This window comes from Dasypus novemcinctus, chromosome 5 (assembly GCF_030445035.2).
Source record: "Dasypus novemcinctus isolate mDasNov1 chromosome 5, mDasNov1.1.hap2, whole genome shotgun sequence".
Classification (NCBI taxonomy): domain Eukaryota; kingdom Metazoa; phylum Chordata; class Mammalia; order Cingulata; family Dasypodidae; genus Dasypus; species Dasypus novemcinctus.
The window spans coordinates 94,708,045-94,780,133 of record NC_080677.1 but is presented as its reverse complement, the minus strand read 5'-3'; the positions used below and the strand labels follow the sequence as shown (position 1 = coordinate 94,780,133).

The 72,089-nt window shown below is 36.7% G+C and overlaps 1 protein-coding gene across 1 annotated transcript; it reads right to left on the bottom strand.

The window, feature by feature from the left end:
• Positions 1-22,008: 22,008 nt before the first annotated feature.
• On the bottom strand, positions 22,009-34,487 carry ANKRD7 (ankyrin repeat domain 7). The gene is made up of 7 exons (XM_058297266.1): positions 34,144-34,487; positions 30,961-31,075; positions 30,380-30,553; positions 29,541-29,647; positions 28,875-29,012; positions 24,087-24,196; positions 22,009-22,342 (listed from the first exon to the last, which is right to left on the bottom strand). Exons 1-7 carry the CDS (start codon positions 34,371-34,373, stop codon positions 22,335-22,337), a joined length of 882 nt encoding a protein of 293 aa, XP_058153249.1. The 5' UTR covers positions 34,374-34,487; the 3' UTR covers positions 22,009-22,334.
• Positions 34,488-72,089: the final 37,602 nt, after the last annotated feature.

Here is a 72,089-nt window from a genome sequence, read left to right as displayed (position 1 = left end):
CACAAATACATATGTATTAGTCATAGTTGAGTTCTGATCTTTGTCAAATGATTTTTCTTCAACAATTGATATGAGCATGTGATTTTTTTAACTGTTTATTTGGTGGATTATGTTAATGGATTTTTGAATGTTGGATTTTGAACCAGACTTGCATCCCTGGAATGAATCCCACTTACATCATGTTCTATAATTATTTTTTAAGCTGTTACATTCTGTTTGCTAATATTTTCTTAAGGATTTTTGCATCTATATTCATGAGGGATATTTTTCTGTAGTTTTATTTTACTGTCTTTACGTGGCTTTGTTATCAGGGCAAAAAGAGATTCATAAAATGAATTGGGAAATATTCCCTCTTCTTCTGTTTTCTGGAAAAGATTGTGTAGACTTGGTGTTAAATCATCATATATATTTGACAGAATTATTCTGTGAAATCATGTAGGACTTGATTATTTTGAAAGGGAGTTTATAAATTACAAATTCCATTTCTTTAGTATTTTTATGACTATTCGAAATGTCTAATACATATTGGGTAAGTTTTAATAGTTTGTGTTTTAAAAGGAATTCAGACATTTTAACTAAGTTTTCAAATTTATGTTACCTCAGTGTTGGCACACTATTAACTTTTAAGATTACTCTGTCCCCCTCTATGGCGCTAAAGCAAGAATCATGTTAAATAAGTGTTTTTTAAAAGGCACTCAAAAGAGGAAAATTTAAACGTAATTTAGTAAAATCAAAGTTATTTTTAATTTATATATTTAATTTATATTTTAAATCCAATCTTTCAATCAAAATTATGCTGAGATTAAACAAACACTATTAATGTATAAAAGAGATCTTGAAATATGATAAAATTCTAAGATAAAGAAAAGAAGTAAAAAAATCCTTTATATCTTGACTAACCTACACAGTTCTGGCTGAAATAATGAATTGGAAAATTGATGAGGAACACATAATCTGTAGCATTGTTTTCATCCAGTTAAAAGAGAACTCCCCATCTCAAAGATAACAGCCTTTCTTTTGTAACAAAGAGGAATTATTTCAAGTTTTGACACAATCAAAATTTATAAATCACATGCAATATACTTGGACTGATCACATAGCAATCCTCTTAAAAGATATTTAAGTAAGCTTCTCAAAATGGGTTTTTTTCCCATTAGCGGTTACCTTTATTTCATATCACATTTTTAAAAATATATTTATTTTTAAAAGATACTTAGATTACATGAAATGTTACATTAAAAAAAATTAGAGTTTCCCATATGCCCCACTCTCCACACCTCCCACCCTTCTCCACATTAACAATTTCTTTTATTAGTGTGGTACATTCATTGCAACTGATGAACACATTTTGGAACACTGACACTAATCATGGGTTATAGTTTACATTGTAGTTTATACTCTCTCCCACTCAATTCTGTAGGTTATGGCTGTATATGTAATGACCAATTATCTGTCATTGCAATGTCACTCAGAACAATTACAAGTCCTGAAATTGCCCCCATATTACACCTCTTTGTCCCTCTCCCTGAGTTCAGCACCTGCAGTGGCCACTATTTCCACATCAATAATATAATTTCTTCCATTGCTAGAATCACAAGTCTATAGTAAAATACCAGTAAGTCCACTCTAGTCCATATTTTACTTCCCAATTCTGAGGATGATGATGTACATTCCACCTCTAATTGAGAGGGCAATTCGGTCCCATATGGCTGATGGATGGGGCTCTCTTGTTTGCAGCTGTAGACTCTCTCAGTTCCTTGGTGTGGTGATTACCTTTCTTCACCTCCTTGTTAGTTGTCCTGGGTGAGTCCCCAATGAACTGGAGAGTAGGTGTTACAATCCTACTGAGGCCCAGCTGGCACATGGACAGCCCAGAAATTCAAGTCTCTTAGACATAAACATACCAACTCCAGAACCAACTATAGGTTCAAATAAAGGAGACAGAAGAGGCATGTGTAGAGAAGTCATATCTGAGTCAAACTCTGTCACACCAAGGAACACAAGCTCCAAAGGAGGGCCCACTGGCAAGGCACCAACCACCAGAGCTATCTGCCATTACAATAGGACCTGGATGTCTCCAGAGTCCTCAGGAGCCCCACTATTTTGGGTAGTATCTACTTTGGCTATGAGATCCTACTGAGACATACATAAGCGTAATCTCCGGGAACACCTCCCAACCCATTTTGAAGTCTCTTAGTCATATAAACTCATTTGTCTTTACCTTTTCCCCCTTTCATGCAAGGTCTTTTTCCAGTTGCATTGTTCACTGGTGTTTGGTAGTAATCACTCGGTGCCAGAGAGGCTCATTCCCAGGAGTCATGCCCCATGCTGGAGGGAAGGTAATACATTTATATGCTGAGTTTGGCTCATCAAAATGGATTTAAAATAAAAATCAACTTTAAAACGATGAACAGGAAATGTCTTAAACATGGCAATGTAAGACATTCCCTGAAAAAGCCTCCCCAGAGATTTAACAATTAAAAGACAGGTCCACTTGCTTAGAATCCTAGAGGATGGTAGAGACTGAAGAAAGACTCCATAAAGGCTGAATCAAAGAAACAGAAAATTTCAGGAAGGAGAATTCTATACCAGACTGCTAATCAGTTCCCTTTCCCCTCCCTCTCACTTGGTCCCACAGAGCTCTGGAGTAACACAGAGGTAGCACAGCATGGATCCCTCCCACACACAGAAATAAACAGCAGGCCAACACATAACAGTAATCTAGAACTCCATGCATACCCAGGCACAGGGGACTAAGTCTGCAGAGGTCCAGAGAGGAACACAAGCCACTGAGAAGTGCTGCATTTTTAAAAAAAAAACAATGCCCAGGGGGGTAAAAATTAGAAAGAGATCACAATAGAATGGCTGGTAAGAACAGTTGTGCCCTCATTCAATCCAGTTTCAGTTGTCTGGACCACCAAAACACAAAATGAACTTTTCCAAAGTTACCCAACTTTCTGCATTAACTTCATCTGACTCCCCAGCGTGGGATACCATAATGGAAAAAAAAAAAAGGCAGAAAAGCCTCACAGGGGGAAAAAAATGTAGGAGGGTAAGGATTAAACTAAACTGCTATAAGGTAGGATGGGTTCCAGAACTGAAAAGAGTAAGGAAAATAGGGCAAGACATTAAACAGTATAGAAGCTGGAGAGAAAAGTTTGCACAAAAACAAACAGAACAGATCAATATTCCAGGAGAAGAAATAAAGGAAAGGAAGCATTCCCTTGGAGGTGAAACAATGCACAAAAAGTTTAATCTGAAAAAATACACTGCAAGAATCAGATGAAGATCTCAGAAAATCTGAATAGTTAAACATGGGCTAAAGGTCTAGAATATGTTTTTTAAAAAAGCATAAAAGAAAAGCCTTAACACAAAGCTGATCAACAATAAACTCTAGCCAAGAGGGAGAAACAGACCTTCAGCATTAACTCATCAAGATGATCAGATGTCTAGACATCAGCAAAGATTACAAGTCATACTAAGAAACAGGAAGATGTGGCTCAGTCAGTGGAATAAATTAAAACTTCAGAAGAGGCTCAGAAGTTGGAATAAATAACCAAAGATGTTCCAACACATTTCCTAAATCAATTGAAGGAGTTGAAGAAAAACATGTATAAAGAGATAAAGGATATCAAGAATACAATGTGTGACCAAAAAGAAGAAATTGAAAGTATAAAAAGAAACATAAAAGAAATTACAGAGTTGAAAAGCACAACAGTAAAAATTTAAAATACACTGGAGGCATAAAACACAAGATTTGAATGGGCAAAACAAAGAATCAGTGAAGACAGGACAATCAAAATCATACAGTCAGAAGAGCAGATAGAGAAAAGAATAGAAAAAGATGAGCAGTGTTTCAAGGATTCTTATTGACATCCCAAAACACATAAACAGTGATGTCATAGGTGTATCAGTAGGAGAAAAGAAGGGAAAGAGGGGCGGCAGATTTGGCCCTGTGGTTAGGGCATCCATCTACCACATGGGAGGTCCGCGGTTCAAATCCCGGGCCTCCTTGACCCATGTGGAGCTGGCCCATGCACAGTGCTGATGCGCGCAAGGAGTGCCCTGCCATGCAGAGGTGTCCCCTGTGTAGGGGAGCCCCACACACAAGAGTGCGCCCTGTAAGGAGAGCCACTCAGCATGAAATATCAGCCTGCCCAGGAATGGTGCCGCCCACATGGAGAGCTGACACAACAAGATGACACAACAAAAAGAAATACAGATTCCTGTGCCGCTGACAAACAACAGAAGCAGACAAAGAAGACACAGCAAATAGACACAGAGAACAGACAACTGGGGTGGGGGGGGGGGAAGGGGAGAGAAATAAATAAATAAAATAAATCTTAAAAAAAAAAAAGGGAAAGGGGCAGAAAGAATATTTGAAGAATTAATAGCTGGAAACTTTCCAACTCTTATGAAAGAAATAAATATATATTCCCAAGAAGTGCAATGGGCTCTGTATTAGTCAACCAAAGGGGTGCTCATGCAAAGTACCAGAAATGTGGGCTTTAAAAACAGTATTTATTTGAGGTAAAAGCTTACAGTTACAAGACCCTAAAGAGTCCAAATCAAGGTACCATAATAGGTACTTTCTCACCCAAATTCTGTTGCTATGTGTTGACTCAAGATGGCGGGTGACTTTGGCAAGAATTCAGCCTTCCTCTTCCCTCTTAAGGCTCCATGGGTCTAGCTTCTTCTGATATCAGCTGTAGGCTGGCATTGGCTTGTCTCTCTTCCTGGGACTCGTTTCTTTCCAGGCTCAGCTGCTCTATTCTCTTCACAAGGTCAGCTGTAGATTATCAGTCTCATCTCTCTTCCCAGGGCTCCAGCTCCCTTCCCAGGGCTCCCAGGGCACCTCTACTGGGTCTTTTTCTGTGTTCTCCTGTGTATCTACTTCTACTTGCTTGAATGTCTATTTATATAGCCCATGAAGGGGGTGGGGGCCCAACCCTGTACACGCTAATGGCGTGGCCAAATCAAAGCCCTAATCTTAACATAATTTAATCAAAGGCATCTCAGCTGAATCTAATACAAAGGATATCATGCCCAGAAGAATAAACGAGTTTACAAACATGATCAATGTCTCCTTTAGGAATTCATAAATAATATCAAACTTCCATAGGCTCCAAACAGAATAAATCCTAATAGACCTACTTTGAAACACATGCAAATCAGAAAGTCAAATGCCAAAGGTAGAGAATTCTGAGAGCAGCAAGAGAAAAGCAATTCATCCCATGCAAGGAATCCTCAATAAGAATAAGTGGGGTATATGGAAACCTCTTATGTTTTTTAATGTAACATTTCATGTGATCTATTTATCTTTTTTTAAAGACAATAAGAACACTAAAAGCTCTTAACTCTGTCCTTTGCCATGCCTTTTATCTGTGAGTCTTCACCCACCAGAGGTTGGAGACTCAATACCTTACTGGCACAAGAGGTTTACATAATTACTTACTCAAATACCTATGAATCCAACATAATCTAATATGCCCAGAGGAAAAGATCAGTTTACTAACATAGTCCAATATTTCTTTTTGGAATTCATCAATAATACCAAACTGCTATACCACCCCATTTTTATTTTCTTGCCAAAGTATTTTTGACTTTTCATCTTGTATTTTGTGCTCTACCAGATAATGAGTTAGCAGTATCTTAGTGCTAGGTGAATATAAAAATAAAGAATCCAATTAAAAAGAAAACCTGGGACCAAATAATGACATATAAGATGGATAATACTTCTTATTGGGATTGGACTTTAACCATCACTAAGGAATAATTTAAAAGACTGTGTCTTCTAGGAAAATATCTAAAGTTCTAAAAATGTCATTGAGAAGAGGAACTTAGGAGCTCAGAAATCTGGCTCAGATTTTACTTTTCATATATATATAATATATAATATGATGAATAATTGTAAATGTCTTGTTTAATCTCTATAGCTAAGAAATGTTTCCTTTAAGTAACTGTATTTATTTTGGCCTTGTTTCTGATAAATAAATAATGATAAGGTAATAGGAATTTGGAAGAAGTTTTTCCTGGATAAGGATTTAAGGTGCTTTTAGAACATTTTATTAGGTACTTCTTTCATTTGTAAAAGGGGAAAAACTGCCTCATATTTATAACAAAATTTAAAATTCTATAAATTCTTTTTCTACTCTCAGCCTCCAGGTGTAACAATCTAGTGGGCAAGTTCTGCTCAGCTTTGTAAAATGAAGTGTTTGATGCAGAATATAGAGATGTAGAGATTGAAACTGATCAGAGATATCCTGTGGCAATGTTTATTTTCCATTAGTATTCACCAGTTTAGATTATTAATCTTCCTATTGTTTTATCCTTTTAGGCTGATGTTAGACATAGGGATTCTTATCATACATAAACCCAGTTCTTCGTATTGCAGGGTCTATATTCAATAACTGAGTTTGAAAATTTCAATAAAGATAAGAAGTAATTTTTCAAAAGAACTGTTACTAGTTTCAGAGAGGAAGTAAAACAGATGATAGGACAGAACAAGAACAAGGTGTCCAATGAGAGAAAGGGAGGAAAAGGGAAAAGGGGAAAGGGACACAGGGAAAGGAAGGCTGACTGGGAGATCAATCCAGAGATGAGGGCAATACATGAATAGGGAGAAAAGAGGAACACTGAGGAAGAAACAGAGGGAGCTGGGGCAAACAGACAAAGCTGAAATGGGAAAATAAGGGGATTAAAACTACATCCACGAGAAAAGAAAGAGGGATTAAAAATGAGTTGTGAGAGAATGAAAAGGTGTTTTGTTTTGGATTGAGTGTTAACTATCTAGAGATAACACCTCTCTGATTTGTCTGCATGGTTAAGAAAGCACCGATATCACTTACTACCTGTCATTTTTATTTAACTAGGATGCTATTCCTCTAAAATGTTCAGAACACTAAATTGAATGATGAGGTCAAAAGACATTCATAGGAATTCAAGAAATTAAAATTATTAAACTTATACCACTTTTTAAACTCATTTTTAAAAAATAGTACTCAGTTATACTAAATAATATTCAGACAGATACCTAATAATTAACACATTTTTGAAAATTAATGAATTGGGGACATTTTGAAACTTATTTTCTGTAATGTATTTCTAAATTTCTGAACTTTATCTCTCTGTTCACAATATTCCATTGGGAGCAGATCATTTACTCAAGTTTTAAAGTATTAAAATTTTAGTCATTTGAATATAAAATAAGGACCATGAGTCAGTTCTGACATATGGAAGAATTACTGTCATTTTTTAATGAATTTGTATTCTCTTCAGTACCTACCACATAGCATACACAGGAACCCATTAAAAGTAAATATTTTTGAATGGGATATTTGTTGAGCAAATGAACGAAACATTTAACTTGTTAGGCATCTTTTAGGAACTTTCCACTGAATTTCCTGTTCAAATCTCATGATAAAAGTTATAAAGTGAGAGTTTTCTTTTTTGTATTTTAAGGTGAGAAAACCAGGGTATAACTTGCTAATCAGAATATGAGAATCAGCTCAGCTGTTGCAAGAAGAGAATAAACAAATTTTGCAATGGTACAAAGTCTGTACAACAAAATTTCTGTAAGAGGCCATTCCACAACTTCAAAAAAGATTAACAATCCTTTCTATTGAGTGATTATGATACCTGGTTTGCTCATCAATTACATCCTTAGCCCCACTTCATTCCTTCCACATTTTGAACAAATATTACTTTGACATCCAATTACTGAACTGCCCCTGCTTCTTCACAAAATTCAATCCTGAATGGGCCCACTTTCTAATTATCTCCTTAAAACCATGTAGCACAAGCTCAAATCTTTAAGACATTACAACCATTCTTATGCTGAGATGCCCCATGGATTCTCTGTTATGCATTTTCCTGTACTGTGATCAATAAATAAACCTAGTTTTGTCTAATTATTGGTGTGTTCTTGGTGGTATTTGACTGGTGGGTTTGACAGTAGTGAAAAGTGGAGCAGATAAAAGACTTGTGTTTTTTGTTTGTTTTCTTTTCAGATTCTAGAGCTCATTATTTTTTGTTACTTGGTTGTTTCTTTAGGGTCAAGGACCCTTTTGAAAATCTGATGCAAATTATAGACTTTATCTCCAGAAAATGCATACAAATATAACACTGTATGTGGAATTCAGTATTATCAATAAATACTTGAAACTGATCCAGGATAGATTCTATGGCTTATGGATTCTTTTATTTTTTATTTATTTATTTTAAAAATTAGAAGAGGAGGCAGACTTGGTCCAGTGGATAGGGCGTCTGTCTACCACATGGGAGGTCTGCAGTTCAAACCCCGGACCTCCTTGACCCATGTGGAGCTGGCCCACGCGCAGTGCTGATGCGCGCGAGGAGTGCCCTGCCTGCCATGTGGGGGCCCCACATGCAAGGAGTGCACCCCATAAGGAGAGCTGCACAGTGTGAAAGGAAGTGCAGCCTACCCAGGAATGGTGCCGCACACATGGAGAGCTGACATGGCAAGATGACGCAATAAAAAGAAACATAGATTCCCGTGCTGCTGACAACAACAGAAGTAGACAAAAAGAACACGCAGCAAAATGCACACAGAGAACAGACAACTGGGGTGGGGGGTGGGGAGTGGGAAGGGGAGAGAAATAAATAAAATAAATCTTAAAAAAATTAGAATAGTTGTGTACTCATGGATTCTCATTTAAGAACCTCTGCACAGTAAGGTATCACCTTCAAAGAAATGCCTTTGGGAAACTGTATCCTTAATTCCATAGACTCTAGCAACAAAAGAAAATAAATATAGTGGGCATTCATTAGTTGTGTGCATTAGTGGACAATGCATTAGAGCATTCATCCTTTCCTTTCCTTCTTACTAGTATTCAAATTTCCTTTCAGACAACTACCCATACCTCACCTTGTAATAGTGAAGTGTTTTAGGTTAGATCTTCCCCACCCCCAACATGAGAAGGTCCATCAATGGACCTAATAATCTTATCCGCTTTTTTATAGTGATTGGCTTGGGTAACCTAGGTCTAAGACAGGCAGTCCTCTGATCAAAGAGACTTGTTTTATAAGTTTTTCAATCAGCTGAAGTTTAGAATTCTTGTTCCACGATTGTGGGAAGGAGCTGTCTTTATGCTTGGATTTGAACAAAGAACCTTATTAGTTTTGGTTGATGTTGGTAATCTCACCCACAAGGAAGCCAGCCTGAAATAATCCAACACCCCAAATCAGAAGATGGCATAGCCAAGAGAATCCCAGAGATACTGACCCAGAACTATGGATTTTTTCCATTATGAGTGGTAGTAAATTTCTTTATACTTTAAACCAGTTTGAGTTGGATGTTTTATTTGCACACAAAAATCATCCTAATTCAAAAGCCATATAACATAATCATAACCTGGATTGTTTAAAGAAAGTATTTAGAGTTTGTCTCATTTTAACTTATTAAGCCAAGAAAGAAAAATATGTCATTATTTTTCCTATGCAAAAGCCCTTTTCTTTTTAACTTTTTATTTTGAAATCTTTTCCTCTGGGCATATTAGATTATGTTGGATTCAAAGGTATTTGAGTAAGTAATTATGTAAACCTCTTGTGCCAGTAAGGTATTGAGTCTCCAACCTCTGGTGGGTGAAGACTCACAGATAAAAGGCATGGCAAAGGACAGAGTTAAGAGCTTTTAGTGTTGGAGTTTGATGCTAAAGCTGGAGCTCCAGGGAGAGAGACAGAGCTATTCGCCTGGTAGTCTACAGCTGACCTTGTGGAGAGAGACAAAGCCTAGAGAGCCTCAGAGTCTACAGCTGACCTTGTGCAGAAAACAGAGGAGCTGAGCCTAGGGGAGCCCAACAAGCCTGAACCCTCGCCGACAGCAGCCATCTTGCTCCAACACGTGAAAATATTATGTTCAGGTCCCAAGCCCTAGTCCTGTGGGTCTGAACCCATTTGTAAATAGGAACTTAAAAAGTTATTAGTCAAGATGTGCACAACCCTGAATGAGGGCGAACCTTAATGCAATATGGCTCAAGTCTTCATAAGCAAAGGAAATTGGACACAAAAAGATAAACCATGGAGAGCAGCCAGAACCTGGAAGTCAATGGAAGGTAGAAGAGAAAGGAGAAGACACCAACATGTGTATTGCCTTGTGACAGAAAGGCCAAGGAATAAGCATCACCAGCAGTCAGCCCCAGAACCTTTCTGACAACTCAACTGTGGGTTTCTCCTAGCCTCAAAACCATAAGCCAATAAATCCCCACTGTTTAAGCCAACCCACTGTATGGTATTTGTTTTAGCAACTGGGAAACCAAAACAATTGGCTTGATCAGATTCACTTTTTACATTAAGGTCCAAACACATCAACTTTGTAGAGATGTAGCATGACAATATAACATACTTAAGAAAAAAATCATAACTTTAATGTGTTTATTATTTCTTTAAAGACATATTGTAGTTATTTCTGAACAGATGCGGAAGTATCTTTTCTTGAAGCATTTTATTAGACCTTCATCTGAGATGATGCATTTAATTCATGTTTTTGTTGTTTAGATAAAACTTAGGAAATGACAACATACAAAAAAACATGCAGTTTTAAATTTAATTATCTTTTTGGCTAGACTGTAGTCAAACTCTATCAAGGAAGTTGCAATCATTTCTATAATAAAATTATTTTATTGTTATATGATCCTATATCTAGAAAATCCTAAAAAATCCAAAACAAAGGTACTAGAGCTAATAGACAAGTTCAGAAAAATGGAGGGAAACAAATATTAATTCACAAAAATCAATAACATTTTGATACACTAATAATGTGATATCCAAGAAAATCAGAAAAAAAATCTATTTATAATAGCAACTAAAAGAATCAAATATTTAGGTATAAACTTAGCTAAGGACATAAAGAACCTGTATTCAGAAAACTACAAAACATTGCTAAAAAAAAAATTAAGATGTAAATAAATGGAAGGAATTATGTGTTCATAGATTGAAAGACTTGGAAGACTAAATATTGTTAAGATGTCAATTTTACCCAAATGATTTACAGATTCAATGAAATCCCAATAAAAATTATAGCAGCCTTTTTTGCAGAAATGGAAAAGTCAACCATCAAATTTATTTGAAAGGATAAGGGGCCCTTAAGAGCAAAAATAATTTCTTTAAAAAGAAAAACAAGGGAAACAGACTTTGGCCCAATAGTTAGGGCATCCGTCTACCACATGGGAGGTCCGCGGTTCAAGCCCCGGGCCTCCTTGACCCGTGTGCAGCTGGCCCATGCGCAGTGCTGATGCGCGCAAGGAGTGCCGCCCCACACAGGGGTGTCCCCCGCGTAGGGGAGCCCCACGCGCAAGGAGTGCACCCATAAGGAGAGCCGCCCAGCACGAAGGAGGGAGCAGCCTGCCGAGGAATGGCGCCGCCCACACTTCCCGTGCCGCTGACGACAACAGAAGCAGACAAAGAAACAAGACGCAGCAAACAGACACAGAGAACAGACAACCGGGGGAGGGGAATTAAATAAATAAAAATAAATCTTTAACAAAAAAAATAGTGAGAAGAATGGCATTGTTTAAACAAAAAAAAGAAAAAGAAAAACAAAGTTGAAGAACTCTCACTTCCTGACTTTAAATCATATTACTTAGCTACAGTTGTAAAAACAGAATGGTACTGGCAAAAAAACAGGTAGAGTAACCAAGGGAACCAAACAGAGAACTCAGAAATAGACCCCTCACCGTCTATAGTCAAGTTATTTTTGACAAGCCTGTCAAACCCTCCCAGCTGGGCCAGAACAGCCTATTCAACAAATGGTGCTGGGAGAACTAGATATCCATATCAAAAAGAAAGACACACACCTTATACAAAAATTAACTCAAAATGGATTAAGGACCTAAATATAAAAGCAACTACCATAAACTCCTAAAAGAAAATTTGGAAAATATCTTCAAGATCTTGTGTTAGGAGGTACTTTCTTAAACCTTATACCCAAAGCATAAGCAACAAGAGGAAAAATAGATAAATGGAACTCCCTCAAAATTAAATACTTTTGCACCTCAAAGGACTTTGGGCAGCTGATTCATTGGGAGAAAATATTTGAAAATCACATATCTAATAAGGCCTTAATATCCATGATATATAAAGAGGTCATACAACTCAAAAATAAAAAGACAAGCTACCTGATTTTAAAAATGGGCAAAAGACTTGAATAATTGTCCAAAGAAGAAATACAAATGGCAAAGGAACACATGACAAAATATTCAGCATCACTAGTGATTAGGGAAATGCAAACCAAAACCACAATGAGATATTACTGCACACCTACGAGAATGGCCACTATTAAAAAGTCAGTGTTGGAAAAGTTGTGGAGAAGATAGGAATGCACACCTACGAGAATGGCCACTATTAAAAAGTCAGTATTGGAAAAGCTGTGGAGAAGATAAGAATGCTTATTCACTATTGGTGGGAATGTAAAATGGTTCAGCCACTGTGGAGGACATGTTTGGCAGTTCCTAAGGAAGTTGAATATAGACTTGCCCTGTGACCTGGCAATATCATTACTAGGTATATATCCAGAAGAACTAAGAATGATGACATGAACAGACATATGCACACCAATGTTCACAGTGGCGTTATTCATGATTGCCAAAAGTTGGAAACAACCCAGGTGTCCACCAACAGATGAATGGATAAACAAGATGGAACAGTATGCAGAGGTAAGAAGAAATGAAGTCCTGCAGCATATGACAACATCGATGAACCTGGAGGACATTATGTTGAGTGATGCAAGCCAGACATGAAAGGACTGCATAACTGCACTATTATGAACTAAACATATTATGTAAACTAATGGAAATAATAATTAGAATATAGGTCATCAGATACAGAATGAGGCTAGAAAATGGAAAGCTGAGGTTTAATCTGTGCAGAATTGGTAAAAAGGTTGTTTGTAAATCTTTGGAAATGAACAGAAATGTTAAAAATACATCATAGTGTTTGTAACTAGCAGAGCTATTATATGAGTATTATATGGGTTGAAAGGGTAAGTCTAAGGTGATATATTACTAGGTGGAAAGCCAAAAAAATGTAACGTGGGACTGTACAACACAGTGAAACCTCATGTAAAATATGAATATGGATGATATTGCCTTTATAAGACTGGTTTCACAAAACATAAATACAAAAATAAACTAGAGAAACAGAAGAGCAGCTATGTATAACAAGGGAAGCATAGAGAGATTGAGAAGTGATGAGCTTTTTTTGTTTGTTCATTTGGGTTTTTTATTATTATTGGGATAATGAAAATGCTCTAAAATGATTAAAGTGATGAATGCACAACAATGTCATTATACTATATACCATCGATTGTACACTTTGGATGGGTTTATGCTTTATTAATATGCATCAATAAAATTGATTTTTTTAAAAAAACATTATAAATGCATTTCTTTATAAAACTTGAAATTGAAATCAGAATATAACAAGCAAAGACACTTAAAAAATAGTCCTTAAAAGCAAATTAAAAAATCTTCGGGAGAGGATATAGGTCAGTGATTCAACACTTGCTTTCCTTATACAAGGTTCCAGGTTCAATCCCTGGTACCTACTAAAAAAAAAAAAAAAAAAAGAAAATCTTGAAAAAATACTGCTATTATCCAAGTAGCTAAAATATGAACAGATTTCTAGGACCTACTCTTAGGCAGTAAGAAATAAAGGCAAAATGCACATTAAGGAAACAAAAGAGCAAATGTAACAACCTACTAGAGCTACCCAGGCTAAATTCAGCAAAATGAAAAGAAATGGTGGGGCAACCATATAATCATACTACATTCTTCCCTCACCTACAAATGAAGGGAGAATGACTAAAGAAACAAAGATAAGAAGGGATTTAGCATGCTAAAGTACAATTTGCATGAATAGAATTTGGAAGAATAATGACACAAGAAACCAGAAGCAAATTCTACTCAAGTTCATCATGCTAAGGAGAAAGCTAATAAGCACAAGAGTCAGCAAAAGAATTGCTTAGGAACAGGACTGTAAACACAGAATGAGAAAAATGGGAGGTTGCTGAGTTAAGGCAACTAACAAAGAACCAATACAAAATGCCATAATAGAAATTAACAAATTTGGAAGATGACGGAAAGAGAGAGAGAAGAGAGAGAGTAAGAGAGAGAAAGAGAGAGAGAAATGATAGAGAAATAGAGTTAGACTTACATTGCTGATAATTTAATCAATAAGAAGAGGCTGGAGTATAAAAACAATGAATGCACAGAGAAAGGAAAAAATAAATACAGTGAGGATAATAAATACAAAAGACAGACAAAAGTGATCTAAACTAAACATAATTAGTGTCTCTGCAGAAGATAATCCAATAAAAAAAATTTTTAAGTATTCAAAACTATAACACAGAAAAAAAAATCATGCAATTAATGGAAGAATTAAATCTGTGAATTGAAAAGGCACAAATTCTAGACAGAAAAATTAATTTAATACAGCAGTTCTCAAAGTGTGGGGAGTCTAAATAGGTTTCTCCAGGGAAATAGAACCAACTGGATGTATATGTAAATATTATGGAATTTATTATAGGAATTGGCTCACATGATCATAGTCTGAATTCAATAGGGCAGATGCAAGTTGGGAACTCTGGTGAAGTTTTCGATGAATTTCTTAGCAGAAGCTGGTTGGCTGAAAAGATAGGAATTTTTCTTTCTGACTGTTGAAATCATCAGTTCTTTTAAGGCCTTCAGCCAATTAGATGAGACTTTTCTCATTGCTGAAGTAATATCCTTTGTTGATTATAGATGTAATTAGCCATAGATGCAATCAACTAGTGATCTGAATTCAAAAAATATCCTTACAGTAACAATCAGGCCAATGATTGCTTGTCCAAAAACTGGATACTACAACCTAGCCAAGTTGACATATGAATATAGTAAAAATTATATTCATAATGCTACTAAGGTATTCTTTTACTTTTTCATTCTCATAAGGTGTTGCACTGATGGCTAATGGAATTGTCATTATATGTTTTTACATTTTTAAAATTTCCATTTTAGTTTCTAAAGTACATATTGGTAGTACATTTTTAAAAGAAACTCTTGTGGTCCTCAACAATTTTTAAGGGTAAAAAGAGGCACAGGCCCCCCTGTGGCACAGAGAGGCACAGGCCCCTGCACAGCGAAGCGACACACCAAAAAGACAATGACACAACCAGATAGGGGAAAAAAAAAAAAGTAAAAGTAGGTCCTGGCGGTGGACTTGGCCCAGTGGTTAGGGCATCTGTCTACCACATGGGAGGTCCGCAGTTCAAACCCTGGGCCTCCTTGACCCTTGTGGAACTGGCCCATGCACAGTGCGGGTGCGCACAAGGAGTGCCCTGCCACACAGAGGTGTCCCCAAGTAGGGGAGCCCCACGCACAAGGAGTGTGCCCCATAAGGAGAGCCGCACAGCACAAAAGAAAGTGCAGCCTGCCCAGGAATGGTGCCGCATGCACGGAGAGCTGACACAACAAGATGACGCAACAAAAAGAAACACAGATTCCTGTGCTGCTGACAACAACAGAAGCGGACAAAGAAGATGCAGCAAATAGACACAGAGAACAGACAACCGGGGTGGGGAGGGGGGGAAGGGGAGAGAAATGAATAAATAAATAAATCTTAAAAAAAAAAAGAGGTCTTGAGACAAAAGCACTAATAAAGAAGAGTAATCATCATGATATTTTTTATTTAGTTAAGCTAATGAACTTAAAGGATTAAATATACATGTATACTGCAAGCATCCAGATAGAAAAAGCAAATAATCTAGAAGAAAGGAAATGGTCAGATTGGTCAAAGACTTTCCACATATCCATTGCCAGACTGCAGTAGAGCAAGGTCTACAAAATTCTGAGGGAAAGTGAGAGCCAAGAATTTTGCAGTTAGTCAAGTTATTCAAATATAAAGGCAATTATAAGCACTTCTGATCATGGAATCCAACCAATGAATAAGGAAAACAGTTTGGCAATTCATCAAAAGTTTATGTTGTATACAGTTTTTCAAAAAGATTTTTTTAAAAAAGAAGGCAACTAAAGAGACAATGACAATTAAATGCAATGCAAGATCCTGAATTAGATCTAATAATAGAGAAGAAGAGGCCCAAAAGGACATTATTGGGACATATGAAAATTTAGAATATAGACTATAAGCTTTATATCAATATTAAACTTTTTAACTTGATAACTGTACGTAGGGTAGTTAAATAAGTGAATATCCTTTTTCTCAGGAAATGTGCATGGTACAAATTTTCAAGGAACCATCATGTATACATGATATATACATCCTACTCTCAGATGTTTAGAAAATGGATAGACAAACACACACACACACACACACGATGGATGGAAGGATGGATGGATGGATGGATGGATGGATGGATGGATGGATGGATGGATGGATGGATGGATGGATGGAATGATATGCAAATATCGCAAAATGTTGAAAGTTGGTGGATTGGGGTATCTGGGTGGATTGGTAGTCCTCTGCACGGATTTTATATTGTTATTGTTACTGTTCTGTAAGTTTGAAATTATTTCAAAATAAAAAGTTTTTTTAAAAAGTGATGAATCAAAATAAGTAAACATTTGGTTGATTAGGTTGTATAGTAGAATTTATTGTTAAAAACTATAACAAAATAGGCAGCAAAATCTGACATGGGGAAAGGGGTGTCAGAATATAAGCATATTCACCACCCTATTTTTTAGAGCCAGAAATTAATGCATAACATTTAAATATATAGTACAAAAATGACTTCATACTCTTAAAGATTTTCATAATCTCTTAATTACAAGGATCTTTTATAAATTGATATCTATGATAAAAAATGTGAATTTTACCAATTTCTTCCATTTTAATTAAATTTTTTTTTGGTGCAAGAAAAGTTAAATATTTTTATTTTGAAATAGCGTTTATAGATCAGAGCTCATAGAGGGTTTCTTGTAATGGAAGAGTAAGGACCTTGGATGATTCCTCTCCATAGAAAACAAGCATAAAACTGGGCAAAACTGTTTAAAAAAAAAATACTTTTCAGGACCAGAAACTGACCAAAGGCAGTCAACAAACTGTGAAGTGTTTATTCTTGAAACCCTGCCAAAGCTCAGGTAAGAGTCATGTCAAGTTTGTGGTCTCCTTGTCTAGGGCTATTCCAACGACCCCCAAGCTCCACTGGTGAAAATTCTAACTTTTAAGGATCTAGAGCTTGCAATGAAAACCAGCAGCATTGCTGCCAGAAATGGTGGGCTTGATTTAGGGAAGATATGAGGTGAAAACCCAGAGCCTTGCCATCTGAAAGTTGCAAACTCCGTTTGGAATGGAGGGGGAAACCCTGCAGCTTTGGTTGTGGTTCTGGTTCAGGATGAGGTGAAATCAACTGGAAATTCAATAGGGAGATTCTGAATGTGAGAGAGCCATAGGAGGGCTGAGATCAACTCTTCAAGATCCCTGACTGGGTGCTAAAAAAGATATATACAGGAAGACCAAAGGGAACCTGATTTGGGTGGTTATATTGTGGTTACACAGGAGAATGTTCTTGTTTACGGGAAATACATGCAAACTCTTGAGTTGTTATGGGTTGAACTGCATCTTCCAAAAAGATGTTCAGGATCTCAACCCTGGTCCTCTGAATGTGACCCAATTTGAAACAGGATATTTGAAGATGTGATTAGTTAAGATATGGCCAAACTTGATTAAGGAGGACCCTAACCCAATATAACTGGTGCCCTTATAGGAAGGAGAGAAATGGGCACAGACACCAGGAAGAAGACCACACGAAGATGGAAAAGGCAGAGATTGCAGCCATGCATCTACATGCAAGGAAGACCAAGGATTGCCAGCAACCCTGTAGGAGGAAGGTTTCTCTCATACAGGTTCAGATGGAGCACGGTCCTGTTAACATCTTGATTTCAGACGTTCAGCTTCCAAAACTGAGACAATAAATTTCTGTTATTTCAAGCCATCTAGTTTGTGGTACATGGTTACAATGGCCCTAGCAAAAACAGGGATGAGACAGCATCACGTCAGCTACTTACTCTCCCAATTGGTTCAGGAAAATAAAGTTCTTTGTATTTAGCTGACCACTTTTCTCTACATTTGAGATTGTTTCAAAATTCAATATAAATAGAGTAATTAAATAATCCTCACCTTATTTCCTCAACTCTTGAAAATCTACTCTTATGGTAGGCAGAATAATGTCCTCTGACAAACGCCCATGTCCTAATCCTCAAATCTGTGACTATGTTATCTTACATGGCAAAAGGGATTTAAAGATGTAATTAAATTGAGAATCTGGAGATGAGAGGTTATCCTGAATTATCTGGGTAGGCCCAATGAAATCATTAGCATCCTTACAAGTGAAAGAAGGAGGCAGTATAGTCAGAGAAGGAGATGTGAAGACAGAAGCAGAGGTCAGAGTTTTATCATTGCTGGGGATCAGGAATCAAGGAATGTGGATAGCTTCTAGAAGCTGGAAGGTAAAGAAATGGATTCTCCCCTAGAGGTTCCAGAAATACAATCTGCTGACACCTTCATTTTAGTCCAGGAGACCCATTTTGGACTTCTGACCTCTGGAATTGGAAGATAATTATGCGCGTTGTTTTAAGCCTCTACATAAGGTCATTTGTTACAGCAGCAAAAGGAAACCAATATAGCTCCTTACAAAAGAAATAGTATTTCTTTTAAAGCAAGAAGGTGAATACCTTAACCTGAATGAGATTTGTTTACATCTCACAGGAAACTGCAGAATAAAGGTGTCAATCTTATGTAACATGTAAGGGAGTTTTTTCTTGCTGCTAATAAAAAATCTAATCATTGGGGAGCAGGTGTAGCTTAGTGGTTGAGTGCCTGCTCCATATGTATGAGATCTTGAATTCAATCCCTGGTCCCTCCTAACAAAAAACAAACAAACAAATAAAGAATCTAATCTTGGGGAAAGGCCTAATTTCCTGAGAATATACTTGGGTAATCATATTGCAAGCAAGATGTATTCCGTGGAGCTGACAATCTTCTTACAAGTTTCAAAGGCAAGAGAAAAACAACTTTGCCTAATAAAGGAAACTAGTGATGGGGAACAGAACTGAGCTGCTGTGAGACAATTAGGGAAGAGGAGGAATGCATTCAGGAATGCAGCAAAAAGCATGTCTCCTGGTGACTTTGTAAATAAAATGCCATTAACTACATGTTATAACCCTCTCCTCATAGTTTATTAGTGAGCTTTTGTTGTGGCAATAAATGATTCCAAAATCTCAGTGATTTATAAACAAGAGTAAATGAGTCTGCAGATGTTGGCCTTGGCTTTGCTGGGCCTGGCTGGGTTCCTGTGATCAGCTGGGCTTGAGTTCCAATATGTACCATGTGTGTGTCATTCTGGGACCCAGGCTGAGGAAGCAACTGCTATCGAAACATGCCCTTGTTATGGAAGATGGTAAGGCACAAAAGGGTGATGGGCTTCTGCTAGAAAAAAGGAACCTTTCACTTCCACCTATACTGCTTTGGGTGACAAACCACAGAAACAAGCCAAGTTAGTGGGGGAGGGGAGTAAACTCCAGCCCAAAAAAGTCAGAGAAAAGACAGTGAATAGTTTTTTGAATATTATTCTAAGCTACCACAATCCCATACCACTTAAGTCAAACTAGGAAAATAATGCTATACCTGGTGTCATGTGAAATTTTGGTTAAAGTTGGAGTATATGGTGAATTTTGCATTAAGGTCTGAACAGAACTGAAATAGGAAATCCAAGATTATAAAGACAACAAAAAAAATCCTCTTTCTTCAATCCAAAGTGAAAGGAAAGTGAGCTAACATTTTAATAAGCAGCATCTCTTTATCAGGCACGCAGCTCTGATTACACTCTTATTTGCTTTCACAACAACTTTTTCAATTGAGGAAACTAGTACAGAAAACTTAAGATTCTTGACTTAAGTTTCTACAGTTTGTGTTCCAAGACTTTAACACAGAAATGCACCACTGAAGGAGTAGAGGGGCTCGAAGGAGAAGCAGTGGGCATAGAAAATCAATCTTTAACTATGAAAGACTAGGAAAACACAAAAGCTGGCAACATCTATCAAAACGCAAAAGGACTTGTTTTACATGAAAATGAGGTAAAAACCAGCTGGATCAGTAAAACCAAGTAAAGGCTTCGTCCATAGGTTTTTGAAGGCAGCAATGCAGAACCAGCATTCAGGACACTGGCTGGTGCCACTGGAGGCTGCAATTTCAGTGAGATAAACCAAGGGAACGAATACAGAAGAGTTCTGTACTGAAGCTGGGACAGGGCTACCACTAGCCCACAGAGTAAATATGAAAATTAGAAAATGAACCCTTTCCTCCTTTGACACAGATCTGTGCCAGGGCACATGGTTTGGCAATTCCACTTGCTCCCCGCAAGAGGGATTGAATCAGCACAATCTTACACCATGACCCCAGGCTGGTTGGAGCAGGGGAGAAGCAAAGGTTGAGGACTTCGTTCATGAAGAAGTGAGAAGCCTATTTCTCTAAAACGTTCCATCTGCATGGGAAAAGTAGTCTATTTATATGTTTGTTAAAGGGTTTTTAAATATATACCTAAAGTGAGAAATGTGTAAGTATGTTCTGTTTTAAGCTTCTTAAAGGAAGAGTAAATGTTCTCTATTTTAGATACTATCTATCACACTAAAAAGTAATTGACTATTTGAAAGTGTTCTAAAAATTGGGAATACTCAGGAATATTCACAAAAACCTATGTAGATAGAGGTGTTACAACAAGGGAGAAGCAAAGCTGGCAAACTCAGGTCAAATATTTTTGCACTACACCTGTCCATACCATCGCTGAGTACACATTTTTCCCAAAGGGGTAATCATTACAAATTCAATTATAAAATAGGAAAAGTTCTTTCTTTATCCCATACAGTGTTTTATTACATGTCCTGTATCAAAATTCCCCCAGCCTTCCAGACTTGATTCAAATACCCACTCCTCCACCAAGGCTAAACTGTTAATCACTTCCACAATGACCTTGCCCTCTGATTCTTCAGTGCTCTGCTTGTGCCTCTGTTATAAATTAACTTTTATAATGGTTGGATAAGTTTTGATTGGACTATGCAGAGATATCCTACTTACCCTTCAAATCCATCAAGAGTTCTTTATTTTAATTGAAATTGCCCCTGGCCTTCCCTGATGTTTTCTAGGTAGCTTACCACTCCCTCCCTCTGTGCTAATGATAAAGGTACAGTGCACAAGATCTGCCCTTCATCTACTTACTGGTTGAGGAAGACTGAGGTACCTAAATACCTGTAAGCCCACTGAGGGCAGAGGAGATATATCTTATTTATCTTTGTTCCCAGCACCTAATACAGAATCTAGATCAGGATTTCTCAGCCTCAGCACTATTGACATTTTGGGGCAGATAATTCTTTGCTGGGGGGGCATGGAGGGGAAGGCAGGAAAGGTTGCTACTTTACACCAGGCATTTCACAAGTGGTGGGGATTTAACTATGAAGGAAACAAAGTCCAAGCTCTTATAGTGGCTTCCAAAATGCAAGGAAGAGAAGAACAGATAATAATGCACTGTAATAAAGTGGCAGGGTACCCAGGGAAGGCTGCTCTAAGGTCACATATCAGCTGAGGAAGCTGTCCCAGGAGAGATTTAAAGGAAGAGACTTCCAAGGAATATTCCTGAAGTCAGAGCATGCTTGACTTATTTAAGGTACAGCAAGGAGTACAGTGAAAACCATGTATTATGTATTGTGTTTTTAAAAAGCAAAATGTAAAATGGCAAATTCTCTTTGGGGAAAAAGAGAGCAAGCAAACTTTAAAAGACAAGAACAATATGCTAAAAATTTAACAAATGTTTTGTTTCGATGATAAGACTATATGTGGTACACTTGCTTTTTTTTCTTTTCTATAATACCCAAGTTTTCTCTGTATGTTTTGCTATAGTATTTTTAAAAATCAAAGAGCTTTTGTCATTGCAAATACTAGTAAGTAAAAGCAAATTTCATTTACAAAGCATTATTCATAGTTATTTACTCTAATTTATAGCTGAAATGTTAGTTTTTTTACTTTATTTTAAATTTCTATTGGATGCCTAACACAGTTTAGGACAAAGTTTACTCTTTGTAGTACATCATTCCACATTATGACTACAAGTTTTTCTTGCTGATGTACTGTATATAAACTGTATCTTTTCAACTGATGGTTCATGATATAGATGTCTGTCTTTTGAAATGTCTTCACATCTTTTAAAGTCTTCTTTTAACAAACTTTTCTTCAAATGGGTAGTAGGCAAAAATGCTGTGATAGTTCACTAAATTGGTCTTTCAAAATAGGCTTTTCTAATTCAAGGTTACAGTAAACGATTTGTAGAAATGAGGTTACACATCTGAAAAACAAATTTTATTTGTAATATGTTCATTTGTGTTCAAATATTTTCACTCCTAAGAATATTTCTTAAAAGTCTATACCTCAGTTACAACACAATCCTTAATTTAACATTGATACCTGCATTTTGTAGTCATTTACAAAAATGAAAAAATTAAGTGATTTCCTTTGAAACTGAAAAAAAAGTACAACTTTTTAAGTTCACTATATTTTGCACTTTCTATTATTTTCTTGACTTAATATTTCTAGTAATGCTTTAAAAATATAATATTTACAATTTAAAATTTTACTGGAAGTCAGAAACATGCAGGGTAAAAGGATTGGGGGTGATTTTTAAATGTTTACCATCAGTTGAAATTCAAAATATAGAAACAGGGCCTCTATAGTTTCTACTGCTTTAGTTCCCCCTAAGAAGTGAAGTATAAATCACAGAAGTTCTTTACTTCATATAGTTGAATGCACATTAGGAAAAAAAAAGAAAGGTAGAAGAGGAAGAAATAAGAGTAGATTAGGAGTTCATAAGGCCAAGACTTCTTCAATGTTTGAGATTAAGAAATCAAAAGGGAATTCAGGGGGAAGTGGACTTGGCCTAGTGGAGAGGGGGTCAGTCTACCACATGGGAGGTCCGCGGTTCAAACCTTGGGCCTCCTTGACCCGTGTGGAGCTGGCCCACATGCAGTGCTGATGCACGCAAGTGGTGCCCTGCCGCACAGGGGTGTCCCACATACAAGGAGTGTGCCCTGTAAGGAGAGCTGCCCAGCATGAAAGAAAGTTCAGCCTGCCCAGGAATGGCGCCCTGTAAGGAGAGCTGACAAAACAAGATGATGCAACAAAAACAAACACAGATTCCCATGCCGCTGACTACAACAGAAGCGGACAAAGAAGAACACGCAGCAAATAGATACAGAGAACAGACAACTGCGGAGGGCGGGGGGGGGGGGGGGAAGGGGAGAGAGATAAATAAAAATAAATAAATCTTTTAAAAAAAAAGGGAATTCAGGGAAATTCTTTCTTAAATTCACCTGCTTAAAGACAATAGGGGCAATCAGTGTTGAAAACTTCAAAACTATAGATTTGAGGGAATGCAAAGGATCCTTTTGTTTTAATTGGTATATAAGAGAGGATAGTTCTAGGAATGCTTCCTTCACCCAACAAAGAAAAATTGCCAGTGTAGGACATATTCACAGAAAGAAGGAAAAAAAAAAAGCTGTGCTATACAGCCCTAAATAACTGCATGTATTTTTGAAAATGAGCACACAAAATTATTTTAGCAGATGTATTATAAAATAAATATTTCACAAATACCTGTTAGTTTATTTTATTTTTGTATAATAACAAAGTATACATTAAGTTATCAGAATTACTTACCTGAAATGTTTTTAGAATAAAATGAAATAACATTAAAACAGTTTTATATCTAGTAAAACCTCTCTATATGTGAAATACTTATTTTGTATATGTTTTATTAAAATGAGTCAAAAAACTATGAATATGAATGAAAAACAGATCTTAGTCAAACATTCAAGATATCTTTACATTACATATTCTGTCTACACAGTGTCAGAATATTTCAATCACAATTATTAATAAAAGCATTTCTTTAAAATATTTGTCCTTTCAAATATAATTTCTATTTAAAATTGACATATTCATTAAGAAATGTATTTCCCTCCCTAAAAATCAATCCATGAATCAAACAAATAAAAAACATCAAGAAAAAGCACATTTAGTTTTTATCTTCCTACCTTCCGGCAATTCTTCTGAATCAAATGTAGTCCACAAAGTTGTATTTTCAGAGTAAGAAGTTTGTTTAATTTTCTCCTTCTTTGCATAATTAGCAATTAATTGATGATACCTACCCATAAAGAGAAAACATATATGAATTCCAAAACTCATAAAAGTTAAATTAAGTCTTTAATATATAAATAAACATCAAAAACTTAGACATTAGCCAATACTTTCCTATGTATGTCACACACTTCCTGATGACATCAGACATTCTCTCAGGCCAACACGATCAACAGACACCATTTTTTATCCCACTCACTCCTATTTTCTGACAACTCTTCTTCCTGCTATCACAAATAAGCCAGTAACAAGGCTGGAAAAAATTGGCATTAAGATATATTTAGGTTTAACAGTAAATTGACAAACTGAAAACAAATAATAGAGTTAGGGACTGAAACATGCCCATTGAAGAATAAAAGAGGGTGACATGATCAAAATGGTGATATAAAACATCCCTTGAAAAAGCCTCCCAAGGGATTTAGCAAGTAAAAGGACAAATTCCACTTGCTTAGAATTCTGGAGGATGGTAGAGACTGTAAAAGGACTCCACAAATGCTGAATCAAAGAAACAGGAAAATATCAGAAAGGACAATTCCATCCTGGACCACCAGTCAGTTTCCATTCCCCTCACCCTCACTTGGTCCTGGGCAGCGTGAAAGTCACACAGAGGCAGTATGGTGCAGATCCCTCCCACCGTGGACAGAAACTGTAGAGTGACTAACAGGAGTGAGTTAGAACGCTAAGCTTATCCAGGCTCAGGGACATACGTCCACGGAGACCAAGGGCAGAACACAAGCCTCTGAGGAGTAACGTATACAAAAGGGAACCAGGGCTGGGGGGTGGTGGCAGAGGTGTTAAGAGATCATGAGAAAGACTGCCAAGAATTGTTGTGCCCTCACTCAATCTAGGTTCAGTTACCAAGACCACCTAATACAAAATGGACTTTCTGAAATGACCCATCTTTCTGGACTGACACCATCTGGTTCCCCAAAGTGGGAAAACCCAATGGGGAAGAAACCAGAGGCAGAAAAGCCTCACAGGAAAAAAAAAAGGAGGGTTTTAACTGAATTGCTATAAGATAAGAAAGGTCCCTGAATTGAAAAGTAGAAGAAAACAGAGCACTAAGTGAGGAAGAGACTTTAAACAAATCATAGGAGCTGGGGATAAAAGTCTGTACAGAATGCACAAAACAAATAGAATAGATCAAGATTCCCAAGAAGGAAAAAAGAAAAGGACTCTCTGCCTAAAGGTAACTGCTTAGTCATCAGGAAGTTACCTCTCTTCCTTTTACCTTTTATAGAAAAAGAAAATTGATATAATACTTTTTAAATTTTCAACACTGAAAATATGAAAAAAAATTAAAAGGATAAAAATTCCATGATCAACATGCCACTTAAGCTGCCATCTTAAACAATGATAGAACTTTCTTTTCAAAAAACCATTTGATGGGATGAAAGAACATTGTGAGTTTTCTAACTACCCAATAATGACTTCATATAGGATTAATGATTAAAATGTATAACTAAACTGTAATAAAGTAGGTGATAGAAGAATAAGAAAATAAAGAAAAAAAATAACTGAGTAGTTAAAAATTGCCCTGAAAATAAAATTATAAAGAAAATATTCTTCATGTTGTTTATTTTCATTAGCTATGAAATAAATTTCTATTCATTGCATCTTATTTTCATATTTACTACTAAAACTCAGAAATGTATGTTCATATATGAAAATATTTAATCCTTCGGTTATAATAAGAATGCACTTATCAACCTAAAGTTAGCTAATAAAATATTACCCATATTCAAAACATAAATAAGACCTTTAGATTACTAATGTCTAAAAACAATGAAAGGGTCTTGTATGGATTAATCATCCTTTGTCCAACTCTACTGCCCATGTTTTTTTTAAATATATTTTTATTTAAATATATAATTCATACATGAACATGCATAAACAATAAGTGTATAGTAAAGATTATGGAATTACAAAATGAACATGCATAACATCATACAGGGGTCCCATGTATCACTCTTCCACCAACACTTTGCATTGTTGTGAAACATTTGTTCCAAACTATGCAAGAGCATCATCAAAATATTACTACTAACTATAGTTCCTATCTTATATTTGGTGTATCTTTCCCCCAATACACATTATTTTTTTTAATTTATTTTTGTTACAGAGGTTGTGAACTTATAAAACATATGTATAAAACAATCATACAATACCCCACTCACATTTGTTACAGATTAAGAAATAATAGCATCTGACTGTTACCACCAACCATGGTCTATTGCCCATGTTTTACTAATGGGCAATAAATTCTTAATTATTTATGAGTATGTGCCTGAATTTCTCCCTTGGCATACTTCCAGTTCTCATGCTGCTAGGAGTTAATCTACAGATCAACCCACTCAAATCTCTTAAGCTGATTGGACCCTACAAAGGGGGGAAATCAAGATCCAGAGTTCCTAGTGAGGTCCCCAGCTACTAAGTCTATTTAAGCTTTGCACTTTGCAGCTCATGCTTTGTCCCTTAGGATCAAACTCTGTTTTTTCCCAGTTCCAATAAACAAATGCAGGTTGCACACCTGCCTTGGGGATCTGTTCAGTATCCAGTTTCCCTGGGATTGGGTTCGTGCCTCAAAGCCCTTTCCCTACATCCTTAGCAATACTGGATTCTTTGCCCCTAAACTCCATTCCCCATGACTGACTCCAAACTACCTGTGCCAACATTTCCCTAAGGCCATGGGCTGGCCTTCCTTGGCACTGTATTTCATGCTACCACCTGAATTTCTTCCTATTGCCAGCTGCTGAGACTTTCTCTGATCACTTTCTCCATCCTGATTGTCATTGTTTGGTCTGGTCAGTATTAATGAGTTATCCAGGGACTTTCATTTTTTTATAAAAATTATGTATCTGGACTAAAGCACAAGTGTCAGTCTTAGACAAATAATGTTATTGGTAGAGTCCACAAACACATATATAGCATGGGAACTTGGAATGTTGTTTATATTAATAATTACAGCATCTAGTGGGTATGGCCCCCCTAACCTATGTCAGTCAATACGAAAAACACTTTACGTACATTCAGAGGCTGAGAGAACATGAAACTGATTAAGCTTAAGCTTCAGGGCCTCACATTTGCATGAGTTCCTTCCAGGGGTGGGAAGGAACCCTAACAATGTTCACATATAGCTATGGATTTCTGTAAAATGTGCTAAAGGAAAGTATTTTGACAAATCAGGTAATCTCACTGTTTCTTTCCACTCTGACTTCCCTTCTTCTTACTTCCCCTTGGAGCAGGTAGTATTGAAGTAGCCACAGGCATTTTATTTTATTTTTTTTTTTGCATTATTTTTCTTAAAGGGAATTCCCAAAATTGCTAAAGCTCACGTTCCACAAAACCTGATTCTGATTCTTTGCCTGCACACATGATTTCATTTAATCTTCAAACCAATACTATGAAATAGATCTTATTAGGGCAGAGCAGAGACACATGGACATTCTCATCAGAGTCTGTAAATATTTGTTTCAGTGTTTGTTTAACAGAAACGAGGTTATCAATACCAAGAAGTGTTTTTAAATTTCTATTACAGGGTGCTTTTTATTTAAGCAGTAGCAAAACCACTTTATATTTTGTAGCGATCAAATAATTCATTTATGGCAACCTGAATTTACTGGCACAATATTTCCATATGCAATATTGTTATATTATTATTATATATCATTATATAATATTGCATTTTTATATAATATCAAATTTTGAATTGTTATATCTTAAATTATAATATGCTATTTTGTGTTAGATGATGATGATGATGGTGATGATGATGTTTTGTCATCTCTTAAAGAGCGATTCTCCAAGCACCTGTCTAGCCCATTCGTTAATCAGGTACTGACAATTATTTTTTTCTCAGGTTTCAGATAGATTTTTTTTTAGGAGGTACAGGGGATTGAACCAAGGACCTCATACAAGGAAAGCAGGCATTTAACCACTTGAGCTACCTCTGTTCCCCCAGATGAATTTTAGAAAGAGTAAATTGTGCATAATAAACATATGTCCTTCAAATAGACATATTTACATATCTGTATCCTAACTTGCTCTAGGGAGGATTAATATAGTGTATGCTGGGGATATTGATGGGGAACTGTTAGCACGCAGCCAGAACTTGAAGCTGTGAAGAGAATTATATCAGTCAAGTGTATACAGAAAAAAAAAAAAAAACTATGTAAAGTAAAAATTAAAGAAGGCTAAGGATTGAATACAAAGGAAAACCAATATTTACAGATGTTGAAACCATGAAAATTTTCATGAGAGAGAAGAAGAAAGAAAATCCAGGGAAGTAGAAGAATGAAAAATTAAAGTTTATTGAGAGTTAAGAGAGTAGACAGCATCAGGAATAAAAACTGATCAATAGAGAGAACAAGTAAGAAAAGGGATAAAATATATATCTACTAGATTTAATAAGTAAGATGTCATTTAGTGACCTTGGAAAGGGCAGTTTTAGAGTCACATAAGTTACTGTTCTTAACACAGGGCTGAGTAAAAGAGGCAATGAAAGGAGAATAAGAGGTGTTTCCTCTGGCACCTCCTCCTGTTGATAGAACAGAAGTGCTCTCATGGAAATACGAAAAAGGAAAACACGGTTCACCAGAGCAAATAGTAACCCATAAAAACAAAAAAGAAACATTTTATGCACATTTGTTAAAAGATAAATAGGGATTTTATACAGCATCACTTACATAGTAAATCCATTAAAAGAAGCATATTCCTCAGCTGTGAATCCATAAATATCTTTGCATGATAGGTCCACATCTTGTTGAAGCAGAAGACTGACTAACCCTGTTGGTTCATCACTGAGAGCAATCATAAGGGCTGTTCTGGAGCAAGAGATGTAAAAAATATCAACTTATGAATCATAAACATGTCTTGAATTTTTCAAAAAGTTAATTTTCTCAACTATTCAAATGTAGGATTATTTCAGATAAAGAGGCAGGGCAAGAATGTAAAATGTGTGTTTCCGACCTATTTAAAAAGGTGTGCCAATCACAGTTTAAATATCATGGAGTCTAAAGATAAAGTGTCTCTAGGAAGCAGCTAGTTTTCATCTCTCCTCCCTCAAAGAAATGCTGCATTTAACACGGCAGCTGAAATTTAGAGAGTAGGCTTCTATGTACAGATCTAATATTATAAATAATAAAAATACCTTACCAATCTGGTCCAATTGTTTGATTTTATGGATGGCAAAACAGATTCTGGGAGTCCAGAAATTGTGCCTAAACTCATGTCATATGGTCAGATCTTTTCCCAATATCAACTATATATCAAATATCAAATACTTACATATAGCCTCATCCCCTTTGGTACTTGTAGTTATATACCATTTCGTTTAGCTTTATTAATTATACCTTTGAGACTTATCTGAAGCATTCACATCTGCTCCTCTCTTTAGAAGAAATTCTACCATTTCTTCATTATTTTCAGTTATGGCAAGTAAAAGTGGAGTATACCCATTCTGAAAAATTATTTCAAAATGATTATTTAAAATACTATACCAACATTACAAGCTTTTTAGATCTAAGTTAAATTTTAAAATAATTGTGCTTATAAGAAATCTCTGAATATACACTTTAATTTTCAAATGATTTTGATGCATAACAAAATATGATTTCAAAGATCAGGAAACAAGTGGGGATGGGTGAGTCAAAAAATAAAATTCGTTAATACCTTTCTAGGCCTAATTCTAATTGTGGGCAGAAGCAGCCTGAAGCATTTGAATGATGGGCACATAGATTTAATACAAATATAATAATACTACCAATTCACATTTTAGAGTGAAATCTAATTAGGTTTCCAAAGGATATCATTTAAATCTCCAAGGCAGGTACTTACTTTAGGCTGTCACATAGACAATCTATCAGTGAGCTAAAATGTTAAGATAGTTTTTTAAAAAAGTATTCACCAACTATTCATAATATCTCAGTAGGAGAGTCAGACTAATTTTAGCATAAGGGATTTTCTAATTCAACCCTAATTATCATTATTTGGGAGTATATAAATAAAATTGTCAGTTCTTGATAATATCACTTTCCTTCTCTCCCTTTCTTCAATTTCAGTCTGGAAAATTCATTCTCTACAGAGCTTGTATTCCAAACAGTTATGAATTATCCACAATGTATTCCTTGTTCAGTTGCTTTCTAAATATGTTTTCTAAACATTTAATTTTTTTTCTTTAATAGGAGATTACCTTATTTTGAGCTTCAAGATTAGCTTTGTGTTCAAGTAATTTTTCTACTAATGAAACACTTTGACCACAAACAGCATAATGAAGAGCAGTATTGCAATCAGAATCTGCCAGATTTGGGTCTGCATCATGATCTAGAAGAATAGAAGCACAACTCTCTTTTTGGCACTGTACTGCCTGTAAATGCAACAAAAGTAGATGAGAACCAATTTACTACTTAGATATGATATATTAAATTGACTTTGACACTATGTTTTAAAGTATGAAAATCAACAAATGTTAACTAGGAGCAGCCATGTGCGGCAGGTGAAGCAAAGAGAGCTGAGAGGGGGTGAGTGTTTTTTGTTTGTTTAAAGTTATTGTTATTGGAATAATGAAAATGCTCTAGAGGTGAATAAAGTGATGAGTCACAACTGTGTGACTGTACCAAATACCACTGATTTGGTACAAACACACAGTGATTGGATAGATTTTTGCTTTATTAATATGTATTATTAGAACTGATTTGTTTAAAAAAGTTAACTAGGAGAACTTAAACACAATCCATATATAAATACAGTTGAACAGGAAAAATTAGAACACACCTTAATCAGGGGTGATCTCTTTTCACTATCCAGAACGTTTATGTTGCATTGTTTCTCAACTAGCAAAGACACAATATTTGCATATCCATTAGCACAGGCCAGATGCAAAGGTGTTCTATATCGATATAACAAAATACAAAGTTAGAGATAAATCTGGTTTGAGAAGTTACTTTTACCCAATATCAAGCCAAATTATATTTTGCTAAGAAATTTTTCATGTGCTTATTTACATTTACATAAAACTTACATTAATTATACACTTTTCACAAAATTTAAGACATTGTACAAATAAATCCTTTGGAGACTAAAATTTGAACTGGTTTTACTCTAAGGAAAATTTAACTGTAATGACCTGAAAAAGATTTTTGTCAAACACCAAAAATGGTATCTGGGTGGCGGACTTGGCCCAGTGGTTAGGGCGTCCATCTACCATATGGGAGGTCCACGGTTCAAACCCCGGGCCTCCTTGACCCGTGTGGAGCTGGCCCATGCACAGTGCTGATGTACGCAAGGAGTGCCCTGCCACGCAGGGGTGTCCCCCACGTAGGGGAGCCCCACACGCAAGGAGTGCGCCCGGTAAGGAGAGCTGCCCAGCGTGAAAGAAGGTGCAGCCTGCCCAGGAATGGTGCTGCACACACGGAGAGCTGATGCAGCAAGATGACGCAACAAAAAGAAACACAGATTCCCGTGCCGCTGACAACAACAGAAGCAGACAAAGACGCAGCAAATAGACACAGAGAACAGACAACCAGGGTGGGGGAGAGAAATACATTAATTAATTGGAAAAAAAAGGTATCTGGGTCTTAGAAAGGATGATACAACTTGGTAGGTATCACAATACATTTTAGAAATGATCTCCCAAACCTGAGATACATCTAATATTGAACAGGAGGAAGGGATATTTTTTGTGTTTGGAATCCTTATTCAATTGCATGCTATCCCAATTGTGCATTTTTCCCTCTTTGCCCAGCTATTAAAGGTGATATTTGCATTTAAGAAATGAACACAAAGGTGAAAGCCTAAGGACTCTCTCATTTGTATATCTCAACCTAATTTTAAGTTTTTCACTAATTTCTACTTCTCAAAGAACACTACTCTATATGGACTCCCAGAAATCAAGCACACACTCATAAAACTGTGACAGAATACTGATTAGCTCCATTTAAATTTTTCCGTTTTCAAGCTGGTCTGGCCTCTGAAGAATAAACTTTTATTTATTAAGTTGATCTCATTATATCCTTTTTTATTTAACAATTTTTTAATACAGAGTCCACATATAGGTATTCCAAGTCCCAAAAAAAGAGACCTTAAATGACATTCCTCACTTCATTTCAGGTCCTCAGATGTACTCTATGAGTACCTAAACACACCTGTTATTTTATATATAGGGGTAGCAAAAAGATGGTCTTTGAGGACTTGAAGATCCATCCATAATGACATAGCTTACTATCTATGTGCATAAATCAAGATAATATAACTTTGAACAAATTGGGAATGCTAAAATTCCAATCAAGTTTACCTGAATGTAACCTCTGGAAGACAGGATTGCAATGTAAATACAACATAAGCAACAGAAATCTAATCAATTATATTATTCTCTGGCATAAGAAAGACTGAGGAAGAAGATGGTCAGCTTAGATACTAGAATAGAACTAGAAATTATCGGTGATTAGTTAATATCTTTCATGGAAGAAAGAACCTGAATTCAAGGAACTCACACTTCCCACTCATTGGAATGGAAAACTTTGTTATAGGACAAATTTGGTTTCTAAGTAATTCCTGAAACCTAGAAAAGAAGTTCTCTGTACAGGGCACACTGACAAGTTTTATTTATATGTGTTATATTTCAATCCTCAGTGCATTTGATTGGCATGACTCTGTTTCCTGGTCTTTAACTGTCATGGAAACACTGACAAGGTGGGGGACCAGTTCTTAGCACAAAATAAAGTCACTAATGTATTGCCAAACTTCCAGATCTCTTGGTAGACATTCTCCCAGCCTTCTGATGATGACATGCCAACCTTGACTTAGTCACATATTCAACCTATAACAGCCTTATATTCTAGAGCAAGATACCTGGATATGGATCCTAGAAACAACATGGGGTTTACAGGGAAATCACTGTCTCAAGATAATAAGCACAGACCCTGAGAAGTCAAAAGAGTTTCTCAAGAGTGCTGCCTCCTCATACCAATAACTACCCAGTCTCTACGTAAAGACCTCTGAAAACTTAATGGTAAAGATTTTACGTGTACTTTCGATTAAGTCACTATTCCAGGGCCAAGAGACCACCAAATTGCATCTTACTCTTAATAATATCCATAGCTCAGCTCCATTTCCTATTCCAAAATGTGTCTTTTCTTTGGATGATCGATAGAGGAAATATCCACTCTCTTAAAAGTTCAGTGGAGTGGTGTGAGATACAAGTGGGATAGATGAGATGACTCTTTGTTTTTGTTAAAAGAAGGTAAAACTACCAGCAAGCTAAACACAAATCCTCCTTCTACCCACACAGTTTCCAGTTACCCGACTATGAGGAAAGAAGACACTTTTCATACTCTGTAGTTTGGAAACCTTCTCCCCACAGATATTAAGGCAGCCACAGAGAGTAATATTTTCTTGTTATTAACACCAAACACAAAGCTTCTTTGTTTCTTAATATGTAAAATTAATTTTGTTTTTGTTCTAAGTGGTTGTGGATGGTATTTTTGAGAATACTGTACTATTGAAGAAAATTTTCAAAGAAGATTCACATTACACATGTTCATTGGTGTTTCAAAGTCTTAAAACCTTAATAAGCACTGTCCTAGGTGGTTCCCACTACTCTTTCCCCAATAGTACATTAGTAAAACAACGTAAACCTTGGGTGACTGGAAACAATCTATACCAAAGAGCAAAATAGCAAGATGGGAAGGATGGCTGTCCAGCAGAGATAAACAGTGAAAAGAGTGAACAGAATCAAGGAGAAACAGTTTAAGCCTCAAATATCCAGGTAAGCATTTTAAAAATAAATCAAGAAGATGACAATTCGAGCATGTTCCTCTGGCAATGGTCACTAGAAAACATCTGTGCTGCAGTGAGGTCCCCAGACATGCCCACCCCCTGGTTGGAGGCGCCGGCGGCTGCAGCTTCCCCGCATGCTGCCCGTCGTTACCCACCCACACCCCCTTCACCTAAGGTCACCTGTGTTTTTTGTCACGCCCGTTCAAGTCATGTTTCTTGAACTGAAGGTACACCTGCACCTTCTCCAAATCCCCCACTGAGGCAGCTTTATGAAGTTTCCTTAAATCCTTATCTCGAAGGTTGTAGCCCGGGTGGGAGGGAGGACAGATAGTGGCGGCGCCCATCTGCAGATCTGAGGAGCAGCTGTGCGCCTCATCCTTCCTCCTCCAGAAGCCGAAAAGCTTCTTCATGGCGCCGCCTACGGCACTCCTCCGGCTGGACCAAGTCGTGCCGGGGCTTCCTAACCGCCCCACATGCCTCTGACCTGGAGGCACGGCTCGCGGCCCCTCCAGCCACGTCGTTGCCCCAGATGGGGAGTCCGAGGTGGTGGGGGACCGGAAACAGGCACCCCTGCGCGTGGTGACCCGGTACACCTCAGACTTCCTGTTAGAACTTAAGCCTTTGCATGAAAAGCTATCAGCTTTCTTACAAATAACCCCTTTCCCTTGAAGGATGTCCCTAATGGTTTAAACTGTTGAAAACTGAAATTTATTTTCCTCGCTGTGGGGATGGACCTTGTCCACCAGCGTACCTACCCTCAGCCCCTCGCCTCCATGGTCACAGGCTTGTCTTTTACATATACTACTTCAACAGCCTTGGATATAGTTTGCATTGATTGGATACATGATATTCCTATTTACTCAGTCCCTTAGTTTGAGATATTATGCTGTTTCCAATTTTTTATTCAGCCAGTGTACCAGGAAATTAGTGAAGACTAGGATTAAAGATCATGCAGCAGCCCCATCTATGGTTGTTTTAGATACTGTGTCAACCACAGTCTCACAGACTGTAAAAAATTCCAGAAGTGAGAAAAGGAGCATATTTATTTTAGAATAAAATTAATTTTTTTTTAAGTGAAAGGTGCCTGGGGAAGTTTTCTCCGGCCTAGGCCTTAGAGGTCCTGGAGTTCAATGTCAGTACAGTGCAGCCCTGGTCTTGTGCAAAGGCAGCTTGTCCACAGGCACAAGCCTTCTCATCGTACACCTTCCCAAAACCTCTGACCCAGGAAAATAGACAGCCGTCCACAAATTCAAGATTGGAGAAGGTGAATGCCCATCAGTTTGCTGCAACAAACAGACTTCTGAGCACATACACAGAAATGTTGCTTTTGGAGATGAACTCGGGTAGTTCCATTTAATGTGGTTGCCTGCCTCCAGCATCAGCAGCTTTGATTGGGTCTTGTGGAAACAGCAGAGCAGCTGAGCCTGGAGAAAGGCCAGCCCCAGGAAGAGAGAAACCCAGGGAGCCCTTCTCTGCTCCTCTGTGTGCTTACTTCCTGGGCTCCAGCATTAAAACTCTAAACTCCCTTCTCTGCTACCCGGTTCTCTGAGTCTCTGCCCACCAAAGAGGCGGTTACTCAACATTCTACTGATGTGGCTCAATCAAAGCCTCAATCGTTATTTAATCAAGTAAAAGTGAAACTTTGGAATCCAATATAATCTAATATGCCCTGAAGGATAGACCAGTTTACAAATATAATCCAAGATCTATTTTTGGAATTCATAAACAATATCAAACTGCCATAGATCCTGATCTTTTATAATTACCCATTATAGAGCATTTTATTGACAAATTCAAAGTGGTTTAAATTTCAACACTAGTAGAAAGTATAGCAGCTTTTCCTTTTTACTATATCCATTTTTAATCATCAAATATTAGCATATTATAGAAAGGTATGTAATGAAATAACTCCCATAATCTATCAGCTTCTGAACTAAAAATGCATTTGATAAATTGAACATACTTTTATGATATATTTTCTTTACTAGAAAATACTAGACAAACCTTTAAAGTGGAGAGATGCTCCATGTTTTTTAATAGGGACACTTTTACCTTTAAAAATCTAACTGTTTTCTATAAGCCAAACTGAAATATCAAGATTTTTAAAATTAGTATTATTTGTGATGCCATACTGGTTTAATACTGTTAGGTGATATTAAGAAGGTAAAGGCAAACTTAACATTCTCCACTAATTAAATATTGTTTTGACAGAAGAATAAACAAATGAGTAGAATAGAATACAAATTCTAAAAACACACTCAAATAAATGTAAAATCAGTACTTGATCATTGTAGCAATTCAAATTCATAGGGAAAGGGTGAATGAATCATAAATACTGGTTGAGATCGCTCACTGTCTTTATTAGCAAACCACAGTTGGACTCCAAGAAAACTAGATTTTTTTAGCTCATACTAAAGTGCTTCAGTTTCCAAAATCTTTTCTCCAACTCACTCAGAACTTTATCAAGAGCCTAAGTCAACACTCAGGCCTCATGCTGAGTTTGCCTTTTGACACCTTTTTTCTTCTTGCCACCAAATCAACACTGGGATTAGGGTGAGGCAAATGGAGCACTTAGGGTGCAAAATTTAAGAAGTGCTGGGCACCAACTGAAGTAATCAGAGATTCAGATAAGGTTGCATGAAGGGACCATTCTCCTTTGTGCTCCCGGATGTTCACCCAAGGCCTATGCCTGGGTAGTTCCCTATGTCATCTATGAACACTCCTGTACCATCTTTCCTCAGTGAACTGGGACCTGATTATCTTAGATTTCACAACTAAGGCCATCCTCTCAAGTGCTGTATTTCACATAATAATGAAAATATCCCAAGTAACTTGGGTCTTCACCTCAGTTTTAGGAGAGGCTGCCATAATTTTCAAGTTTCAGCAAAATTCTCTGAATCTAAAGGACCTAACTTTCCTAGGGAGGGTTCATTTACACTCATCCATGAGTGTGGTAGACTGAATCACGTCCCCCATAAACACATGTTCAAGTCCCAACCTCCAGGTATGTGGGTGTGAATTCATTTGTAAATAGGATCTTTAAAGATTTGGACGATGCCAAGTTGAATCAATGAGGATCCTAATCCAATATAGACAAAGTCCTTATAAACAAAGGAAATTTGGACACAGTCATTCAAAGAGAAGGCATAGAAAGGATCAGAATCACTATGTGATGAATGCAAAGATGCATCAACAAGCCAAGGAACCTCAGGGATTGCCGGCAAGCCAGCACTAAAATGCTACAGACTCTAGGAGGAAGCATGGCCTAGTGATACATTGATGCTGGGCTTCACACCTCCACAATTTTGAAACAATAAATTCCTGTTATTTAAGCCAAATATTGTACGCTATTGTCAAAGCAGCTTTGCAAAATAAGACAATGAGCCACCTGTATCCAAATATAAAAGTTAGTTTCCAGGAGTAGATGTAGCTCAGTGATTGAGTGTCTGCCTCCCATGTCCTGGTCATTCCTGGTGCCTCCTAAAAAAAAAAAAAATGTTAGTTTCCATTTTCAAGAAAATTTGGAATCAGCATGGAGCTTGATCATTATTCTCCTAAAGAGTATCTGGTTTGAGATTTGTGTGGGTATAGAAGGAATAGTTTCCCAAATTAGATTTGACCTCAACCATTAATATGATTAGCTGATAGGGTCACTAACTTTTTTATATGCAGTAACAAATATGTTATCTTGTCATTTATAATATAAATAACTTGAGTTACAAATCATAAAGTAGCTAGAACCCATGAAATTTCAAACCACAAATAGTAGTCTACATATTAAGCAATATTAGGATTTATAAAATTTTGTGAAAACCACAAAACTCTGAAACCTTAGAATCTATGTAAAAGAAAACATGGGTTTTATTCAGGGTTCTAGAATAGTTACAGTAATAAAATATAAAAGGAAATTGATGTTAAACATCCTCACAGCAACACTTGTAAGTTGGGATGGGCAGGTAAGATCCACATCTAACAGAAGACATGAGCCTAAGAACAAATAGCTATGCATCAGAGCTGGGACAAGAACTTAAAAGTTCTTTTTAACTTCAGGCCTCTTTCCATCATATCATGACACAGAGTTCGGAGTTGCTTATCTGTCTATTGTCAAAACAGTAATAATATTTATCACCTTTTTTCCTATATAACCTTCACCAAGTTCTCAGGAAAAATAAAAATTATAAAGGAGGATTGTGGGAAGATGACAAGGGACTAACAGACAGAGCTGAACTCTCTCACAAAAACAACAGAGAAAGAGTTAAAAGCTCTCCAAAGGACCTGTTGTGGGGATCAGCAGACCAGGACAGTGCTACACAATAATCAGGAGGGTGAGGGACAGAAAGACGAAGAGGTCAAAACAACAAACATGAATTACCAAGCTCCTGAGGCAGCCAGGAAGGGTTACCCTTCCCCACCCCAAGTTTTTAAGTTGGGCAAAACACCTGGCTCACTGCAGTCAACTGAGAGGGGAACAGACATCTTCCTCCCTGTCAGCTGTTACAAGGGAAAAGGGAGGGGGACATCAGGGTGCTTTTCTTCAGTGAATTCAGCTAGCAGAGTCCACTTTGAATTCCAATCTGGAGATTCAACACAGGAACACCAGAAAGCCCAGATTGAAACATCTCCATAGAAAGGTGCACTGACTAGTGCCATCTGCTGGCTGGTCTGGAAATTACAGGGACAAAAACTGTTCACATTCTGTTTCCTGGGAGAAAATCTGCACTCCACTAGTGAGTCACTGGCCCAATTTTGAAAACTTAAGCTGGATAATTTTGAAGAATGAGAATAAGTTGAACCAAATATCAAAGAAGAGCTGTTGGAAAAGAAAAAAACAAACAATGGGCAAAAGAGAAAAATTAACCATCAGAGTAAATTCACCAACATATTCAGATACCTAGACATCAGCAAAAAATTAAGCTATACTAGAAAACAGGAAGAGATGGCCCAGCCAAAAGAACAAACCAAAGATTCTGAAGAGATATAGGATTTAATACAGTTAATCAATGATAATCACACAATTCTCCTAAATGACTAAAGAAATAAAGGATATTAAGAAGACACTGGTTTGGGTGGGGCTTTGTGGTCTTGAGGGGGGCTAGGGTTGGGAGGATGGGAGAATGTCAGGTATATGGATCAAATTATAGTGTTGAGAAAACTCTTTAGAAAATATAATAAGGAAGGATCATGTGTTTAATAAGGGGGGAACATCTGGTACGGGGCAAGATTCTAGGGAGTATGTGAGTAATAATTTTGTCATAAGCTGTTATATCATTGGGTGGAGACCCATACAATGAGTGTGAAGGTGTACCCACATCTTGAGGAGACCTGATGTTCCCAAAGAGAGGGAATTGTGTCTCTCAAGAGGATTGCTGACTCCCAATTAGTTAGGGCAGGCTAGTATGTCAAGCCCTCAGCATTGTTGCAGTATCTGTAAATCTGGTTGCTCAAGTAGTGAAGATTGAATATCACAGTGTGCCCTGAGGGTAGGGGGAGAGAGGTATAGCATGGATGGAAGCAGGGATCTGAGGGGCAGTGGAAGTGCTCCACAAGATCATGCAATGATGGACATGTCAACTTACATCTAAAGTTTATAACAGTCTATAAACTAAAATGTAAACTATAATGTAAAACATAAAGAAACTAAAAATTTAGAAATTTATACAGTCTAAAATATAAACAATAATGTAAACCAAAATGGAACCATGTTTGATAGTTATGTTTCAAAATTTGTACATCACCTGCAGCAAATATAACATAAACATGTAAAGAGATCATTGCTGGGGAAAGGGGAAAAGGGTTTGATATTGAATATCTGGGACTCCCCTATACTGTGTATCTGAATTACTGTGATCTAAAACTTTTTTGAAGATAAAATTTAAAATTAGGAAAAAAAAAAAGAAAGATGTAGACTGAGGAAGAAATGAAAATGTCTTGCCACTGTACATACAGTGCAGCACCTATTACAGTGATGAAAGGCAAAACATTAGAAACTAAGTTTTATAATATTTTTCACTTTATTAATACACCAATTTATTTTTACTTTATTTTAGTATTTCTAAGTTACTATGTATTCTATTTCTAAACTTTAAACCCATCACTATACTTTAATTTCCTAGTAATTGAATTTGGCAATATATTAGGATTCATTGTTGAAGAAGTTTTGGATCACAGAAAGGTTCAACTATGGCAGGGGAGGAACTCTGGTGCGGGGTGTTATTGATGGGGGACACATGGGTGGGGGGGAGTTCTCCAGGGCAAGTATATAGGGAACATAAATATGTTAGGATATATGTTGGGTATTTTTATAGTAGTTACAGTTACAAACATCTACTGAGGGAGTGCTGAGTTCCCACCCAGGAGAGCTCTGTCACATTCCCTGATGGAACAACAATAATCCTCCAAGTGCAACAGCAAAGATCAATAAGGAACGATGGTCCAATAATGAGCCCTTGATACTGATGACTATGCTTAGGATCCTGTGTGCCTGAAAAATGAACTAGATCTAGAGCAGTAGGGTGTCTAAGAGTTACCACCTGAGAGCCTCCATGGTGCTCAAATGTGGCCACTCTTTAAGCCAAACTCAGTGTGTAAATGCATACCTGTCCCCCAATGTGGGACATGACTCCCGGGGATGAGCCTCCCTAGCACAGAGGGATTACTACCGATCACTAACTGGAGAAGCAACTAGAAAGAGACCTCAAATAAAAGGGTCAACTCAAACCAGCAGAATATCTCAGCCTACATGATGGATCAAGTGTTAAAAACTGCTTTTTGACCTTGAATAAAAGTGGGAAATGGCAAACACAAATGAGTTGATATGGCTAAGAGTCTTCCAAAAAGAGTCGGGAGGTCATCAGAGGAGTTATGCTTTTGCACACCTCAGCAGGACCCCAGAAAAAAACAAAATAGACACAACCTTAGGTATTGGTTCTCCTGAAGGCTATGGAGAGCCACAGGGTATATAATCATGACAGATGGATTTGAAGTTCTGTGCCATGTCAGAGGGCCCTACTTTGGAATTTGTGCTCCTGAGTGTGATGGAACTGGACTCTGATGTGACTTTTCTACACATGACTCTTCTGTCACTTTTACTGAACCTGTGGTTGGCACTAGGGATGGTCCATCCTCAGGAGACTTGAATCTCTGTACTGCCCATGTGCCAGCTGGGCCCTGAGCCTCAGCAGAGTGATGACTCCTACTCTCTGGCTCATTGGTGTTACCCAGGTCAGCTAACAGGGAGGTGAAGAGTGTCTACATCTGTGAGCAAAGGAATTGCATACATCATCCAAGTGGAATCTAAACCCCCTCTTGATCTAGAGGTGGAGGTGACATCGCCATCCCAGGGTCCACAGAATGGAGGAATAAAATATGGACTAGAGTGGACTTATTGATATTCTTCTATAAAACTACTGTGACAAGTAATAGAAGAAATTTTAGCATCGAGGTAGAGAAAGTGCCCACAGTAGTTGCTGAGGGAAGGGAGAGGGTAGAAGAGATGTGATATGGGGGCATTTTAGGATTTTGAGTTGCCTTATGATATTGCAGGGTCAGATGCTGAACTTTATATATCCTGCCGTAACCCACTGAATGTACTGGGGAAGAGTGCGAACTACAGGGTAAACTATTATCTGTGTCGTGCAGCAGTGTCCCAAGGTGTGTGCGCTGGGTGCAATGAGGGTGCTGCAATGATGAGGGAGGTTGTTGGTGTGGGAGGAGTGGGGTGGGGTGATAAGGGTGTACAGGGACCTCTTATATTTTTTAGTGTAACAGTTTTTTTGTGATGTATATATCTTCAAAAAAATACAATTTGCAGGGATGATGTGGTGGGGAGTGGGGAGTGGGTTGTGTGGGAACCACTTATGTTTTTTGTTTTTTTGTGTTTTTTGATGTAACATTCCTTGTGGTCTATTAATTTTAAAAATTAAAAAAAAAAAAAGACACTGGGAGGGCAGAAAGAACAATTTGAAAGCCTACAAAGAAAAGTAGCAGACTTTATGAAAATGAAAGGCACAAGAGGTTAAAAATACATTAGAGGCACATAAAAGCAGATTTGAATTGCTTGAATACAGAATTAGTGATTTTGAAGACAGAAACTCTGAACTGGAAAACACAGAACAGAAAGAGAAAAAAATGGAAAAAATGAAACAGTGTGTCAGGGAATTGAATGACAATACAAAACGCACAGACATTCACATTATTGGTGTCCTAGAGGAGAAAAGAATGGAAAAGGGGCAGAAAGAATATCTGAGGAAATAATGACTGAAAATTTGCCAACCCTTATGAAGGATATAAATATCAATATCCAAGCCAAGAAGGACTACACACCCCCAAAAAAATAAGTTTGTATAGACCTACCCAATTCACCTACTATTCAGAATGACAAATATGAAAGATAGAGGATTCTGAAAGCAGCAAGAGAAAAGTAAAGCATCACATACAAGGGAAACTTGATAAAATTAAGTGCTAATCTCTCATCAGCAACCCTGGAGGAGAGAAGAAAGTGATATGGTGTATTTAAGGTACTGAAAGAGAAAAACTGGCAACCAAGAATATTGTATTCAGCAAAGCTGTCCTTCAAAAATAAGGGAGATTTCAAAGTCTTCACAGACAAATAAAAAATGATAAAATATGCTACCAAAAGACCAGATTTGCAGGAGATATTAAAGGAGGTGTTGCAGCCTGAAAGAACAAAACAAGGGTGATACATGTAGAAGAGTTTAGAAATGAAGATTATTAGGAAGGGTAAACTAAAGGATAAGAAGACAGACAATAGAACAATATGACAACAGAAAGCCAAAGGACAAAATGGATGAAGTAGGTAATGCCTTTATAGTAATAACACTGAGTGTTAATGGACTGGACTCCCAGGTCAAAAGACATAGACTGATAAAATGGATTAAAAAAAAAATATGAGTCATCTGTAAGTTTTCTACAAGAGATCCACCTCAGACATAAGGACACAACCAGGTTGTGTCACCAAAGTCAGCTGCCATATGGTGAAGCAAAATGGTGAATGATCTCTGCCTAGGTCCCTACCTTCCCCTCCAGGCTCACTATCTCTCAGATCCCAGCTGTGAGCAACCAGACATAGGACTTATCTCTTTCCAGCCTTCTCTTTCAGTCTCAGCTGCTAGGCTTTCTTCCAGAGTTCAGCTATGGGCTATCAGGCATATGGCATACGTCTCCTGAGCCTTGAGCTACTCTGTGGGCCCGCCACCTCAGGGCCTCTTTCCATGCCTCTGTGTCACTAGTTTGACTCTGGGACTTCTCTCAACCCTAGGGGCTTCTCCGTTTTCCTGTAGTCTTTTTTCACACATGGTAAATGGGAAAACTATGTGAGTTTTAAAACATGGTTTTTGCATTTCTCCTTTATATTAACACTTGGAATGCCCCATAATTCTATAATTAATTAGCATTTCTCTTATATAATTTAAAAATTGCCTTTTAAAATTATTTTTTTAAATGAGTCTTCTAGGAATATTTTGCTTTGGGGTTTTAGAGTTAAATTGTTTCATTAAACTTTTAAAAAGAATATATGTTCTGCTGTGGTTGGATAGGTATAAATGTTCTTTAAATGTCGATTAGGTCAAGTTGGTTGAGAAAGTTGTTTAAGTCTCATATCCTTACTGATTCATTAAAGGTTGCAGCTTTTATAGACTGATAGGGAGGGATTCACAGTCTTTATCCTAAAGGATTAAAGGAAAGTAAAGAAGTGTGTAGCAACTGAGCAGAGTCAGAGAGACAGATAAAGCAGATACAACCCCCAGATATTGGTTCCTTTGAGGGCTAAAGAGACCCATGGGAGTTATGGTCATGGCCGATGGGGTTAACTACCAGGGCAGATGGCCCCTCTTTGGAAATGGTGTTTATGTGTGATGAATCTGGACTCAGATGGGATCTCCCTTCATAAGACTTTCATGCTAATGTGCTGGAGGTGCAGTTAATGTTGGGGTTTAAGATATATTTAGGGGATTTGAATCTCTGGACTGACAATGTCATAGCCAGATCCTGAGCCTCAACAGACTCCAGCACCTACAATCTGATTTATTGGACTTACCACACTCAGCTAAGATGGAGGTGAAGAAGGACAACCACCACACCATGGAGCCTAGAGTGATTACAACTGAAAATGGGAGGATTGCATCCAGCATCCAGGTGGAATCTGAGCCTCCTCTTGACATAAAGGTGCAATGGACACAACCAATCCAGTGTCCACATAGAAGAGGTGGCATTGGATTGGGAAAAGTGGACATAATGGACAAAGGGTATGGGGAAAGGCAGGAAGAGATGAGAGGTGGAGGCGTCTTCGGGACATGGAGCTGCCCTGGATGGTGCTTCAGAGGTAATCACTGGACATTGTAAATCCTCACAGGGCCTACTTGATGGAATAGAGGAGAGTATGGGCCATGATGTGAACCAATGTATATGAGGTGCAGAGGTGCCCAAAGATGTACTTACCAAATCCAATGGATGTGTCATGATGATGGGAACGAGTGTTGTTGGGGGGGGGAGAGGGGGGGTGGGGGGGTGGGGTTGAATGGGACCTCACATATATATTTTTAATGTAATATTATTACAAAGTCAATAAAAAATAAAAAAATTAAAAAAAAAAAAAAAAAAAAAGAAGTGTGTAGGCACACAGTATAGACCAGTACTTCTCAAATTTTAATGTGCATTTGGATCACCTGGGGAACCTCATTAAAATGCAGATTCTGATACAGTAGATCTGGAGAGGACACAGAGACCCTGTATTTCTACCAAGCTCCGTGATTCTACTGCTCCTAGTACACAGACAACAATTAGAATAGTGTGGTGGTTTGGAACTGTCTGTGCTCCAGAAAATCAGGTTCCTAAAGTTAATCCATTCCTGTGGGTGGGAACCTATTGCGAGTAGGTCTTCATGAGGTTACTTTAGTTATGGCATGGCCCAAGTGGATCTTAATCTTCTTATTGGTGTCCTCTATGAATGAAATGAATACACAAAGAGAAAGCTGCAGAAGCAAGAAACTGAAAGCATCAAAACCTGAAAGAGAAGGGAGAGACCAGCATATGCCACCATGTGCTTTGCTATGTGACAGAGGAGCTATGAATCATGAATAGCCAATCTTCTGGAAGAAAGCATTGCCTTTATGGCACCTTTATTTAGACATTCTCACAGCCTCAAAACTCTAAGTGAATAAATTTCCAATATAAAAGCCAACCCATTTCATGGTATCTGCTTTCAGCAGCCACACCAACTAAAACAAGTAGAAAGACCACCCTTTTGAGAAATATGGCAGAAAATATATCAGTTAATAATTCAAGACAACACAGGATTAAGAGAGAGTATTGTCTAACTTTTCCTGATCATATTATAGGCAAAAGCACGTTTACAAAAAAAAAAATATATATATATATATATATAGGCAAATATATATATATATATATAGGCAAAAGGAAAGGAACAGAAAAGATGGAGAAGAAATTATAGATGTGAGGTACTGAAATTAAAGATGAAAGCAATAGTGGATATAATTAACAAAATAAATCCAGAAGAGGAGGAATCCACATCACAAGTCTGGAGAATAATTTTGAAAACAAGGGGGATAGTGAAGGGTGAGAAGAAGTGAGGATGGCAAGAAATGAGGTAGCTATTGAGCTGATGACGAGGAACTTTGTGGAAACTCTTTTTAGAGGGTTTCAGTATTCTTCCTGAAATAAATAGGGTCATTGTTGCCAGGACATGCAGAAGCAGCATGGAGTAGTAGAATTGGGGTACCCCTCAGCCACTTAACTCTCCTCTACAAAACTACCATGCATAGTATACAGAGGCATCTAAAACTATGACTTTTTTTTTTTGAGTGAAATGTTTACATTTATATTGAAATATGCACTAAAACAGAATGAGTTCTACTCGTCAATGAGACTTTGCCAAACCAGAATCACAAACTTTCATTGGGGAGGTCCAGTCAGCTAGCAGCAGTGATCCCCAAGCAGGAACACCATAAAACTATGACTTTTTATTCAAATGACAATTTGGCAATAAGAAGGACTAACTCAAATTGAGCTAATTAGTCAAATGACAATAATTTCTCTATAAGAAAGATGGGCAGTTTTGCAGAATAGTTAAATTATGTGCATTCATTCTATATAAATCATTTAAAGACAAATATATTATATACCTAACTAAAGTAAAATTGAAAAGAAATTATAGAATTCATACCCTTGCACTAAAATTGATATTTCAAAATATAGTACATTGAATTTTAAATATGAGGATATTAAAGTCTAATCATTATGTAGCAATTACATTTTCCCTTTTTGATAATCTCATTTCAAAAATCAAATGTTATACACTATTTCCTAGGTATGTTTTATATACATTCTTATGTAAGTGGCTCAAAATAGCTAAATTAAAGGAGATAAGAAATGTAGACATACCAATAGTCAACATGGATATGAAAAGAATGAACCTTTGTATTATTACTTTTTTTCCATTTTCTTTCTTTCTTAGAGAAGTTGTGTGTTTACAAAACAATCATACATAAAATACAAGATTCCCATATACCACCCCACCACCAAAACCTTGCATTGGTGAGAAATATTTGGTACAATTGATAATAGCATGTTTTTATAATTGTACTATTAATTAAAGTTCATGGTTTAATTTAGGGTTCATTATTTGTACAGTGCAGTTCCATGGATTTTTAAAAAATATTTATTGTTACCATATAAGCAGTCTATCATTTCCATCTTTTAATAATATTCAGATATGAATTTCAGTGCTGTTAACTGTGTTCACAATGTTGTATTACCATCACCACAGTCCATTACCAAAACATTTCCATCATTCCAAATAGGAACCCTGCACATTTTAAGTTTTAACCGCCCAGTCCCTATTACCAACCTGTCCCTTGGTAATGTACACTTCAGTATCTGACTGTGAGTTTGCTTATTCTGATTGTTTCAAATCAGTGAAATCATACAATATTTATCTTTTTGTGTCTGTCTGATTGCACTCAACATGACATCTTCAAGGTTCATCCAGGTTATTGCATGTATAAGAACTTCATTACTTATTATGGATGAATAATATTCCACTGTATGTACATTCCACATTTTGTTTATCCATTCACCAGCTGATGGACACTTGAGTTGCTTCCAACTTTTAGCAATTGTGAATAATGCCACCTTGAGCATTTGTGTGCAAATATGTGTCCAAACCTCTGCTTTCAATACATTTGAGTACATAACTAGTAGTAGGATTGATGGGACATATGTAGTTTGATAATTATCTTTCTGAGGAACCACTAAACTGTCTTCCACAGTAGCTACATCATTTCACATGGCCGTGAGCAATGTATGAGTGTTCCTATTTCTTTGCATCCTCTCCAACACTTGTTGTTTTCCCTTTTTAAAAATAACAGCCATTCTAATGGGTATGAAATGGTATCTCATTGTGATTCTGATTTGCATTTCCCTGATGACTGACAATGTTGACCACGTTTTCATGTGCTTTCTGACCATTTGTATATCTTCTTTGGAGAGATGTCTGTTCCAGTCTTTTACTCATTTTCTCCATTGTATAGGTTCTCTTTTTACTTTCCTTAAGTCTGGTATTATGTTGAGATTAAGGTTCTATTTCCAGTTAACGTCATAAATGGCTCAAATTTCAACACATAATTTTTGATAGTTGATGTGGAGAATACACTTTGGATCTACATTTCTTACCTACTCAGTTTTGGCCTTGATTGAACATTTCTAAATCTTTACTTTTGCAACTGAGTAATTTATATCTGCTGTGTTTGGGTCAGGAATCTATCTTATATAATGTTAACTTTCGGCAAAGCTATTCTTTATAGGGATTTTTTAAAATTAAGATTTCAGAAGTAGAATGTAGTATGTTAAAGGTGTGCACAAAAATATTTTGCATGTTTTATTTTGGGGGGCCTGTGTGAATCCTGCCTTTTAGAAAAATAAAACCCCAAAGAGAATGTACAAAGACAAAAAAAATCATCAGGGAAGTGCTACGTTCCACCTATTATTCCCTCCACTTCCCCTCAGAACCTTATGCCTTTACTACAATAGTAATAGGATTACTTTGTCCATGGTTGCATTCCCCTCTTATGTTCCTTCATTCCTCAGCCTTAAGGATCTGGGAATGGTGATGCCTGTTCTACCTCAGAGGGCACTTAGATCTTATGGGGCAGATGGAAAGTCCTCAAAGGATTTTATCGTTTTTTTTTTTACTTTTCTGAAATCTGAAACCTCTTTAAAAAGAAAATTTGTTACTTTTTTTTTTTTAATGTCCTTTGAGTTTGAGAATCAAAGGTATTTTATTTTGATGAGGTTCATTTATTTATTTTTTTTCTACTGTTGCTTGTGCTTTGGGTACAAAGTCTAAGAAACCAATGCTTAATAAAAGGTCCAACAAATCCCTCCCTGTTTTCTTCTAGTTGATCTTTCTGCTTCTTATATTTAGGTCTTTGATCCACTTTGAGTTGATTTCTGTCCTCTTTTTTTTTTTGCAAATGGAGATCCAGTTTCCCCAGCAATATTGTTTGAAAAGACTGTTTTTCTCCAATTGAGTACTCATTGCAGTTTTGTAAAAAAATCCCAGTTGGCCATAAATGTGAAGACTGATTTCTGAACTCCCAATTCTCTTCCATCCATCAATGTATTTGTCTTTGTGCCAGGACCATGATGATTTGATAACTGTAGCACTGGAATTGTTCTGCATGACCTTGCAATGACGGATAAAAGTCATTATACATTTTGTCAAACCTATAAAATTGTTTGGTGTAAATTATAAACCATAATGTAAACCATTGACTATGGTTAGTAGCAATGCTTCAATAGCTGCTCATCAATTGTAACAAATGTACCATACTCATATAAAATGTTATTAATAGGGGAAAATATGAGAGAGGAGAGAGTGGGGTATATGGCAATCCTTTATTTTCCATGTGACTTTTCTGTAACCTAAAGCTTCCTTGAAAATAAAGTGAAAAAAAAAAAAGACACTGGTGGAACATACGGAAGAAATTGCCAATATACATAAAAGAGAATAGATCTTACAATGATGAAAGGCACGATAATACAAAACAACTTTTGACTTTGTTTGGGAGAGGTTTTGGATTACAGAATGGTTGCAACTGTGACAGGGGAGGATAACTGATGTGGGGTGTCAGTGGGGGGAAAGTGTGGGGAAGGGTACACCTGGGTCATACCTCTGTGGAATATGAATGGGCTCATGTGGTCATGGGGTGTTGTTTGGGTGGGTGGAGAACTGAATAATAACCAACAGAATATTGAATTCCCACCCTGGGAAGTCCTGTTACATTTTCTAAAAGAGTGGCAAGAATCTCTAGAGAACATGGACAGTGCCTAGCAAAGGAGGACAAACCAAAAGGCCAGAACCTTGATATTGATGATTGTATGTATGAACCTTGTTCTTGTGAAGTTGAAACCTACCTGGTATTATATATTACCTAAGAGTTACCTCTTGAAAGTCTCCTTGTTGCTGTAATGTGGCCTCTCTCTAAGCCAAATGCAGCATAGAAATTCACTTCCCCCCAGTGTGGAACATGACTACCAGGGATGATCCTTCCTAGCAGTGAGGGATTATTACCAAGTACCAATGAATGATGATTTTGGAAAAAGACCTTGACCAAAAGGAGGAAATAATAAATACTAATTAATTTTTATGGTTAAGAGATTTCAAAGTGAGTTTGGAGGTCATTCCAGAGTTTATGCTTATGCATATCTGAGGACAATCTCACTGACTGCTACAGTAAACAGTGACTCAAGCAGGGGTGCTCATGAGGGCTATAGAGCCATCTGGACACTATAGGCAGGGCAGACAAGCCCAGGAAATTGGCAATCCATTGGTGGGCCTTACCTTAGGATATATGATAACCTATCTCCACAGTGTATCAGTTAGTCTCATTTCTATTTTCCTATACATAGTTCTTCTACCCCTTTCATTTGAACCTATAATTAACACTATATGCATTAAATATATGTCCCAGAGACTTAAATATTCTATTTATATGCCAGTTGAGCCTAGAATCTCAGCAGAGTTGCAGCCAACACCTACTTTCCAGTTCATTTGACTCACCCAGGACAATTAACAAAATGCTGATGAGAGTCAATGTCCATTCCAGGAAACAGAGAATATCTGCAACTGCAAGCAAGACACATCCATCCATCTGCCTCATGGTATCTAAGCCCCTTTTCAATCACAAGCAGAGAGGGCATCACCATCCCACAATCCTCAAGAATGAGGAATGAACAAACATAAGAGAAGAATGCAACTATGGACTAAAGTAGACATTCTAGCAATGGAAGAACTTGTAACATTGACATAAAGAGAGTGGTCACCAGAGGTTCTGAGGGGAGAGAGAGGGAAGAATAGATGTAACATGGGGCATTTTGGGGACATTGGAATTGTTCTGCATGATATTGTAATGACAGATACAAGCCATCTTACATTTTGTCAAAACCTATAAAATTGTGAGGTGCAAAGTGTAAACCATAATGTAAATTATAGACCATGTTTAGTAGCAATGCTTCAATATGTGTTCATCAATTGTAACAAGTGTACCACACTAATGAAAGGTGTTGTTAATGGGGGAAAAGTGTGGAAGGGGAAGGGGCATTGGCATATAGGAATCCCCTATATTTTTTTATGTAACCTTTATGTAATCTAAAGCATCTTTAAAAATAAAGGGAAAAAAAAGATTCTGAAAGCAGCAAGAGAAAAGCAAAACATCACACACAAGGGAACCTCAATAAGATTAATGACAACCTCTCATCAGAAACCATAAAGGCAAGAAGAAACTGGTATGATGATTTTAAGGTACTGAAAAAGAAAAACTGTCAGCTAAGAATCCTGCATCCAGCAAAATTCCTTCAAAAATAAGAGTGAGTTTAAAGTCTTCACAGACAAAAAACAAAAACTGAGAGAGTATGTTACCAATAGACCAGAATTACAAGAGACACTAAAGGGAGTGCTGCAGACTGAAAGGAAAAAACTATGGGTGAGAGAATTGGAAAAGAGGGTAGAAATAAAGATTATTAAAAAGAGTAAATTAAAGCATAAAAAAGACAATCAACAGTAAGATATGACAGTGGAAATCCAAAAGATACAATGGACCCTTCTTCACACCTTATACAAAAATTACCTCAAAATGGATCAAGGATCTAAATATAAAAGCAATAACCATCAAACACCTAGCATAAAATGTAGGAAAACATATTCAAGAACTTGAGATAGGCGGTAGTTTATTAAACCTTACACCCAAGGCACAAGCCTCAAAAAGAAAAATAAATAAATGGGACTTCTTCAAAATTGCACACTTTTGCACCTCAAAGGTCTTTGCTAAAAGGGTGAAAGGGAGAAAATGTTTGGAAATCATATACACAATAATGGCTTAATATCCATGATATATAAGGACATGCTACAACTAAAAAAGACATACTACCCAATTAAAAAATGGGCAAAAGACTTGAATACAAATCTTGAAAAAACACATGAAAAAATGTTAAACATTACTAGTGATTAGGGAAATACAAATCAAAACTACAATAAGATATCATTTCACACCTATTACAGAAAAATACAAGTGTTGGAAAGGACGTAGATAGAAATGCTTATTCACTGCTGGTGGGAATGTAGAATGCTACAATCACTGTGGAGGTCTCTCAGTTCCTAAGGAAGTTGAATATAGACTTGCTATGTGACCCCACAATACCATTACTAGATATATACTCAGAGAGCAGTGACATGAACAGAATTATGCACACCAATATTCATAATGGTGTTATTCACAATTGCCAAAAGATGGAAACAACCAGGTGTTCCTCAACCAATGAATGAATAAACAAATTGTGCCGTATATACATGATGGAATATTATGCAGTTGTAAGAAGAAATGAAATTGTGAAGCCTATGACAACATGGATGAACCTGGAGAGTATTATGTTGAGTAAAACAAGCCGGACACAAAAGGGCAAATACTATATGATTGCACTATTATGAACTAAACATATTGTGTAAAATCATGGAGTTAATAATTAGAATATACGTCATCAGAAAATAGAATGAGGGTAGAGAATGGAAGCTGAGGTTTAATCTGTGCAGAATTGGTAAAAGGACTATTTGTAAATCTTTGGAAATGAATAGAAATGGTGAAAGCACATAGTACTGTTTGTATATGGGTATATTATATGGATAGTAGTTGAAAGGGAAAGTGTAAGGACATGTATATTGCTAAAAAGAAAGCTAGAGAATGTATCATGGGTCTGTAGAGCATAGAGCAATCTCATGTGAAATAGGAGTATGGGTAATTTTGCATATATAAGACTTTTTAAAAATAAAATACTAATAAACGAGAGAGAAGGATACAGAATAGCAGCTATGTTACAACAAGGGAAGCATAGAGAGATTGAGAGGTGATAAGTTTTTGTCTTTTTTGTTGTTTATTATTATTATTGAATTCATTGAAATGTTCTAATAATGATTGAAGTAATGAATGCATAACTATGTGATTATACCAAAATAACATTGGTTTTATACTTTGGATGGATTTATGCTCTATTACTATGTATCAACAAAATTGATTTGTTAAAAAAACACAATGTAATACAAATATTTCTTCTTTTATGCTTCAGATATGCTAAAGCATATGTTCTCAGTTTGGAAACCCCTATATCTCATAGGGATTCACAGGAATTAGAAATGGTATCCTTCAAGATTCTTTCTAATACATTTACTTAGATTAAAACTCCATTTGCTAATGTGGAACTGTGCTTGCCTTTATTATTTCAACTTAGTTTAAGTTACACTGATGATCTCATGCTAACCATATGCTCTGACTAGCAGATACTGTGTGTGTATTGGGGAAGGGGTGATACATGGTATCTTTGATTACTAAAGGTGGGAAAAAATAAACACTCCTTATTTACTGTTTGCCATAAGCAGTCTTAACACATTAATTAGATTTGTGGATGTCATATGATAAAATGGGTTCTTGGTGATTGAAAAAAAAAATCCTTTAAAGTTTACTTCTACACCTAAAAAAAAATGGAAAAATCCAACTCAGGGGAGCTGATGTGGCTCAGTAGTTGAGTGCCAGCTTCCCACATATGAGGTCCAGGTTCAACACCTGGCCCATACCTCAAAAATATAAATAAATAAACAAAAATAAAATAAAAATGCATTTTATTATATATTCCTTTTCTGTGTCATGACACTTTGTACAATCCAGATCAAGTATGAATATAAATGTACCCAAATTTTTATTTGCATGATATAATTAGGTCACATAAGGCAACCATTTCTCATATACATTTATGGTACTTATACAAGGCTTAAATAACTAGTCCTTCAGATTCAGAAAAGACCCTTTCATCCTAATATGTTTAGAATTTTTTTTAATTTAAAATGATAACACTAAGCAATACCTCAGTAAAAGTGTGTTTTTTAACTCATGTCTCTAAAACATGAAAATTAAACTGTTATGTGATTTTAAACTTAAAATGTTTAGATAGAAATCTTGTTTCAAAAACAAATATACTGGAGATACATGCTCTAAAATCTACAAAGTTCTTATGGACAACAAAATATACAATAGGAATTAAGTAAATCCAACTCTTGAATACCAAAAATACAAAAGATAGAGAAAGAGATAGTATTAAACTTCTCAGAGAGATGAAGTATAGAACATGTAAAACAAAATAAAACTATGAAAGAATAGTGTATAGAGAGTATATGTAACAGATTCTTTGAAGAATTGATGTGGGATCAGTACTAGAGTTATTTACATTTAATAAATGAAAGCTTTATTTTCAGTTTTTCAGATTGGCATTCTACTGGTTTGTCTAACAAAAATGGTATTTCCCAAACTTCCAGGGATTTAAAATTTGATAATCTATAGATCCCAATTACAACCAGTGACCAAAAAATAAAAATAAAAAAGAGTCTGTGTCATTGGAATTTGTACAATAACTTTCATAGATGAAAGAAATGTGTAATTGCAGCTGTGTTTGTACTGGGTAATTATTCTCTGTTTTATGAATCACAGCTTCAGACACTAATGAGCAAAGAAAGCAATGCAGACGCATAGAGAATTGATCCCCAAAGTATCTCAGCATTGCTTCACTATAGTTCTGACTGTTATGTTATTATTAACAAAAAGAATAGATGATAAACTCCTTTTGTGGCAAAATTTACATTCATGACTTACCGCCCAGTGCAGACCTACAACCAAGTAGATCACTTTCTAGCAAGGCATTTGAATTTCCTGTTCTAACCAAAGCACATAGAAATAAAACAACTTCAGAAAATCAGGAGAAATAATTTAACTTAGACCAGTATTTAACATAAGTTTGACTGTGGATAGCAGCATCACATTTAGAACTTCAAAGTAGTTGAGTTCTAAGATGCACCGAATTTCAAAGTTATAGAAATATCCAGAGATATTTTCATTTAAATAAAAAGTAGGTGAGACACACTCAACCCCTGACCCTCACACACACCACCAAATAATTAATTTACTTTGCCAAAGTGTATTTTATATATATATATAAACAGTATTATGTAAACCATATTATCAATTTTGGTGCCAGTTAATGCTAAGCATTACTTGATGATAGATAATGTCATTTTTGGAGATTTGGGCAATTCTTTAACCTTGCATGCTTTACTCTTCATAACCTGTGAAATAATTGAGGAAAGTGAACAGTTATTTATATCCCTTTCTACTATAAAGGTTTATGGTTATTGGATGATGTAGCAGTTTGATATAATTGACGAATTCCAAAAAGAAATATTGGATTATGTTTGTAATCTAATCTGTACCTGGGCATGATGGAGTTATCATTAGGGCATGGAGTCCCCACCAATCCCCACCCCTTGGTGGGTGGAGACTCACATGCAAAAGACATGGCAAAGAACAGAGTTGGAGCTTTCAGTATTGGAGTTTTGATGCTGGAGTTTGATGCTGAAGACTTAAGCTAGAGCCCCAGGAAGTCAGCACTCAGAGGAAAGAGGAGCTAGTCCCAGAAAGAAAGGAACCTTGAACCCAGAGAAAAGCAAGCCCCAGGAATGTAGGAACCCAGGAAGTCTGAACACTTGCCAACGATGGCAGCCATCTTGCTCCAAATAGACTTCGGTGAGGGAAGTAACTTATGCTTTATGGCCTGGTATCTGTAAGCTCCTGCCCCAAATAAATACCCTTTATAAAAACCAACCAATTTCCAGTATTTTGCATCAGCACACCTTTGGCTGACTAATACAGATGAGAACCTGGGGAAGCATTACTCATTTTAGAAAATTCCACATTCACAGTTCATTGGTTCCACTCCAGATCTTATGTTTTGATAAACTTTGATTCATGTCTTTCAGGGAGGACTTTGAAATTTTTGAGGTCCACAAGATCCAAATAGCAAATAAATTAGCAGAGACAGTGGAGGACATAATAGCTTAGTACAGAAAGGGTAATGCTTCTCTTCCATGCTAAATCCCTCACTATCACATCTTCTAGATCTTGTTCATATAGTCTTTCCCCATTTCAGTTAATGGCAACTCCACCCTTCTAGTTGCTTAGGCCAAAAACAGTGGTTTCATCTTTAACACCTGTCTTTCTTTTATAACCACCTTTTAACCCATCAGAAAATCCCATAAATTCTATCTTCAAAAATATATTCATAGACCAGTACATCTTTTTATATCCATTGTCATCATCCTAGACCAAGCCGCCATCATCTCCCAATTAGGTGGTAAAGGCAAAAGAACATAAACTGTCTTTGTCTTTTTATTTCTACATCTCTATCAGTAAAATGGTGTGAAAAATGTGAGAGAGAATAGGTGAATATGAATAAAGGCATAGGATTACCAAAATAAAGTCATAGGATTACCAACTTTGAACTTTGAGGAAAATTTAAATCTTTCACTCAAATGAAGAATTCATAAAAAATTGAAAAGATCTGTCTTAGTAAAATTCCTTTGCTTCTAGGATTGTATCATACCAAAATACATGAACATATGCAAAATTATATGTGTCAGTGATATTTATTACAGCATGGTTATATAAAAAATTTGGAGGCAGTTTAAGTATCTATCAATAGTTAGAAATAGTTAAATGATGTCATATCCACACAGTAAAGTACTATGCAGTATATCTGAGTATACTGATTATTTCACTTCACAACTAAAATGTATTTCATGAATTTTATGACAGGTCTCAAGCAAAATTTCTGGAGAATACTTGTAATATTTACTTAGTATTACAAAAGAAGGCTGCATCCTACACTGGCACTCAATTAAATTCATTATTGCTGTTTTGAGCTTTGTAACCAATGGATTGGTGATCAAATTATGAACCCTGAATACTACTAAGATTACACAATAGAATTTTTTCATATTCAAAAAAAATTTAAATAATTATGTAAAAACTGTGGTAATTTCCCATATGAAGATTCCACATCAAGGAATCTTTATTTTGCTAAGGCAGTGTTGTTATGGTAAGAATTCTTCTTTAAAAGGTACATTGCATGCCATCCCTCCCCTTTAAAAAGATAAATAGTTCAATATTCACCACACTGTAGTTTTCTACAATAACTTTATATTATAGACTTCACAGAAATTCCATTTACAAAATGTATTTTAAGTAATTTTCTTCCTTCACTATTTTTTGATAAAATATATGATGACAGGGTTCAATTTAGATATGACTAATTATCCTTATATTTTTATTAGTACAAAATATCTAGAGTAAGATGAGTTTTCCCCCCTTCCCCTCCTCCCACCTGCTGTTTTTTGCTGTCTGTGTTGTCTTCCCTTCTCATTTTCTGTTGTTTAAGATTCACCAGGATTCAATCCTGGAAATCCCTGATGTGGAGCGAGGTTCCCTGTCAATTGCATCCCTCAGTTCCTGGTTACTGCTGCACTTCACCTTGACTCTCCCCTTGTCTCTCTTTTGATACATCATCATCTTACTGTGTGACTCACTTGTGCGGGCACTGGCTAACCATGCAGGCACTCATGCGGGCACTGACTCACCATGTGGGCACTCACATGGGCGCTGGTTCACCACACAGGCACTTGCATGGGCACTGGCTTGCCATGCAGGCACCATTTCTCTTCTTCTTTTTCACCAGGAGGCCCCAGGGATTGAACCTGGGTCCTCCCATATAGTAGGCGGAAGCTCTATCACTTGAGCTACATCTGCTTCCCAAATGGGTTTTATCACACAAGTAATACTGCACTTGAAATACGTATCTTGTCTGTGGTTTTGTAAATATGAGCAAAATAGTAGTTTGGTTATATAGCTAGACAATCCCTAAGAGGATTTCCATCTTTCTAGGTTTTGAATACATCATTTAATGCCTTGGTCTTGCATTTTTCTACCATTTGGTGTTGCATGAATTCAATATTTTAAAAAATAACTTTAAAGTATTATGAAAATACTGTATAATCATTTAGAAAACATTGAAAACTGCAGCTAAACAAAAAGAAGAAAATTAGATCATCCAAATCTTGCATCTACCCCTTTACAGTCAAATAGTAGCTCCTATCACTCCACAAAAATTCTTTCTTTAATGATCATCAGTGGCTTCTACTTTGGTACATATCCAAGATATTTCTCAGTCCTCATCTTACTTGACCTATCAGCAATATTTGATGCAATTTTTAACTTTCTTTTCCTTGCAACACTTGCTTTGCTTGGCCTCCACAATATCCCTCTCAACTGGTTTTTGTCTTGCCTTTCTAGTTACTGTCTCAATCTCTTTTCCAGTTCTTCCTTATCTCTCAGACCTCTGAACACTGGAGTCCACGAGTTCAGTCCTTAACCACTGTCTTATATATGTAAATTCACTTCCAGATGATCTCATCCAGCCTCGTGAATTTAATTACTATCTTGTACTGATTCCCATATTTATATAACCAACTCAGGCCTTGAATTCTAAGATCTGAATACCAAACTGACTTGACATCTCTGGATATCTGCTGGGTTGCTCAAACTTCCTTGTCCAAAATTGATCTGATATTTCTTCTCAAACCTACCCCTCTTATAAACTTAATTAATGGCATCTCCATCTTTCCAGTTGTTCAGGTCAAAAACTGATGTCATCCCTGACTCCTGTGTTTCTCTTATACCCATCATTTAATCTGCCAGCAAATTCTATAAATTCTGCCTTCAAAAATATATTCATATAATAATGACATCTAAACACCCCAGTTACTACCATGCCAATCTAAACCACCATCATCTTCCATCTAGATTAGTATAAATGACCTGTTAATTGTCTCCCCTACTTTTACTTTTGTCCCCTTCCAGCCACTTCTCAATATAGTAAAAATTGTACAATACAATAAGAGGGGACCTGTTAGAACATAAGCAATCTTCTGCTCAAAACCTTCCAGTGTACTCTCACGTTAGCATAAAAGGCAAAGTTCTAAGACAAGTCCCTACAAGATCTGCCCCCTCTTGTATCTCCAAACTCAACCTCTATTACTTTACCCCTTCTTTACTCTACTCTAGCCACACTGAAATGTTCACTATTATTCAAACACTACAGGCATAATCTTGCCTACGGGCCTTTATATTTCCAATTTCCTTTGTCTGTAAATCTCATTTGAAGATATATTCACAGTTTGTGCCCTCCATTCCTTTTCACATAAGTCACTTTGATGAGGCCTTCCCTAGCTACCTGGCTAAAATTTCAACATCTCTCTACCCTGCAAGTCTATGAATTGCCTTTTCCTACTTACGTTTTCTTAATGCTCATCATTATCTAACATATTATGTATTCTGCTAATATCCTATGTATAATTATGTGTTTACCATAGTAAAATTAAAAATTCTTATAAGAGCAGATTTTTGTGTGTTTTGTTCACTGCCACATTCTTGGAGCCTAGAATAGGGCCTAGCATATATTGGTACTCAGTAAGTATTTATTAAATGAATAAATGAAGTATATTCTGTGTATATTTTAAAGCAACTTTTTATATTAGGTTAATTCTTAGTAATATTAAACAAAATTTGATGAGTCCATGCTGTTAGTTTTACCTGACAATTATTTGCGCTTTCTCAGTTAGATGATTCTTTTCGCTCTTTCTAAAATGCCACTTTCTATTAACTTTTTACCGAATAGAAAAGTCCAATATTGTAGTTACTTATTATTTTTTTTACTGGTATTTATGATAGCTTTAATTGTGGTCAAAATGGGCCAAAAGAATAACAAATTTCATTTGTACTTGATTGTTAAGGAAATTAAAAATGTAAGAGTGATAAATTATTGCAGGAATTTTTTAAAGTTATGCTTTTAAGCAAATGCCCCCTAGTTAGATGTCTTCTTCCACAGGATATTCAAAGTGAAAATTATTCTATACTCTGGGATTATAGACTTCTTTTTGAACCTTTGGTCAATAGGACTGCTTAATAATAATTTTCTAAAAGAGCCCCTTTTTGATGCATTGTCTGAAATGGAAGAGTTGTTTTGTAATTTCATATTAGGTAATTGCTAAAATTTTTTGTACTCAAAGGGGCTCATACTCAAATCCTAAAATGATCATCACCAGTGGGATATTTCAGTCTCTGTGAATTTATCCAAGTATATGATCATTATATTATTTTGCATACATTTATACAATGAAAAAATAATTAGAATTTGTTGATAAGTGAAAACATAAATATACCAAATCACATTGTTTCCAAAGCAATTGGTTTCATTCATAAATAAGCATGTTTTTGCTATTCTGAATTATATAATGGCAAATGGGTATTTTGAGTTTTTTCAAGGTATTTTCCTTATTCTTTCATATTGTATGTACCTCATACTATTTAGAAAATTGCATATAAATGAAGCATTATTTTAAATTTAAAAATGAAAATGGAGGAAGAATGGAATTGTTAATTGCGTGATTGAAATTTGCTCCTTAGAGATCTTGAGGTTTGAGAGTGTTCAAGACTCTTTAAAATACATTTTCTGACTTCTTTCTCAGCACTCCTTTCCATGTTTTATATTTTGGGCTTCATGTTCATAGAAAACACCTTATGTATTAGCCAGGGTTCTCTAGGGAAACAGAATTAACAGGAGGTAGCTGTAAATAGTATGAAACTTTATAAAATTTCCCACATGATACACAAGTCCAGATGCCACAGGTAGGTTGCAAACCAGGGCCTCCAATGAAAGTCTGATGAAGGTCCTTTATGAGTTCCTGGTAGACATTGGCTATCCAAAGACAAGCTGGGAAATTCTCTCTGAATGCTGAAATTACTTCTCCTTTTAAGGCATTCAACTGATTGGATAAAACGTCACTCATTGCTGAAGGCAACCTCCCTGATTGATGTAGAGGTAATCAGCCATCTATGCAGTAAACTCGCTGATAATTAAAGTTCACAAATGTCATTGTATTACAATTATCCCAGTGCTAGCTTGACCAAACAACTGGGCACAATTATCTGGCCAAGCTGACACATTAGTCTAACCATCACACCCTGTAAACCATACTCTCCATCTTTTTGTTTACATTGTAATCTCTAACTAGAATAGTTGTCCCCTAGTTCTCTGCTGTGTGTGCTCCTCAGCCTCAAGTCCTGATTAAATTTTACAGCTGAAAAGTCTTTATTTGCCTGGGCACAATGTGCTCAACTATAATATGTCATATATCAAGTATAGCACATCACATATGTAATTACATGCTGCATATCTATCTTTCCCATTGTATCTAATAGACCCACAATTCCCCAACCTCACGGCCATCATGTCATCCTGCCAGACAGGTTTATGAGAGTTGACAGTGGCATGAGAATAGAATGGAGAGTGACTGAGGAGGAAGTGTGGACTGTTACAAAGCCACACTCCAGCACAGCCCAGGGTGGTCTCCGCTTTGGGAGAGGTAAAACAGCTAAATGGGGATCCTTCTGTCTCCCCACTCCAGGGCACAGGGCACTTCCAAAGTGGGGAAATCTTTGGCTAAACAAAAGCCCATGTTTCGGTGGGCCTTTTGAGATATGGGATAGCAGGTATTATTATGTTGTTTTTCTGACTCCCGAGATTTCACTGCCTAGGGTGATGCACTGGTCACCAGCATTTCTCTTCTCCTGCCAGAAGGAATCTCTAATTAAATTCTCCTGGGCACTAAGGAAATTTAGACACATTCCACAGTAGCTTTCCCATTGCTGATCCCATTCCGTGAGTTATGAACTAATATCACCACAAAACCTAAAAGCACAATATGAGGGGAAGAAGTTGAAAAGTTAAGATTTAGGATGCATTTTGAGCCTGGTAGGGCCAAGGAAAAGACAATCTTTTTTTTTTCCTTATAAATCATTGAAAATAAATCAAGAATCACTGGAAGAACAATGTATAATTTTTCAGGTTAATTGTTAATCTTCTGTATTTATATAACATAGAGTGCTTACACACTGCATTTGATTTCCAGAGCAGGTCTGTGAAAAAAAGAGAAGCTGATATTTGCCTTTCTGTTTGTGGGTAAGGAGGATACCCAGTATAGTTTGCTTGGTGACATCCAACCCAAAGCTTGAGGGTGTTGTACCTGTTAAGGTATAGAGTAAATACAATCAAAAGGAGGTATCATTTTGGTTTTCTGTGGTTAAATATCTGGTTCAGGGAAAGAATAAATGTTTATGAGTTTATGAGCTTAGATTTCCCTGTAAAATGCTTTCATGTAAAAATATCTCTGCCCCTCACCCATCATTGGAATATCAAATGGAGCTTGGAGAAATCAAATCATATCAAAACAATCCCTGGCTGTGTCTTGAGGTCCTGGGAAATAGGAAGAAGGTGTACAAATGTTTGTATTGTCTGGCTGAACTGAAGTTGTAAGAATGAGCAGAATATTTGTAGCAAGGAGAAAAAAATGTATATGTTTTTCACAGAATTAACTGAGGAGAGCTGAAATTAATTGAACATAGAACCTCAGGAAATCTGAACCTTGAAATCATCAATGGCTTCAGAGCTATGATACACAAGGGCCAAGAGTCTCCTGTGACCTGTAATCATGCCAGAGTGTGATGAAGTTCAATATTCAACAGCCTCTGCAGTTGAATAGGCCCACAGTTCTCAAACCTCAAGGTCCATCATAACCCACTGCCAGGTAGGCTTATGGGAGCTGACAGTGGCATGGGAACAAAATGGGCAGTGGCATTTAAATGCAGTTAGTGATCTGGATGCTAGTTTTCTGGCTTTATGAAAAGAATGCTGTGTTTGTGCTTCTTCTGGAAACGGAGTCTTTGAATTGTTTGTTCTCTGGTTATTCTTCAGGAGAACAGTGGGCTTTTGGTTATAGGGTCAAAATCAATGGTTTTTCACCTCCATTTTCAGAAGATGAGATGACAAATTTAAAAGAGAATAAAAGTAGCTGCAAACAGTATTTCACTGTTTAAACAGTTGTATATATAAGTTTATCTTAAAATAAGGTCTTTTTGTAGTCATTCCAGACTGGAGATAGCAATAATATATCAAGTGGATCACTGACCTGGGTGGAATCAACTTTTAGCTCTAACTCTCATCCAGGACCACTTTCTTTTTCTTTTCTTTCTTTCTTTCTTTTTTTTTTAATATTAGTGTTGCTATGGCCTAATTTTTCTTTTTTAAGATTTCTTTATTTTCCCCCCTTTCCCTCCTCCTGCCCTGCTCCTTTTACTGTCTGTGTTTTTTCATGTTGTCTCCTCTAGGATTCACCAGGACTCAATCTTGGAGATCTCTGATGGGGAGAGTGGTTTCCTGTCAATTGCACCACCTCAGCTCCTGTTTTTGCTGCTCTTTACCTTGACACTCCCCTTGTCTCTCTTCTGATGCGTCATCATCTTGCTGCATGATTCACTCACATGGGACACTGGCTCACCACATGGGCACTCATACAGTCACTGGCTTGCTGCACAGGCATGCTTTCTCTTCTTCTTTTTCACCATAAGGCCCCAGGGATCGAACCCAGGTCCTCCTATATGATAGATGGAAGTTCTGTCACTTGAACCACATCTGCTTCCCTAGGACCACCTTCTTAGTACAGAGAATTTGAGATAATTAACCTCTGATGTCCCTCTCATTTAAAACATTTTATGGTTATTTTAAAGTTTTACATTCACAGACATACTTCAGTGTTAATACAGCTTTTAACACAGCTTTGGCATGACACTGCAATGGCAGACATCTGACATTATACATCTATTAAAATCTATAAAATGTACAGCACAAAGTGTAAACCATAATGTAAACCATAGACTTCAGTTAGTAGCTATTCTTTAGTATCAGTTCCGTACATCTAAGACTTCTCTAAAAATAAGGTTTATTACTAAATAAATTTTTAAAAAGAATACAGATTTATACATAGACATGTTTTTTGATTGTGGAGATTTTATTGCTCTTTCCCCTTGGCTCAAAATATGGGAGGATATTTTAATAAGTGTATTTAGGGATTAATATTTTCCTTTTGCCTCAGGCTCCAGTATGACTCAGTATGGACTGAAAAAGGGATTAAGGGATAAGACATATTCCACAGAGGGCAGAACAAGACCAACGTGTGGAATATGTGGAAAGGCACTTAAAGCTTAATAAAAAAAAGGCTTTGTATTCACTAATGCTTTCTAACGATAGACATATTTGAAAATGAGAAATCATATTGAAAATTGGTATTCTCCAATGAAGAGAGCCAAAATGAGTTTCAATGGCTACCAATGAGGGATGTAAAAGAATTACTGGGATTTGATGGTCTTTGAGGTGCTTGTGTGTACACTCTGATTATGACACACATTGTTGGTTGTCCACTCCATTTCCATTTTTCCCTTCTTCCTAATAGCATAGTTTTTATTTCAAGTAGAAAAGTGCCACCATGGGAAGAAAAGTAACACACTTTGCTTTCCCAGCCTCCCTTACAGCTGGGACACATGACAAAGTTCTAGCCAATGGCATTCAAGCAAGGGTCCACTGAATATAGTTGAAAAAGCATTTCTTTCCCATATGAAAGACTCATTTTCCTATTTCTCTTTTATTCTTTCTGATGAGAAAGTAAATATGAGGCATGGAGTGCCATAGATCAATTATAATTATGAGGACAAATGGATGATAAATTAGAAAAATAGTGGTCTGGGTACTTAATTTGTTTGCACAGCTGCTGCAGACCCGAACTGCCTTCCTCTGGAATTTTTGTTCCTCCTCTTCTAAAATGAATAAAACCCAGCCTATTTAAACCAATGCTATTTAGGATTACCAATACTTGGAGCCAAATGCACTTCTAAATGATACTCTTACTAATAGTATTCATAACTTCCTTTTGTTTAACACTTTCTTTTTTCCAAAGTACTTTACATACTTTGTCTCATTTAATCATCACAACAACGAGGGAGAAGGCTGGGCCTTTGTCTGACTTTTTTGCAGATTAAAAATTTTAAACATCTGGGAGGTTAAATTATTTATTTATTTATTTAAATGGCACAACCAAGATTAAAATACAATCTTATTTTAATAAGAGAACACAAACCTAGATTCCATCTCCAAGAACCACCTAGCTGTCACACACCATGCAGCCAAATTAGCAGAAATGATAAAAAGCAAGCAGGGAATTATTAAGAATTTGGATAAAAAACTGTGTTCCCAAATAAAGACAACAGGATTTGGGTTGCTAGTGAAACTGATGCCATTAAAAAGCTATACTGGTGAAGCAGATGTGGCTATAGTGATTGAGCTCCTGTCTACCATATGGGGCGGGGGGGTGTCCCAGGCTCAGTTCCTGTGGCCTCCTGGTGAAGGCAAATCTGGCCTGTACCACAGAAAGTTGGCCCCCTCTGCCAGCTGATGCAACAAGATGATGCAACAAAAAAGAGACACAGAGAAAAGACAATGCCAAACACGTCAAACTAGGAAACTGAGGTGGCTCGGAAGATTGAGTGCCTCTCCCCTACATCAGAGATCCCAGGATTGATTCCCGGTGCCTCCTAAAGAGAAGATAAGAAGACAAGACGACACAGAGGAATACGCAACAAACGGACACAGAGAGCAGACAGTGAGTGCAGGTGGGAGGTGGAGGGGAGGCATAAATAAAATAAAATAATCTTTAAAAAAAAAAAGCTATCCTGTGCCTTACTGAGCAAAAGTGCTTAGACCTTTCCACCAGCCAATATTTCTCATTTAAAGAATTCTTTTCCTATGCCCCAGGAATATCCATAAAACTTTGCAGAAATAATCCACAGGATGTTTTCAATTCACAACCCTCTGCCAAGAAGACACACATTGACTGCTGCATGAAATTCCACCAACAGCAGACTTCCCTTGTTTAATGAAGCAAGCCCATTTGGGCCCAGGAGATAATTTGCCATATCAGAGGCAAGGTGGCCGTAAGAGGCTGATTATCCATTGCCCCAAAGCAAAGGCAGGGCTGAAAGCCATAAAGGTCAGTCCAGAAGATTTGCTGGCAGCTGTACTTAAAGCTTTTCTGCAAAAAGTGAGCCAGGGGAATTTCAACCTTGCTTTCAGAAATCAGAAATCTTGATACACAAAGTCTTAAAGACTTGGAAATAGCCACCAGAAGAAGTCTGTAATTGACCAAGAGACTTCATTTCCACAAAAGTATTCTGAAGAAGGGACCAACTGTCTCTGCACTGGGAGGACACTTTCAAATGTTCCTGATCATCCATACTGCTATCAGAGTGAAGCAAAAATCCAACTGGACTCATATTTCCCATATGAAGTCAGCATCACAGGAAGACTGACCTATGACTAACACAAAGGACTTGAAATTTAGGTTTTCTATAGCATCTGACATTAGTAATGCATTCAACTTAAGGATGTACTCTCTAACAGGCTTACTGCTACAAATAGATTGCAGTCATATTCATATTTCTCAATTTTTAAATGTACCCTATCATAATGCTGTTAATTACTTTGCCTTGTATTTTGCTGATAGCTATTTCAACAGTCACAAATAGCCCAAAGTAAAGATAGATAAAGCAATTATAATATTTAGAAAATTATAATTTTATTGTAAAATAGTAACAAAAGGGAAAATTGATGAAAGTTTCTTTTAGGAGGAGGGAGGCTGCTCACCTTTCCCTCATTAGGGTATCCCCTTGATCTTTTGATTTTATAATGCAAGGTTGTGGATCGTCTAGCCTATGGACAATAAAAACATCCTTCAGAAATTAAGTCTCAGAAGGTGTATAAGAGACTATACTATCACAAGCTGCCTCTATTCATCTCTCAAGACAATAAGAGACATTCATTTTTCTGCTACTTTTCTATATAAATGTGCATGGAAGTCTGTTCAGACTTTGTAGACATATTTGTATTACCTTTACATGCATGCAGATAAGTAATGATAACTCACTAATAAAGTGCATTTTCTATTAAATAAATAAAAATCCAGTGTCCTAGATTTCAGTCAACTTATATAAGCCAAACCCATATAGTTATAAGGGATTTATTTTCCAAAAGTTCAAGTAAATCTGAGCTTCTATCCCTACTTCAGATTGATACAAATAATTTTGTAATTGATAAACCAGTACCCTAAATAGATATCAGAAGACTCCAAAGGCATTATCCATGAGAAAAGCAGAGAATAAGCCAATATATTATCCAGCAAGGACTTGTTGCCCAACAAGTCAGTACTACGACACCAGGATTTCAAGGGAAGAAAAAGCATATTTTAAGTCAGCCATACAAGGAGACAGGGTTAAAACTCAAATCTGATCTGACTCTCTAAAGAGCTTAGAATTTTTGTGGGATTCAAACAAAGGGAAGTGGAGATAATAACATTAAGTTGGCATATATTGATTGGTTTTGTCCCCCCTCTCACACTTCCCCACATTAAAACATCCTTCATTAGTGTAGTACATTTACTACAATTGATGAACACATATTGAAACATTCCTATTAACCATGGGCTATATAATTTACATTTCAGTTTACGCTCTATCTTACACAGTTTTGTAGGTTGTGACAAAATATATAATGGCCTTTATCTGTCACTGCAATGTTATACAGGACAATTCCAATGTTCCAAAATGCCCCCCATATTACACTTATACTTTCCTCCCTCTCCCTTCAGAACCTCTTGTGGTCACTGCCTTTCTATCAATGGTAAAAGTACTTCGATTGCTAGAATTATAATAAGTCTACTTTAGTCCATTTTCATTCCCCAATCTTGACAATTTTGGGATGGTGATGCCCACTCAGTTTCTAATTGAGAGGGGGCTTATGTTCCATGGCGCAGATGGATGGAACTATCTTGCTTGCAGTTGCAGACACCCTCTGTTCCTTGGAATGGGTGTTGTCCATTATCATCTCCTTGTTAGTTGTCCTGGATGAGTCCAATGAACTAGAGAGTAGGTGTTGCAACTATGCTGAGATTAATGGCTCAACTGGTACATGAACAGATCAAAGATTTGAGTCTCTGGGATATATCTTTAACTAATAAAAGGGGACAGAAGAGTCCTGTGTAAGGAAATATAAATGAGTTTAACTCTGTTATACTGGGAAGCATAAATTCCAGAGTAAAGCCCACTGACAAGGTGCCAAATTCCTGAGCTTCTCTGCCCTGCTTATAGTGTCTAGATGTTTCTAGGGCCCTCAGGAGTCTACTCTTTGAGGCACTGTTTACTGTGGCAGTCAATGAGATCCTGCTGAGACTCTGGAATGACCTTCCAACTCACTTTGAAATCTCTTAGCCATAAAACCTCATTTGTATTTAATATTTTCCCCTTTTGGTCAAGGTCTTTTTCCAAATGGTTATGTTTTGATTACAGTTCACAGGAAGTGTGGGCCTGAGAAGCCCTTGAAAAGTGATAAAATCTACCTGGGGTAAGCACATACTGGCTGTAAATGAGGGATGTAAATGAGGGCCAAACATCTGGTTATAGCAGTGTCATAAATTGCTCCATTAACATAACAACAACAACAAGTAAAAGAGATAAGCTAGGATAACAGCTAAAATTACAAGTAAATATGCTGTAGTCACCAGTTACAAATATATATATTTCAACACATCCCCAGAATCCTTACTCTTATTAAATAGATTGATAAGGCAGTCAACCAGAATTTTTTGGCTCTCCTGGATTACTGCCTCCTGTATTTAAGGATTCTGGTCTTGACCTTACGAGAACTTAAGCAGAATTTTTAAGTTCATCTACAAGTGATCAGGATCCAAGGAACTGATTTTTGCCATTTATATTAACAATAAATTGATTTATAAATTGTGAATTAGTGCTATTTTAGTTTTCCAGCTGCTAAAACAAGTATCATATAATGGGATGACTTTACAACAAAAATTTATTGGCTCCTGGCTTTCTTCCTCCCAAGGTCAGTATCTTCTGGCTGGCTGGCAATCTTTGGTGCTGCTTGGCTTTTCTGTCAAATGGCAATGTACATAGCAGCATTTGTACCTTTCTCTTCAGCCTTCCATTAGTTTTCAGCTTCTGTTTGCTCCCCCTGGCTTCTTTTTCTGTGTCCAGTTGCATCTAAGGACTTCAGCCCTATTTTATTAAGGCCCACCTTCATTCAGTTTGAGCACTCCTTAACTAACAGCACCTTCAGAGGTCCTATTTACAAATGGGTTCACACCCACAGGATCAGGGGTTGGGCCCTGAACTTGCCTTTTGTGGAAGATATTACTCAATATCTAAGAAGGACCAAATCCTTACTCATGCCTAGGGAACTTCTGATAAAATTACATTCGTTGGAATTGTCCTGCATGATGTTGCAATGCTGGATACAGGCAATCATATATTTTGTCATAACTTACAAAATTGTGCGGGACAGAATGTAAACTAATGTAAACTATAATCCATGGTTAGTGGCAATAATTCAATATTTGTTCATCTATTGTAATAAATATACCAAACTAATAAAAGATATTGTTAATGTGGGAAAGTGTGGGAGGGGTAGGGAGTGGGACATATGCAAATCCCCTATATGTTTTATGTAACATTTATGTAATCTGAAGCAGTTTTTAAAAAATACTAAAAAATAAATGTATTAAAAAATTACATTCCAAGACTGCTTAATGGAAGTTGAGACTTGCAAAGGATACCCATAAGAGGAAAAAATTAAGGTGTTACAAATGTACATATAAGATGTCCAATTATTAACAATAATTAATTTTTATATTACATATGACTAGGATTGCTAGCTATAATTTTGTAGTTTTACGGAAAAGATAAACTTGCATATTATTTTTTAAATAAATGCTATAAATATTGAAAATTGTGTAGGTTTAGAACTTTTGGAGTACCATAGAGACACATTTCCAAATAATTTTATTGAGTGTGTTTTATATAACTTATTGATATCTAATGAAATATAAATAAATATATTATTAGGACTCCTGATTGTACATTATAAAATGTATCAAGTGGTTATGCAAAGGGAACTTTTTGGCTCTTGCAAGTGAAGAGTTTAGGAGTCAGAAATTCAGGTAGCTGGTTCCAGGGACTCAAATGATGTTATCAGGCCCTTTCATGGCTTGATTCTGCTTTTCTGAATTGGCATCACCCAGGCAAATTATCTTTACATGTTCCTTGGCAGCTCCAGGCTTACATATGACTAGTTTCGAGCTTCTCTTGACTTCCATAATATAAATGAGATTCAGCTAGATGATCTTTACCTTTCTTACAGCTCAAAATTATATAATAAAGTGACTCAAATAACTTTTAACAGTTTATTATAAAACTCCTCTACTGATTTAAGTTAATAAAGGTAAAAGTCATTTGTAATTTAGCATTTTATTTTAAAGATTCATGAAAGTCTTATTCTTATAAATATTTTACATCTACCATCCATATTTAATAACTTTCTTTATGAGAAATATAAGCAAAACCGCAACCTAGCCCAAGTTAAATCATCACAAATTTCAAATGAATTGATATCAAATTACTGAGATTTTAAAGTAACTGAGATACTGATATTAGAGTACATATGAAAAGTGCTTGTAAGGAGAGTATTAAAGGGAAAGCTTTTATATCTTTTACAATAAATGTTATTAAAAATTCTATATAAATAGACCACCAGTTCCCATTTTTAAGCCACATTCTATTTTCTAGTAACCTATATGCTAGAGTTTACCTCTATGAGTTTACTCATCATATTTAGTTCATATTAGTGAGACCATACAATATTTGTCCTTTTCTGTCTGGCTTATTTCACTCAACATATCCTCCAGACTTATCTGTGTTGTCATATGTAAACCTATTTCATTTCTTCTTATAGCTGAGTGCTGAGTAATTTTCCATTGTATATATATACCACATTTTATTTAGCCATTCATCAGTTGATGGACATTTTAGATGGCTCTGGTTCCATATTTTAGCAATTGTGAATAATGTTGCTATGAATATCGGTATGCAAATGTTAATTCATGTCCTTGCTTTCAGTTCTGAATATATTACTAGTAATGGGATTGCTGGATCATAAGACAGTTCTATATTTTGCTTCTTGATGAACTGTCAAACTATCTGTGGCAGTTTCATATTGTTTATGAATTCCAAAAATAGATATTGGACTATGTTTGTAAACTGGTCTTTTCCTGTGGACATATTAGGCTATACTGGATTCAGAGGTCTCACTTTTACTTGATTAAATAATTATTTAGGTTTTGATTGGGCCACTCAAGTAGGATGTTGCATCCCCACCCCCTTAGTGAGTGGAGACTCACAGAGAAAAGACACAGCAAAGGACAGAGTTGGGAGTTTTTTAGCTGAGCTGGGAAGTAGGCACACAGAGGAGCTTGGTTTTGAAGAAAGAGAAAAGGCGCCAGGAAGAGAACCATGTCATTCATCTGACAGTCAACAGCTGGCCTTGCGGAGAGAGCAGAGCAGCTGAGCCTGGAAAGAAGCAAGCCCCAGGAAGAGAGGAACCCAGGAAGCCTGAACCCTTGGCAGACATGAGCAGTCATCTTGCTCCAACACGTGTGTTAGAAAGAAATCTTCTTCTGGAAGAAAATAAGGCTCACCCGATTGTGGAGAAGAAAAGAATTTATTCTCAATCTTGCAAGAAGGGGCGCACAACCAGAAAACGTGGCTGGCACCCCAAACAAAGAAAAATGATACAATTTATACCCCTAAGCCTAGCACGCAAGCCCTTCCTCTGTTTCTTCGTAGATTGGATACTTCAGAAGTTACAGCCTATCCGAGAAGATCTAACTTCCCCGTGCAAAAGTTTGTGACTAACCGCTTACCCCATCACATTCCAACCATTTTAGTTTTCACCTGCTCCCCTTTGCCAAATAAAGAATGGGATTTAGTGCTGAATTGGTATTGACTTAGCTCTTTCTTGGGCATCTTTTTTACTGCCTATAGGACTGGCTTAAGCTGGTTTCCTTTGCTGCTGTTTAACCCGGGATTGGGAGACTGAGGCAGTAGGCTGCCAGGTTACATTAATCAATATTTTCTTCCTTTATGTGAAAACTAAACTAATCTTCGTTTCTTACAATTGCCCCTCTTTCTTTTAAATTTCTTTTTAGTTTTCACATTTCCATTCTTCAAATTTTCTAAGTGCTATCTCATGCTCTTCATCATAAGAATCTCCTTCTTTAAGGGGGTACAGATTGTTTTGCCTACACTGTATGGGCATTTGTTTGGTTAGGGCAGTTTCAACGAGCCTTGAACTAGCCCTCAGGCACATGGAATGATATAGCATCTGACTGTGGTAAGCACCCCAGGTGAGATAATGAGGGAAGTTAAGATGAGCAGAGCAACCCCTTTCCATTTTCCAAACCAATTTTCAAGCCATCCTGTGAGTGAATTACTAATGCCAGAATTCTCTGCTAATTCCTCAGATAGGGCTGATAGGCCTTGTAAAGCTTTAGTGATAGTTCCGTCGGGGCAGTGTTATTGGGGATGAATGTACCGCAACTATCATCATAACATAACCAATCATAACACAGACTCCCCCTTTCTCAGCTAGCATCATATCTAAGGCCATTCTATTTTCCCATGCCATTCTGCTAGTAGCATCTAATTGTTCTGCAATTCCCTTAACTGCATTCCTGGTGTAATTAGTAAATCTCTGTTGATTATAATAGATATAATTAATCCAGTCCACATTTTTATTAATGGTGACCCACCAGAACAAGAATGACTCAAACCCAGCTGCTACCTGATTTCTAGCCTTAAACTCATCTGGGACTCCTC

Coding starts and splice junctions, on each gene's coding strand:
- ANKRD7 (XM_058297266.1), bottom strand. CDS start 34,373: ATGAAGAAGCTTTTCGGCTTCTGGAGGAGGAAGGATGAGGCGCACAGC. Junction 31,076..34,143: donor GGGCGTGACAAAAAACACAG/GTGACCTTAGGT, acceptor ATATCGATATAG/AACACCTTTGCATCTGGCCT. Junction 29,648..30,379: donor ATCTTGAAGCTCAAAATAAG/GTAATCTCCTAT, acceptor ATAATTTTTCAG/AATGGGTATACTCCACTTTT.